The sequence below is a fragment of the Pristiophorus japonicus genome, chromosome 12 (assembly GCF_044704955.1).
Source record: "Pristiophorus japonicus isolate sPriJap1 chromosome 12, sPriJap1.hap1, whole genome shotgun sequence".
NCBI lineage: Eukaryota > Metazoa > Chordata > Chondrichthyes > Pristiophoridae > Pristiophorus > Pristiophorus japonicus.
In genome coordinates this window covers 42,702,184-42,774,272 of record NC_091988.1, presented here as the reverse complement: position 1 = coordinate 42,774,272, position 72,089 = coordinate 42,702,184, and the positions used below count along the sequence as shown (strand labels likewise).

At 44.9% G+C, this 72,089-nt stretch overlaps 1 protein-coding gene and 1 pseudogene across 2 annotated transcripts; both read left to right on the top strand.

Moving 5' to 3' along the window:
• The first annotated feature begins 17,240 nt into the window (after positions 1-17,240).
• Positions 17,241-17,478, top strand: LOC139277746 (U2 spliceosomal RNA; annotated as a pseudogene).
• Positions 17,479-34,725: 17,247 nt separating this feature from the next.
• On the top strand, positions 34,726-53,988 carry cnbpb (CCHC-type zinc finger, nucleic acid binding protein b). Of its 2 annotated transcripts, none has more exons than XM_070895355.1 (5): positions 34,726-34,834; positions 42,354-42,492; positions 43,818-43,880; positions 43,963-44,161; positions 52,987-53,988. In XM_070895355.1, the coding sequence occupies exons 2-5, from the start codon at positions 42,372-42,374 to the stop codon at positions 53,102-53,104; spliced, it is 501 nt and encodes a 166-aa protein (XP_070751456.1). In that variant the 5' UTR covers positions 34,726-34,834; positions 42,354-42,371; the 3' UTR covers positions 53,105-53,988. The 2 variants fall into 2 exon arrangements, with proteins under 2 accessions (XP_070751456.1, XP_070751455.1); XM_070895354.1 differs by having other exon boundaries at positions 34,727-34,870.
• The last annotated feature ends 18,101 nt before the right edge of the window (positions 53,989-72,089 follow it).

Here is a 72,089-nt window from a genome sequence, read left to right as displayed (position 1 = left end):
TGGTTTGATGCAAAAGAACTTTGACTTTATTGCAGACAAGAAAATACAATGTCAAACTTATAATCACACTAATAAAGAACAATACATTACACATTCAAAGGGGGTTACAGTAAAATTACACCTTCCACCTCCCAATACCTAATCCTAGCTAAGTTAGACTCCAGGGCAGGCAGGGACTATGCTTACAAATCCTTTCTGGTCAGTTAGCGGTAGTTCGCGATTTTGGGGTTCGTTGAATTCTGTAGGTTCTGCTTGCTGTACCCCAAACATCGGAGAAGACTTCTTACTGTGCAATCTTCAGTTGGGTTGAGTCCGCTGATGTGGTAGGGCACGTTTTGGATCTATGGGGTAAGTACCCGGTTTCCTTCGTTAGGAATTGGTTCAAAGTCTCTTTAGGTAATGTTTTCACCTGTTGGTAGTCAGGGCTTAGATTGTAGAGTGGAAACTTTTCGATTCTTCGGTTTTTTTCCTGTTGAAGTTTTGTTTCGAGTTTGGTCGATCGCGGTGGTTTTTCGTTGGTACTACGTTGGCTGTGGTTGGCTGCTGCCATGATGGTGGTGTTCTTCCTTCCTTCAGGGCTTCAGAACTTTGAGGCTAGAGAAGTTAGTTTTCAACTATCGCATTGGTCTCTCTCCATTCTTGATGGCATAGTCGTAGTATAGCATGAACAATATGGCATACCCTCTGTTAAAACAGGGGGCCAGTTAAACAGTCTGAGTTGTCCTAATCTTCACGCCAAATCAGTTCAGAATTCTTTGTTTCGGGCTTGATTTTTCTTTGTAATATTTTGGCGGGTTCGTCAAAAGTTAATATGTCTTGGGTGGGTTGCATTTCTAAAACTGTTTCCTGATGGAAATATTAGCTTGGTTTTTTGCATACAGGCTATAGTGGGCCCTTTGTTCTTATTCATGTTGAAAATGGCTATTCTCAGTTTATTTGATGGCTGGCCATCTCTGAGTTATTGTTGCAATGTAAATGTCTCTTGTGGAGAAGGGTTTTTGAATGTCCATTCCTCCAGACAATTTAACTTAGTCCCAACACCTAGACAGTTCCAATAATCAAGTGGGCTTCTTTAGTTCCTTAGGCCCGCCCACAGGCTTGAATTTGTCTTGTAAAAGTCCAAAATTCGACTAAAGTTCGTAGTTTCTTCCATAAGCACTTTAGGATTTCAAACTTTCTGGTAGATAGTCCCAAATTGTTTTGATTTCGAAGTGCCAAGTCTGTCGCATAAGACTGATTTGGTTCAAATCTCCCACCACTTTTTAGTGACTTTTGTAGAATGTGGAGGAATATGAATGCTCCTCTTCCACACCCCAAAAAACTCTTCAGGTCCACTGTTACCACATCCTACCTCACCCAATGTGTGCTCCAGTTGAAAATTGTTCCCATGGTCTCCTCCTGTGTCTCGCAGGTGTCAATAGTTGGAATGTTCATATTTTCTGTAAACACAGCACCAATATGAGCAGTTTTGCTAAGTTTGACTAATCTTGTTTTTTTTTCTGATAAATTAACTAAAACTAGAATGAGGACACGCTCTCTGTTTAAAACGCTTTCTCAAGCTTACGAAACAGAAACGAAAAACTACAAGAGGTGTACAATCAATAATTTATCTGTTTCTCTTTCTCCCCCTCTCTCTCACATACACACAAGAGCCTCCTTGTTTAAGTAAAATCTCAGTCAACATTATCAGATCGTTTTTGAAATTTGTGCTGCAAAAAAAGAACTTCCATTTGTATGCCTTTCATGACCTCATAATATCCCAAACAGCGGAGTACTTTTGAAACATATTCACTGTTGTAATGTAGGAAAACCCAGCAGCCAATTTGTACTCAGAAAGCAATGAGATAAATAACCTGATTATCTGTTTTAGTGATATTTGTTGAGGGGTTAATATTGGCCAGGACATCAGAACTTTCCTGTTCTTTTTAGAATTGTGCCCGAGCATCTTTTATGTCCACTGAGATCACAGTCTAATGTGTCAACAACAACTTGCATTTATATAGTGCCTTTGCATAGTAAACCGTCCCCCAAGGTGCTTCAAATGAGACACCAAGCCACGTAAAGAGAGATTAGGACAGGTGACCAAAAGGTTGGTCAAAGAGATAGGTTTTAAGGAGCATCTTAAAGGAGGGGAGAGAGGTAGAGAGGTGGAGAGGATTAAAGATGGGGATTTCAGTGCTTCAGCCCTAGACAGCTGAAAACACGGCCACCAATGGTGGACAAGAGACCAGAGTTGGAGAAACGCAGAGTTCTCGGAGGGTTCATAGTGTCATGTATTCAGCTATCATTGTAACCCATGTATAAGCTGACCTAAGTTGTACACCTTGAGAACATTGACCACAAGGGGGTGAACTTGTGGGAGGCACTCCTAACCTGGACTTTCAGGTATAAAAGGGGAAGCTCCACCCACCTTCATCACTTGAGGTCTTGGCAATAAAGGTAACTGGTCACAGAGTGACCTTCTCTCAAGCATGGGCCTCGTGTGCATTTATACTGCATAGTAAGGACGTATCATTGGCGACGAGGATAGGATTTAAACCACGTGAGCATGGCCACTAGCAGCACAGAAGAGAGGTACTGCGTTGGTGATGATTGGGACGACTTTATTGAGAGACGACAGCAAAGTTTTGTCACTAAGGAATGGTTGGGACAGGATTTGGCCGACAAACGCAGGGCTCATCTCCTGACAGTTTGTGGATCCAGAATGTACTCCCTGATGAAGGACCTTCTAGTGCCAGAGAAGCCGGCGGACAAGACGTTCGAAGAGCTCAGTAAGTTGATCGGGGAACACTTTAAACCGGCGAGCAGCATGCACTTGGCGAGACACCGGTTTTACACACACCGGCGGCGAGAAGGGCAAAGCGTTCCTGACTTTGTGGCAGATCTCCGGCAACTGGCGAGCCTATGTAAGTTCCCAGATGCATGCAGAGCGGAGATGCTGCGAGACTTTTTTATTGAGGGCATCGGGCACGCTGGGGTTTTCAGGAAACTGATTGAGACCAAAGACTTGACCTTGGAAGCGGCGGCTCTGATAGCCCAGACATTTATCTCAGGGGAGGAAGAGACCACAATGATGTATGACAAAAATCTTGGCTCAAATGCGGCAAATGACCAGGGAGTCAACATTGTTAATGCGGCACACGGTTCTCTAGGCAGACAAGGGTAATCGGACATGCCCCAGCATGTAGTCGAACCCAAAGGGGGAATTCAACAGAGACATAGAAACATAGAAACATAGAAAATAGGTGCAGGAGCAGGCCATTCAGCCCTTCTAGCCTGCACCGCCATTCAATGAGTTCATGGCTGAACATGAAACTTCAGTACCCCCTTCCTGCTTTCTCGCCATACCCCTTGATCCCCCGAGTAGTAAGGACTTCATCTAACTCCCTTTTGAATATATTTAGTGAATTGGCCTCAACTACTTTCTGTGGTAGAGAATTCCACAGGTTCACCACTCTCTGGGTGAAGAAGTTTCTCCTCATCTCGGTCCTAAATGGCTTACCCCTTATCCTTAGACTGTGACCCCTGGTTCTGGACTTCCCCAACATTGGGAACATTCTTCCTGCATCTAACCTGTCTAAACCCATCAGAATTTTAAACGTTTCTATGAGGTCCCCTCTCATTCTTCTCAACTCCAGTGAATACAAGCCCAGTTGATCCAGTCTTTCTTGATAGGTCAGTCCCACCATCCCGGGAATCAGTCTGGTGAATCTTCGCTGCACTCCCTCAATAGCAAGAATGTCCTTCCTCAAGTTAGGAGACCAAAACTGTACACAATACTCCAGGTGTGGCCTCACCAAGGCCCTGTACAACTGTAGCAACACCTCCCTGCCCCTGTACTCAAATCCCCTCGCTATGAAGGCCAACATGCCATTTGCTTTCTTAACCGCCTGCTGTACCTGCATGCCAACCTTCAATGACTGATGTACCATGACACCCAGGTCTCGTTGCACCTACCCTTTTCCTAATCTGTCACCATTCAGATAATAGTCTGTCTCTCTGTTTTTACCACCAAAGTGGATAACCTCACATTTATCCACATTATACTTCATCTGCCATTCATTTGCCCACTCACCAAACCTATCCAAGTCACTCTGCAGCCTCATAGCATCCTCCTCGCAGCTCACACTGCCACCCAACTTAGTGTCATCCGCAAATTTGGAGATACTACATTTAATCCCCTCGTCTAAATCATTAATGTACAATGTAAACAGCTTGCGGTACCCCACTAGTCACTGCCTGCCATTCTGAAAAGTACCCATTTACTCCTACTCTTTGCTTCCTGTCTGACAACCAGTTCTCAATCCACGTCAGCACACTACCCCCAATCCCATGTGCTTTAACTTTGCACATTAATCTCTTGTGTGGGACCTTGTCGAAAGCCTTCTGAAAGTCCAAATATATGTAAGGGGTTTTCACAGGGTTGTTGTTGTGCCTTGGGTGTCTCTCTCTGGGCTTCTGCCCTCACAGCTTATGCCTGGCCTGTGAGGTACCCTGAGTGCTGCAAGAGCACCCCTGGAGAGACTGTGTCCACAGCTTATGAAGGGGGTTTTGAGACTCGTGCGTCCCCACAGCTTATGCCTAGCCTGTGAGGCACCTGTGAGTGTCAAACACTCCTAACCCCTTCTTCCCTAGCCTGTGACACACAGTTGAGCGTTTTCGAGGCGCTCCTAGCTTCCCTTACACGGTTCTGACATAAGACTCACGATCAGGAGATGTAATACAATAGAACTGAGACAAGGTGATTCCAAGAGGAACTTTAGGCTTCCAATTTATTTGGCAAGGTGTAACTCAACAAACAGCAATACACCAACAAAACAATCCCCCTAAATCCCACTAAACGGACACAACGAAAATCTTTACACCAGTTTAGCAGTACAATGCCCAACCTCCCACCTTTCCTGGCCTAACTGAGTTGGGAGTTCTGGGGACCAGAGGTTATACTCACTACTGTCTGGTGGTTTGTTTCTTCTATCTTCAGTGTCTTCGGACACTGGTTTTCCTTCCGTGTCGAGAGACCTGTGGTTGTGGTTGTTGAATCACCAGGGCAGGGAAAATCATCACTCCTCTCCCTCACTACGTCAGAAACCCCTTTTTTTATAGCCAGATTATCCAGTCCGCCTCTCCTGCTGAAGTCGATTCTTCTCATTGGTGGACTTTTGATTTTGAAAAATGCAACAGTTTGAGGTTTTTAGGTTTTTTTTCCCCACTGATCTTAACCTACTCAAGGTTTGAGTGGGTGTTGATTGCATTGGCCTCCTGTAGCCATTGTGCTAGTCTGGCCTGAGCCAGATATTTCTATGCCTGATGAAAAAGGTGTTGGAATATGTATGTGGCATTGTTTAAATGCTAATGTTTTCAAGGGGCAAGTTTCGAGGGTATACAGTTCCCAGACAATTTGATTAGTTCCAATGTCCAAACTGGCCCTTTTGATATTGACTCCACCCCTTTTCTTGCAGACCTTTAAAAAAATCCCAAATTCGATTAAAGTTCATAGTTTCTTCCATGTGCACTTTAGGATTTCAAACTTTCTGGTAGATAGTTCCAAATTAAATTCCCTTTCCTATGAGTCCAAACACGGGGGGGGGGTCTCCATTTGTGTCCCAAAGTTTTCCTTCCATCGGTTTCAATTCACAGCACAGACTGATCCCACAGCCCCTTTCCTTCTGGGTAAAATGAGGGGGTTTTTGTCCTCCCCTACATAATCCCCCATCTGACACAGTCAGACACCACTCGAGTGTGTCAAAGTTCAGAGTGGTGAGAAAACCCTAGGTCTCCAAAATTGCCCAACTTTCCCCAGTTTAACTCTAAACTGATCCCGTCAATATATATCGTAATTCCTTTTAACGCGGTACTAAACACAGAAATCCAACAGGTTACACTACACGACAGCTACATACATATATGTACTTAAGGTTACAGCAGTAATTGTACATTGAGTCTCATTTCGGTCTCAAACGTAAAACAAAGAAACCTGCCCTGCAAACTCCCCAGGAGCCATGTATGAAAACGCAGTCATCCCTGGAAATAACAAAACCGCCTAAGTGTCACGGTCAAGCTTTGTTTACACGCCTTGAGTGTTTAGCAACGGCTCTCCTGGCTGTGTAGTAGCCTGAGGAACTGCGTTCTTTTTCTTTTTCTCCTGAGCTTACAGCTTGTAACTAGCAGATAAGCTACAATCAGGAGTTGGCCGATTACTAAGGCATGCGATCCCATCCGGATCCATGCAGGTATGTCTGCCCGTATTCCCAAATCCCACCATGCTGGGGGTTTAATCTGGGCAATCTCCCCTGCTAGAATTTCAGTTTTCTGCTCCATGGTGTAAAAATGTTTTTGAGACAAATCCACTGCCTGGAGGAGGGCTGTAAGTTTCTCAGGTAGTGGGGCAATGAGATAGCCAAACTGGGCGACATATTGTTGTAGATGGCTGAGGTTGTTTTGTACCGTGAGGTGAATCGTGGAAGGTTCAGGGATGGGTGTGATTCTGGTGTGTGCCACTTGAACCTCTGCCCTGGGTTTAAAGCAAAAGCTGCTGTACGGAATTGGACACCACCTTCCCGGTCCGTGTTCATACCGTTGGGCACTTGTGGTGACACAATATGTCCCACCGCCTACATATGCTACCTGTGGAGGCATGTGGTTAGGGGCCATTACCTCCATTGTGCAATTGATAGGCTCTGCCCCAGCAGTGCTGAACCCGCATTGTGGCCTTGCAAAAGCGTTCAAGTGCTGGGGGCACAGGATTACCTGTGCTCCCCTGCTCCGACAACCCGAGAGGTCTGTACCTGTCACAGTGTGCTCCCACATTGTGACATAAGGTGGGACCTCTTGGAATCGAACATGCACCTCTCCACGAATGACTCCCACATTCTCCACTCGGTACAGGGGTGCTGGTCGTGGGGACGCCCCCATCACGGGCATCCTGACCACCACACCCATGATGGTATGATTTGACTTTCCACAGTCCACCGGTACCGGGTAGGCTTCCGACGCTACACGAAGTTGGCAAGGACTCAAAACATTATCATAAGGCTGCAGTGCTGCTAAGTGCTGGTTGCTGATCCAGGAGGGGACTTGTCCCTGTCTCAGATCCTCGAGGTTACTCCGTCCCTCTCCCAGCAACCAGGCCCCATAGAGCACGCACACCTCATTTTGGGCGGCTTGATCGGAGGCGTTTCTATCCTCCCGAATCAAGGCGTTTACAGCCCTGGCCTGCGCCTCCAATTGAGAGATAATCTCCTTTAAGTGAACTGTCATTGCCACCTCTTCGTGGAGCGCGGATCCCACTACGGTATTCTCGTCCCCCAGGACTTTGTGCAGCTGATTCTTTAACCCATTTATCTGGAGGGCCAGCTGCATGTTATCCAAACTGTTTATGGCGGACGCCCCAGTGTTAAACCCCGTAAGAATGTCATTTAAAGTGCCACGCCTCTGCCTGCCCAGTTCGGCCCTATCCCACTGTTTATACAAGTCTGTCACTTTGACATCCCCGAAGTCCAGTTCATAGAACTTCCGGAACATCTCCCGCAGCAGAGCCTGGTATAACAGCTCGGTTTCCCGGGGACACCACGTAGGTAGGCGGACTTCTGTCAGATTTAGCACCACTGATGCCACTGCGTAGTGTACCCCCTGATAAAATAGTTTCTCGGTAGGGACCAACACTAAACCATTCCCCGGCCCCCTGGTTGTTGTCGGGCACCAGTGTGGGACAGTGGGCTTGGCCGTGGGTGGGGGTTTTCTTTCCCGAACTACAAGTTCGGTGGCGTTTACTGGTACCCGGGGATTGGGGGTCACACTAGCCTCCCCGCTGCGATCCCATACCACCCCATCCCCGACATCCTGCCACCACTTATAGAAAGCAATGGAGACCCCCTCTGAACACACGCGAGTGGACCCCACATACACAGATAAATTCCTTGGTCTTATGCCCACCATTTCTCCCAGCACACCGTGACCCCGCCAGATGACCCCATGATGGTTCGGTAGGTATCATTATCCAGACGTTCCCAGTCCGAGTGTCGGTCTCCCATGTCCCTCTTGAGCTTTCTGAGCCACCACCACCGTCCCAGAGGTATGTCCCCTTGGCAAGTTAGGCAGACCTTCCTGCCTTCTGTCACTCTCACTCTGGAAGTGGCCACAGTGATCTCCGGGCAGGGGATGGAGGCCTCTCCGTAGGTAAAGTCCTTATGGTTGGAGTACTTGGTGGAGTTCGATCCCAACCACCCAGGCCATCTCCCCTCGTGGGAGTAGGTGACCCGGCCATCCGCCGCCGGAGTCCCTTCTCCTGTGATCACTGTCGGCGCTCTGCCCCCGGAGCATCCGAAAACCAGGGAGTCCTCGGTGTCCCCTCGGTGCCCGGTGCAGATCCTTAGCGATACCAGCATCACTAACGTCCAGTAGGGAGGTGTTGACATCTGAAAGGCAAGAAGAACATGGGCTTGCCTTGAGAGACCTCTCCAGGCTCGGCCCACTTAACATGTTCCAAACACAAAAATGCTGTACCCAACCGTCACTGCCTTACCTAAACACATATGCACACAACACAAAGTAACAAAACAGGAAGGGAAAATATATACACCGCCACCCGTCCCCAGGGTGGCCAGGCTATATCCTGTCACTGTACAGGCGTCGTCGACCACTTGGCTGACCGTACCCTGGGGACCAGGATGTCCTCCGCTGAGGGGCTCGTATGGTCCCCCTTAATGAGTCTTGTGTTGCCCTCCAAGGCCGTCCCGAGCCCCGGATAATCGGTGGGAGACCCTTGCTAGTGCAACAGAGCACCCTCCCTGTTGTCTTTCGCCGTATCAGTCTGGGGCGGGAGGCTAAGTTAACAGGGGACCACGGCGCCCTGGGCTGTGGCACTCTGTTACTCCTCCTTACTGTCGGTGCAGAGTCCCACGTTATGGGCTGCAGTGCCATCTCCTCCACCTCTTGGGCTAGCCCCAGCTGATCCACCATGGGAGGTTCAGCTTCCCCTTGAACCTTGCTAATGGTAGAGCCTTTCTCCCTACTTCTGTTAGTGGGCTGGGAACCTCTACCCAGTGGTGGGATAGCCATACAGGAGCAGTGAACCAGCCCCGGCTGTAGAGCTTCAGGGCCCGCTGCCTCCTCCGGAGCCTCCAAATCCACCGGGGCCTGTTCTTCCCCCAGTGCCTGATTCCCTTCCCTTGCTCGTCCCCTCTGTTTTTTACCTCTTTTGGGGTCAAACAATTTACACTGATTAATGTGATACCACTTCACCCGGCGAGGCAATCGAACCGCATAGACCATAGGGCTAGCCTTGTCGACTATGCTGTATGGTCCCATATATAATGCTTCAAAAACCCCGACCCGAGCATAGTTTCTCACCATGACCTGGTCCCCTATCTCCCATTCGTGGTGTTTGCTGGGTTCTAGCAGCAATCGGTTACTCTGATGCTGTCTGCCCATGTTACTAGCAGCCTGCCAGTGAATCTGTTTCAGGTGTTCAAACAGGTTCCTGACAAACCGGTCCCGGTTCACCTCTCGGAGCTGCCCTTCGGTGAGAACCGGCGCCAACACATGCACTGGGGTTCTCATGATCCGGCCCGTCATCAGCTCATGGGGTGAGTACCCTGTGCTCATTGACTGACTGGCCCGGATTCCCATGAGGACCAACGGTAAGACCTCCACCCACTTGTTCGGTGAGTCTCCCGTCTCCTTGCGCAGCCTTTCCTTTAGGGTCCGGTTCAGGCGTTCTACGGGGCCTGAGGACTGAGGGTTGTAGGCGACATGCCATTTGGCTCTTATCCCCAGCACCTTTAGGGTGGCCTGCATCACCTGGCCGGTGAAGTGGCTTCCTCGGTCGGACTCCACTATTTGAGGTAGACCCCACCGAGAGAACACCTCCCTCACCAGGATTTTTGCAGTCCCCACCGCGGTAGCTGTTCGGCAAGGGAAGGCTTCCACCCACTTGGAAAACACATCCACCAGGACAAGGCAGTATTTATAACCTCCCTGGGCGGCCGGTAGGGGTCCGATGTAGTCGATCTGGATCGACTGCCATGGTCCCTCTACCCGCCTGACGTGTCCCATAGACGCCTTCCTTTTCTGAGGGTCTGGATTGTTTGCAGCGCAAACCAGACAGCCCGCACAGAAGTTGCGGACGTCTTCCCGGAGGTCTGGCCACCACCCTGCCTTTTCTACCCGTTGCCAGGTAGATTCTGGCCCAGGGTGTCCCGCACCTGGACCCTCATGGGCCAGCTGAAGGAATTCCCTCCGGTGTTGTGGCGGCACTACCCATTTGTCCCCTTTAAACAACATGCCTTCCCGCACAGCAATATCTACAGCACTGTATGGGCCCTCTGCCTTTTCCCCCCTTTTGATAGCAGCCAAGGCAGCCTTCAGGATCGGATCCTGCATCTGGACTACTTTAAGGTCCAGGGCCACAGCCGCCCCTACGCTCCCTTGTGTCCCTGGCTTGCTTCTTGCTGCTGCTATCCTGCCTGCCTCGTATGGGTCCCATGGGCGACCTGTGCGAGCACCTTCCCTTGCCAGCAGGTCTGCCTGCTGGTTACCTTCCCCCCGTGGCTCAGTTTTGGAGTGAGCCTTTACCTTATGGATATATACATCCCCGGTTTCTCCCACTGCAGCCACGATCTTTTCTAGCAGGGGTTTGGTCACAAGGGGCTTCCCATCCGCAGAGGTGTACCCCCGGCGTGACCAAATCGCCAGATACTCTGTACATGAATTGCAAGTGAACATGCTGTCCGAGCAAATCGTGTATGGGGTAGGGAATTCCTCGGGGTGTGTGACCACATACATCACCGCCGAGAGTTCCGCCTGCTGGGCGCTCAGGGTGCATGGGAGTTTAAGAGCCAAGGCAATCCCTGCCTTGGGATCCCAAACTCCGCAGTCCGTGAGTCTTGTACCCGCGGACACTGAATTGGAGCCATCAACATAGATCTCGCGGCCTGTGGGGTGTATCCCTGCCCGAAATCCAAAGTTAATGTCCCATACTCCCTCCACAGAGCATCGATGCGGCTGCCCTGGATAGATTAAATTTGCTGCGAGCCTGGGCTCGCAGAGGCCCTTGACCTTTAAAGTCATTAGGGAGAGGAGGAGGGTCCAGCGAGTGATTCTAGCACTGCTCACTGTCCCGTCCTTAATCCTCCCGTCCAACAGCATCTGCGTCGGGGTATGATGGGTGAGGAGTGTAATGGGGGATATTCCGGTAAAGATCTGAGCTCTCTTTACTGCCCAGTGGGTGGCAAGCAAGTGCCTCTCACAATTGGAGTATCCCTTTTCTACCTCCGTGAGGACCCTGGAGGAGTACACCACTGGTCTCAGCTGACCGTTTCGCTCCTGGAGCAACACTGCACTTAAGCTGTCGCCACTGGCTGCCACCTCCAGGAAGAATTCCTCCTCCCCATCAATTGCCCCTAGGGCTGGTGCTACCTGCAGGTCTCTCTTAAGACGGACAAATGCTGCCTCACAGCCCTCGTCCCATTCCCACTCGACCCCCTTATGTAGGAGTCTGAGCAGAGGGGCGGCAGTGGCTGCATAGTCCTCGATGAAGTCCCTACAGTAGCCAGTGATTCCCAGGAAAGACCTTACCCCCGACACATCCCTAGGGACAGGGAGTTCCTGCACTGCCTTTCTTCTAGCCTCATCAATGGCCCTTTCTCCTGCCCTTATCGTCAGGCCCAGGAATTTTACCTCTCCTAGACCTATCTGGGCTTTCTTGGGGTTAACTTTAAAACCCCCTTCCTTCAGTAATACCAGCAGTTCGGCCAGCAGTGGACCGTGTTCCTCACTGCTGTCTGTGAACAACAACAGGTCGTCCACATACTGGACCAGCTGGTGTGGCTGGCTGAAGCCTTTTAAGCAGTTCGCCATGCATTGGTGAAAGATGCTGGGACTATTATGAAAGCCCTGTGGGAGGCAGCTCCATGTATACTGCTGTTCCCGGAAGGTGAAGGCAAACTTGTACTGGTCTTCCCTCCGTACAGGGATAGACCAGAACCCGTTGGATATGTCCAACACTGTGAACGTGGTTGCGGATGCAGGGATTTCCCCTATCAGATCCGCAACCGCCGCTACTGTGGGGGGGGCACAAGCTGGGATGTTTTTATTGAGCACCCTATAATCCACCGTAGCCCTCCAAGAATTATCCGGTTTCCTAACCGGCCAAAGCGGGGAGTTGACATGGGTGGCTATGGGTCTCAAAACACCCTGCTCGACAAGCGAGCTTAAAGCTGTCTCCAAGTCTGCTTCTGCCTCTCGGGGAAAGCCATACTGCTTTTGCGGGCGCGACATGGGATCCCCATCTATTCGAACCTCCACTCCTGTGACTCTCCCACAGTCGTGTTTATGGGTGGCAAATGCTGCAAGATTTGCTTGCACATAGTCCCGGTACTCGGCCGGGGTGTTACTGACCAGAACCTCCAGGTCGTAACCCCCTTTTGGTTTCATTGTACACAGAGTCCCTTTTCCCTGTTTCTTATCAATAACCATGACTTCTCCCTCTACTCCCGTGCCTACTGTGCCCCATAGACAGTGATTCCTCAAGTCTACTAGGATCTGGCGAGCGATGATAAAATCAGCCCCCAAAATCCCTTTTCCCACCCGCTCCCCGTTCATCAGGACGCACTTCCATTGTGTTTGGAATGCTCCTAAACGAACTGCAAGCGGGACTGAGAAAAACCCAGCCTTCTCATTACCTGTGAACCCAACTAGTTGATACGGCACCCCGTTTGATAGAGGTGAGGTTGCGGGGTCCTCCGAATGGACTATCGTGCTGGAAGCACCAGTGTCCAAAAGGTAGGTACCCAATACACCCTCAACCTCCATCTTGACCCAGGGTCGTCCCCAGGGGTCATATTCTAGTGGGCACAGGTATGCAGGCTGGGTCTAGGCGAGTCACGGCCTCTGTACTGGCAGGGTTGCTGGTGCTTCCCTGCCTGTTGCCGTGGCTACCTTCCCAGTCCCTTCCAGCGCTGTCCTCACTGCAGCTACTATCTGGTCAAGGGATGGTGAGGAGCTCGCTCCACTTCCCCCACTCTGGGCGGCTCCTGAAGGACTTCTCCCCCCATATCTCTTTACTGGGCTCCTGCAATCCCTTTTAAAATGCCCAGCTTTCCCGCACCCGTAGCACACACCCTCCTTATCAATCGAGCGGCCACCCTCCTGGTGCCATTCCCTTTTGGGAATCGAGTTGGGTTTTACTTCATTTACCCGACCTTTGGAGGTTTTCTGCTCCTCCCCTCCTCCATTCCGTTGGACCAGTGCCAGTTGCCTGACCACTGCTTCCTCGGTGAGGTTGGGGTCCCGGGAATCGAACCACAGTTCTGCCCTGGCCTTGAGCCGGGGCAAGCAGTTTGCCCCCAGCATCCTCAGCCAGCGGCCAGTCTGTACCGCGGAAAGATTCGCCCAGTCGAGGAGCTCCCCACAGGTTGCGTGGTATACCACCCACAGCCTGTCCGCAAACGCCTGCGGGGTTTCCCCTGCGAGCTGCCTTGTCCTTTCGACCCGTTCGAAAGGACTGCCGTCATCGAAGCCCATAGCCTCAAGGACGGCCCTCTGGACCTCAGTAAATGTACACTGCCCCCTCCGGCATTCTGCCGGTAGGGCCTGGTACAATTTGCTGTCCAGAGAGAAGAGCAGCAGCTTGGCTGTCTCTTCCTCGTCGCACCCATTAATTTCCCCTGCCTGCATCACCTCCATGAAGTGGATAGACGGGTCCCCGCTGCGAGTGAGTTTGGCCAAATGGGCCACCATGGCCCTGAGTGATTGAACTCCATGGGGAATAATAAAGTCGCTCTCCAGCGCTCCCCGACCTTGGCCACCTCCCTGTGGAGGACCGTACTTGCGCTGCCTGACCGGACACATCCGCCCTGGTTCAGGATCTTTCTGCGCTGGTCCCTCTACCTCCGGCTGTCCCACCATACCCGGTGCAGCAGACAGTGCCTGGTCGCCTGATCCAGCCTTTAACTGACCCTCGGCTGGAGCCTCACATCCCTGCTGCCGAGCGGGATACATTGGTCCTGCCCCCAGCCCTGGGTATGCTACTACCTGTGCGCCCCACCCCTCCTGGTACCCCACCGGACAAACCACCGGTGCCTCAGGAGGCGGTCGGGCGTCTCTTGCCTTTGGATTCTCCTCTACCCTCCAATACTCTCCTTTGTCCCCTGTGGACCCTCCAGGTGCTATCAGGGCGACCATCCCCTTTGCCTGGGATAGAGCGTGGGTGAGAGTTTTAATCCTCTCCTGGCAGGGACCGTGATCTGCAAACTCACTGCTACTGGCCACTTTATAGGCTGCCTGTATATCTTTTAATTTATTCTCCAGTTCCCAAATTTTCTGCGTGTGCCGGGAATTCTGTTCCCGGAGGGACCCCTCACTACCCTTGGCCTCAGTGACCTGACACTGAAGATAGTCCCAGCTATTTCGGAAGGTCTCCTCCAACTGCCGGTTCCTTTGCTGCTCCCCAGCTAATTCGGCCAGCAGGTTGTCTCCAACCACAGCCCGGATAGCAGAGAGCTCCTCTGATTTCTGAAGACTCTGTTCCAAGTCCTTCACCCGCTGATCGAGCTTTCGGACTTGGCGGGTGAGGCAGATAAGCCAGATGGCCTTTTCCACCTTGTGGTTGTGGTCCTTCCCTGCTGTCCACTGGGCAGCAGCATCCACTGGGAGCTCTGCCCGAGTTTGTGAGGTTCACCTTGCCAAAAATGTATGAGGAAATTCTCTCCTCCATTTTAGTTTCCTCTCTTATCACCTCATCTGTTATATTAACATCTCCTGTTTGCTTATGTCCCATCTGGGTCGCCATGTTCTGTAAGGGGTTTTCACAGGGTTGTTGTTGTGCCTTGGGTGTCTCTCTCTGGGCTTCTGCCCTCACAGCTTATGCCTGGCCTGTGAGGTACCCTGAGTGCTGCAAGAGAACCCCTGGAGAGACTGTGTCCACAGCTTATGAAGGGGGTTTTGAGACTCGTGCGTCCCCACAGCTTATGCCTAGCCTGTGAGGCACCTGTGAGTGTCAAACACTCCTAACCCCTTCTTCCCTAGCCTGTGACACACAGTTGAGCGTTTTCGAGGCGCTCCTAGCTTCCCTTACACGGTTCTGACATAAGACTCACGATCAGGAGATGTAATACAATAGAACTGAGACAAGGTGATTCCAAGAGGAACTTTAGGCTTCCAATTTATTTGGCAAGGTGTAACTCAACAAACAGCAATACACCAACAAAACAATCCCCCTAAATCCCACTAAACGGACACAACGAAAATCTTTACACCAGTTTAGCAGTACAATGCCCAACCTCCCACCTTTCCTGGCCTAACTGAGTTGGGAGTTCTGGGGACCAGAGGTTATACTCACTACTGTGCCTTCCGCAGTCTGGTGGTTTGTTTCTTCTATCTTCAGTGTCTTCGGACACTGGTTTTCCTTCCGTGTCGAGAGGCCTGTGGTTGTGGTTGTTGAATCACCAGGGCAGGGAAAATCATCACTCCTCTCCCTCACTACGTCAGAAACCCCTTTTTTTATAGCCAGATTATCCAGTCCACCTCTCCTGCTGAAGTCGATTCTTCTCATTGGTGGACTTTTGATTTTGAAAAATGCAACAGTTTGAGGTTTTTAGGTTTTTTTTCCCCACTGATCTTAACCTACTCAAGGTTTGAGTGGGTGTTGATTGCATTGGCCTCCTGTAGCCATTGTGCTAGTCTGGCCTGAGCCAGATATTTCTATGCCTGATGAAAAAGGTGTTGGAATATGTATGTGGCATTGTTTAAATGCTAATGTTTTCAAGGGGCAAGTTTCGAAGGTATACAGTTCCCAGACAATTTGATTAGTTCCAATGTCCAAACTGGCCCTTTTGATATTGACTCCACCCCTTTTCTTGCAGACCTTTAAAAAAATCCCAAATTCGATTAAAGTTCACAGTTTCTTCCATGTGCACTTTAGGATTTCAAACTTTCTGGTAGATAATTCCAAATTAAATTTCCTTTCCTATGAGTCCAAACACGGGGGGGGGGGGTCTCCATTTGTGTCCCAAAGTTTTCCTTCCATCGGTTTCAATTCACAGCACAGACTGATCCCACAGCCCCTTTCCTTCTGGGTAAAATGAGGGGGTTTTTGTCCTCCCCTACATATACCACATCAACTGGTTCTCCTTTGTCCACTTTACTGGAAGCATCCTCAAAAAATTCCAGAAGATTTGTCAAACATGATTTCCCTTTCACAAATCCATGCTGACTTGGACCTATCATGTCACCATTTTCCAAATGCGCTGCTATGACATCCTTAATAATTGATTCCATCATTTTACCCACTACTGAGGTCAGGTTGACCGGTCTATAATTCCCTGTTTTCCCTCTCCCTCCTTTTTTAAAAAGTGGGGTTACATTGGCTACCCTCCACTCGATAGGAACTGATCCAGAGTCAATGGAATGTTGGAAAATGACTGTCAATGCATCTGCTATTTCCAAGGCCACCTCCTTAAGTACTCTGGGATGCAGTCCATCAGGCCCTGGGGATTTATCGGCCTTCAATCCCATCAATTTCCCCAATACAATTTCCCGACTAATAAAGATTTCCCTCAGTTCCTCCTCCTTACTAGACCCTCTGTCCCCATTTATATCTGGAAGGTTGTTTGTATCCTCCTTAGTGAATACCGAATCAAAGTACTTGTTCAATTGGTCTGCCATTTCTTTGTTCCCCGTTATGACTTCCCCTGATTCTGACTGCAGGGGACCTACGTTTGTCTTTACTAACCTTTTTCTCTTTACATACCTATAGAAACCTTTGCAATCCGCCTTAATGTTCCCTGCAAGCTTCTTCTCGTACTCCATTTTCCCTGCCCTAATCAAACCCTTTGTCCTCCTCTGCTGAGTTCTAAATTTCTCCCAGTCCCCGGGTCCGCTGCTATTTCTGGCCAATTTGTATGCCACTTCCTTGGCTTTAATACTATCCCTGATTTCCCTAGATAGCCACGGTTGAGCCACCTTCCCTTTTTTATTTTTACGCCAGACAGGAATGTACAATTATTGTAATTCATCCATGCGGTCTCTAAATGTCTGCCATTGCCCATCCACAGTCAACCCCTTAAGTATGACAATGGCTAGCTGAACGGTGATTCATGCCATCGCAATGGACAATGCGGCCAGTAATGGGACCATCAACACCTATTAATGGTGCGCTTAAGGACAGTTACAGAGACAGTCAGAGACGATCGACTGGTAATGGACCTTTTGTTTCCAACAACGGGGCCTCCAACTCATGCTGGATCGCTTCTCGGCCTTTTGGCTAAGATCATGCGTAACTGACCTGACAGGGGAGTAACCATGACCCCAAAGTGGTTCTCCCTGGATCAGGAAGGTGGTTCTCCTATGCTTTTTGGAAATAGGAGGTGGGTGGGGTGGTTTGACCCATCCACCTCCACGGAGGTGTGTGGGGGGCCTGACCCATCCACCTCCATGGCACGAACCTGGTATTGCAGTACTTCCAGGAACGGTGCAGTGGCTCTAGGCCTTTTGGCTAAGAGCATTGGCGCAGAGTGATCCTTGATGTGTGCAAGGTGACCTCTGGCGTTTGTGATCTGACAAAGAATTGGAAAGATAGGCTACGAAAAATTTAAATAAAAAAAAATAAATAAAAAACTCATGCTGGAGGTGTGGAGGCAAACACCCAGCCAGAGCTTGCAGGTATCAGCAATATACCTGCAGAAACTGCAACATCAGCGGTCACTTGGCGCGTATGTGCAGGAAGCCTGCAGCCAGGTTGATGTACGAGGAGGACGGGCCCGATGCAAGCCCTACGAGGCCAAATGAATACTGGGGGAAATTGCTGGAAGCTGAAGTTCAGTGAGTTCATGTGGAGCACATATGCAGTTCATATACCAAAAGGCCACCTATAATGATGAAAGTGTTCCTCAATGGCATCCCAGTATTAATGGAGCTAGATATGGGGGCCAGCCAGTCTCTGATGAGTATCAAACAGTTCAAAAGGTTGTGGGTGTCCAAGGCCAGGAGGCCAAAATTATTGCCGATTGACGCACAGCTACAGACATATACAAAGGAGATCATTCCGGTGCTAGGCAGCGCCACGGTAGTCGTGACCCACAAAGATTCGGAGAACAGGTTACCACTCAGGATTGTCCCGGGGGATGGTCCCGCACTACTGGGGAGGAGTTGGCTTGCTGTCATGAACTGGAAATGGGGCGATGTCAATGCAATTTCTTCTGTGGAGCGAGTATCATGCTCACAGGTCCTGGACAAATTTGACTCATTATTTCAACCCGGCATTGGCACTTTCATGGGGGCCAAGGTAGTGATTCACATAAACCCGGACGCCAGACCAGTACACCACAAGGCCAGAGCGTGATGCGGGAAAAGATAGAATGCGAATTGGACCGCCTGCTGAGGGAGGGCATCATCTCGCCAGTCAAATTCAGTGACTGGGTGAGCCCGATCGTGCCGGTGTTCAAGGCAGATGGGTCGGTCAAGATATGTGGCGATTACAAGGCCACCATCAATCGGGTGTCACTCCAAGACCAGTACCCGCTACTGAGAGCGGAGGACCTCTTTGCGACACTATCCGGTGGCAAACTTTTTTCAAAATTGGACCTGACCTCAGCTTACATGACCCAGGAGTTTGCGAATGAGTCGAAGAAGCTGACCACCATCACAACACACAAGGGGTTGTTTGAGTATAATAGATGTCCGTTCGGGATTCGTTCGGCTGCCGCGATCTTTCAGCGAAATATGGAAAGCCTCCTCAAGTCGATTGCAAGGACGGTGGTTTTTCAAGACGACATCCTTATCACGGGTCGCGATACTGAAGAACACCTCCACAACCTGGAGGAGGTGCTACGCAGACTGGACCGGGTAGGGCTGCGACTGAAAAAGGCGAAGTGCGTCTTCTTAGATCCAGAGGTAGAATTCCTGGGATGGAGGGTAGCAGCAAACGGGATCAGACCCACTGCGTCCAAAACGGAAGTGATCCAGAGAGCACCCAGACCCCATAACACGATGGAGCTGCGTTCGTTCCTGGGGCTCCTGAACTATTTTGGTTACTTTCTTTCCAAATTGAGCACGCTGTTAGAGCCGCTACACATGCTCCTATGCAAAGATCATGATTGGGTCTCGCGGGACAGCCAGGAAAGGGCTTTTGATAGAGCACGCAATTTGTTATGCTCCAACAAACTGTTAACATTATATGACCCACGTAAGAAACTTGTTTTAACGTGCGATGCGTCGTCCTATAGGGTCGGGTGTGTGTTGCAGCATGTGAATGCCAATGGTCAGTTACAGCCGGTAGCTTATGCCCCAGAAGTCTGTCCCAGGCAGAAAGGGGCTACGGGATGATAGAAAAGGAAGCGCTAGCATGTGTATATGCAGTAAAAAAAAATGCACCAGTACCTATTTGGCAGGAAATTTGAGCTGGAGACAGATCACAAACCCCTAACGTCACTTTTGGCCGACAACAAGGCCATAAATTTGAATGCATCAGCCCGCATTCAGAGGTGGGCACTCACGTTAGCCGCCTATGACTATATAATTCGGCACAGACCGAGATACTGAAAACTGCGCCGATGCATTCAGCAGGCTCCCACTAGCCACCACTGAAAGGGCAACTGAGCATGACGCTGAGATGGTCATGGCTGTTGAAGCTTTCGAAAGCGAAGGCTCACCTGTGACCGCCCGTCAGATTAAAGTCTGGACAAATAAAGACCCGCTACTGTCTTTAGTTAAGAAATGTGTCCTGAATGGGGACTGGGCAGCCACGTACGGGGCATGCCCTGAGGAAATTAAACCGTTTCATAGGCGCAAGGATGAACTCTCGATTCAGGCCGATTGCCTACTGTGGGGAAACCGAGTAGTCATGTCTCAGATTGGCAGAGAGGTGTTTATCAGAGAACTTCACAATGAGCACCCGGGCATTGTCATGATGAAGGCAATTGCCAGGTCACACGTTTGGTGGCCAGGGATAGATGCAGACCTGGAACTTTGTGTTCGCAGGTGCAACACGTGTGCTCAGCTGGGCAATGCATCCAGGGAAGCCCTCCTTAGCCCCTGGTCCTGGCCCGCCAAACCATGGTCACGCATCCATGTGGACTATGCAGGTCCTTTCATGGGAAAAATGTTTTTGGTTGTAGTAGATGCCTACTCCAAATGCATTGAGTGTGCCATTTTAAATTCAAGCACATCCTCTGCCACGGTAGAAAGTCTACGGACAATGTTCGCCACCCATGGTCTACCAGATGCCTTGGTCAGCGACAATGGCCCGTGCTTCACAAGCACTGAATTCCAGAACTTCATGGCAGGCAATGGAATCAACCATGTCAGAACGGCACCGTTCAAGCCGGCCTCAAACGGCCAGATGGAATGAGCAGTGCAGATAATCAAACAGGGGATGCTCAGAATCCAAGGGGGTTCCCTACAAAGCCGCTTATCATGCCTCCTGTTGGCCAATAGATCCTGACCACACTCACTCACAGGGGTTCCACCCGCAGAGCTGCTAATGAAAAGGACGCTCAAAACCAGGTTATCCCTTATACACCCTACTGTGAAAGAAATTGTTGAGAGCAGGCATCAGTCACAATGTAACTACCATGACAGGAATGCGAGGATGCGATGTATTGATGTCAATGACCCTGTTTTTGTCCTTAATTACGCTGCAGGGCCCAAATGGCTTGCAGGCATTGTGATTGCCAAAGAGGGGAATAGGGTTTTGGTAGTTAAACTTACCAATGGACAAATCTGTCACAAATATGTGGATCAAACTAAAAGAAGGTTCAGCAACCCCATAGAAGAAGCAGAGGAAGAACACAACGTAGAGTTTACTCCACCACAGGTGACCGAACACCGGAACCAAGTGGAGGAGAGCCCAGTCGCTGTGGGCAGTCCGGACAGGCCTGAGGCACCGCAAACAGCAGACACTCAGGCCAGCGCCCAACAACTGGAGCCCCAACTCAAGCGCTCTACAAGGGAGTGTAAACAGCCAGAGAGACATAACCTGTGATCCCAATAAGACTTTGGGGGGGAGGTGATGTCATGTATTCAACTATCATTGTAACCCATGTATAAGCTGACCTAAGTTGTACACCTTGAGAACATCGACCATAAGGGAGTGAACTTGTGGGAGACACTCCTAACCTGGACTTTCAGGTATAACACGGGAAGCTCCACCCACCTTCATCACTTGAGGTCTTGGGCATAAAGGTAACTGGTCACAGAGTGACCTTCTCTCAAGTATGGGCCTCGTGTGCATTTATACTGTATAGTAAGGACATATCACATAGAATCATAGAAATTTACAGCACAGAATGAGGCCATTCGGCCCATTGTATCCATGCCAGCCAACAAAGAGCTATCCAGCCTAATCCCACTTTCCAGCTTTTGGTCTGTAGCCTTGTAGATTAGAGCACCTAGTGCATATCCAAGTATTGTTTTATGAGCACCTAGTGCATATCCAAGTATTGTATGAGAGTTTCTGCCTCTACCACCCTTTCAGGCAGTGAGTTGCAGATCTCCACCACCCTCTGGGTGAAGACATTTCTTCTCAAATCCCCATTAAACCTCCTACCACTGACTTTAAATCTATGCCCCTTGGTTAGTGACCCCTCTCCTAAGAAGAATAGGTCTTTCCTATCCACTCTATCTAGGTCCCTCATAATTTTATACACTTCAATTAGGTCTCACCTCAGCCTCATCTGTTCCAAAGAAAACAACCCCAGCCTATCCAATCTTTCCTAAAAGCTAAAATTCTCCAGTCCAGGCAACATGCTCCTCTGTACCCTCTACAGTGCAATCACATTGTTCCTGTAATGTGGTGACCAGAACTGCACACAGTACTCTAACTGTGGCCTAACTAGTGGTTTATACGGTTCAAGCATAACCTTCCTGCTCTTATATTCTATACCTCAGCTAATCAAGGCATGTATCCCGTATGACTTCTTAACCACGTTGTCTATCTGTCCTGCTACCTTCAGGAATCTGTGGACATGCACTCCAAGGTCCCTCAGTTCCTTTACTTCTCACTGTCCTACCATTTATGCTGTATTCTCATGCCTTGTTAGCCCTCCCCAAACACATTACCTCACACTTCTCTGGATTGAATTCCATTTGCCACCGTTCTGCCCACCTGACCAGCCCATTGATATCTTCCTGCAGTCTACAGCTTTCTTCTTCATTATCAACCACAAGGCCAATTTTTGTATCATCTGCAAACTTCTTAATCATACCTGCTACATTCAAATTCAAATCATTGATAAAAACCACAAAAAGCAAGAGACCTAGTACGAGCCCTGCAGAACCCAACTGGAAATAGCCTTCCAGTCACAAAAACACCCAATGACCATTACCCTTTGCTTCCTGTCTCTGAGCCAATTTTGGATCCAACTTGATACTTTGCCTTGGATTCCAGGGGCTTTTACTCTTGTGACCAGTCTGCCATGCGGGACCTTATCAATAGCCTTGCTAAGATCCATATAGACTACATCAAATGCACTACCCTCATCGACCCTCCTTGTTATCTCCTCAAAAAATTCAATCAAGTTAGTCAGACATGACCTTCCCTGAACAAATCCATGCTGACTGTCCTTAATTAATCCGTGATTTCTAAATGAAGATTTATCCTGCGCCTCAGAATTTTTTCCAATAATTTTCCCACCACTGAGGTTAGGCTGACTGGCCTGTAATTACTCGGTCGATCCCTTTCTCCCTTTTTAAACAACGGTACAACGTTACCAGTCCTCCAGTGCCACACCTGTAGCCAGAGAGGATTGGAAAATGATGGTCAGAGCCTCTGCTATTTCCTCTCTTACTTCTCTTAACAGCCTGTGATAAATCCCCAGACCCAGATGAAATGTATCAACTTTCAAAGATGCTAAACCCCTTAATACTTCCTCTTTCACTGTGTTTATTTCATCTATTATTTCACACTCCTCCACCCCAATTGCAATGTCTGCATCATCCCTCTCTTTTGTGAAAACCGATGCAAAACATTCATTAAGAACCATACCCACGTCTTCCGCCTCCACAAACAGGTTAAGTTTATGGTCCCTAATAGGCCCTACTCTTTTTTTTTTAGTTATCCCCTTGCTCTTAATATATTTATAAAACATCTTTGGGTTTTCCTTGATTCTACAAGCCAATATTTTTTCATGCCCTCTCTTTGCTTTCCTAATTTTCTTTTTAATTTCACCTCTGCACTTTCTGTATTCCTCTAGGGTTTCTGCAGTAGTGAGCCAGAGGAGGTTACTGAGATAAGGAGGGGTGAGATCATAGAGGGATTTGAATACAAGGATGAGAATTTTAAATTTGAAGCATAGAAACATAGAAACATAGAAAATAGGTGCAGGAGTAGGCCATTCGGCCCTTCTAGCCTGCACCGCCATTCAATGAGTTCATGGCTGAACATTCAACTTCAGTACCCCATTCCTGCTTTCTCGCCATACCCCTTGATCCCCCTAGTAGTAAGGACCTCATCTAACTCCTTTTTGAATATATTTAGTGAATTGGCTTCAACAACTTTCTGTGGTAGAGAATTCCACAGGTTCACCACTCTCTGGGTGAAGAAGTTCCTCCGCATCTCGGTCCTAAATGGCTTACCCCTTATCCTTAGACTGTGACCTCTGGTTCTGGACTTCCCCAACATTGGGAACATTCTTCCTGCATCTAACCTGTCTAACCCCGTCAGAATTTTAAATGTTTCTATGAGGTCCCCTCTCATTCTTCTCAACTCCAGTGAATACAAGCCCAGTTGATCCAGTCTTTCTTGATAGGTCAGTCCCGCCATCCCGGGAATCAGTCTGGTGAACCTTCGCTGCACTCCCTCAATAGCAAGAATGTCCTTCCTCAGGTTAGGAGACCAAAACTGCACACAATACTCCAGGTGTGGCCTCACCAATGCCCTGTACAACTGTAGCAACACCTCCCTGCCCCTGTACTCAAATCCCCTTGCTATGAAGGCCAACATGCCATTTGCTTTCTTAACCGCCTGCTGCACCTGCATGCCAACCTTCAATGACTGATGTACCATGACACCCAGGTCTCTTTGCACCTCCCCTTTTCCTAATCTGTCACCATTCAGATAATAGTCTGTCTCTCTGTTTTTACCACCAAAGTGGATAACCTCACATTTATCCACATTATACTTCATCTGCCATGCATTTGCCCACTCACCTAACCTATCCAAGTCGCTCTGCAGCCTCACAGCATCCTCCTCGCAGCTCACACTGCCACCCAACTTAGTGTCATCCGCAAATTTGGAGATACTACATTTAATCCCCTCATTGGTAGACTGGGAGCCAATGTAGGTCTGCAAGCATAGATGGAAAAGCAAAACTTGGTGCAAGGTAGGACACGCACAGCTGAGTTTTGGATAAGCTCAAGTTTACAGAGTGTAGAAGACTGGAGGCCAGCCAGGACCACACTGGCGTAGTCAAGTTTGGAGATAAAAGCATGGAGGAGAGTTTCAACAGCAGATGGGACTCCAGATATGTATGCTAACATTGTGTGTTGCTCCCTGAATGGTATTTTGTCCATTGCGTAGCTAAGCAATACAAACCAGGAAGGTTACAGGTTAGATCCCTGGTTTGTACTCATCCTGGTAGTAGATGGGTGCTACTATTTTTATATTGGTGCCCTGCATAAGAGGGTAAATTAACCATACCTCCCCCTCCTGATTGCTATCTAATGGCAGCTGCTGGAAAGGGTGCATATGGAAGTCAGAAGTGATACATCACATGGATGAACACTGACATGAAGAATAACCATTTCAGTACAGTACAGGGTGGTGCTTGGCAGCTGTGGAAGTATATTCCAGTAGATGCCAGTGCCTTTAGGAGAGAAGGGAGAAAGTTACGAAAATTTCTTTAAAAAAATCCATTTACCAAAAACAGAATTTAAGCACAATTCAGTTATATAATAATCTGCCATATTGGACTTCAAAGTGAGATGGCTGAAAGATACAACGCACCTAATGTGCAATAAAAAAAGTTTATATCAACAGTAAAGTGAAATGGGGCACATTTCTGTAATCAACATTTTTTTGACAGACGGTATGTGAGAAATTCTATTTGATAATAAAAAGAATCCACTGCACATTTGTTAAAATTGTTTTGAGATTTTACGTTGTATTTAATTAAGTTACAGATTGTGGAGGAATACAATTCTTCTATTGCTGATGGCCCACAGCACCTCATGGATGCCCAGTTTTTAGCTGCTAGATCTATCTAAATCGATCCCATTTAGCATGTTAGTAGTGCCACACAACACGATGGAGGGTGTTATCAGTGTGAAGACGGGACTTCGTCTCCACAAAGACTGTACAGTGGTCAATCCTACCAATACTGTCATGGACAGATGCATCTGCGACAGGTAGATTGGTGAGGACGAGGTCAGGTTCTCTCACTACCTGTCACAAGATCAGTTTGCAGCTATATCCTTCAAGACTTGGCCAGTTCGGTCAGTAGTGGTGCTACCGAGCCATTTTTTGTGATGGGACATTGAAGTCCCGCACCCAGAGTATGTTCTGTGCCCTTACTACCCTCAGTGTTTCTTCTAAATGGTGTTCAACATGGAGGAGTACTGATTCAAAGCTGAGGGCGGCATGTCGTAATCAGCAGGAAGTTTCCTTGCTCATGCTTGACCTGATGCTATGGGACTTCATGGATTCCAGAGTCAATGTTAAGGACTCCTAGAGCCGCTATCTCCCAACTGTGTATCACTTCTGGTGGGTCTGTCCTGCCGGTGGGACAGGAATGGTGACAGAGGAGACTGGGACGTTGGCTGAAAGGTATGATTCTGTGACTATGACTATGTCAGACTGTGGGACAGTTTTCTCAATTTTAGCACAAGTCCCCAGATGTTAATGAGACAGACTATGTCGTGTCCGAATCCGATGCCCAGGCCGATGTCGGGTGGTATGCCCAGTTTTATTCTTATCATGCTTTTTCATAGCAGTTTGATACAACTGAATGGTCTGCTGGTCCATTTCAGAGGACAGTTAAGAGTCAACCACATTGCTGTGGGTCTGGAGTCGCATACAGGCCAGACCACGTTTCCTTCCCTAAAGAACCATTAATGAACTAGGTGGATTTTTACAACAATTCAGTAGTTACATGGTCGCCATTACTGCTACTAGCTTTTTAAAATATCATTACATATTTATTTAATTAACTGAATTTAAATTGGTGGCATTCTCACTCCTCCAGATTATTAGTCAAGGCCTTTGCATTACTAGTCTAGTAACATAATCATCATGCTACCATACACAATCTCTCCTACATAAAGACACTCCTTAAACCTACCTTTGACTGAGCTTTTGGTCACATCTCTCTGAATGTCTCCTTCTTTGGCTCGTTGTCAATTTTTGTCTGATTACATTCCAATGAAGTGCCTTGGGATGTTTTACTACATTAAAGGGGCTATTATATAAATGCAAGTTGTTGTTGAAATTATTCCAAAGAGGCGCACTATGAGTACCAGTTTAAAATTTGCAGTTTCACCAATACTTCAGATCTCAGAACTTTTAACTTTCACACCAGCGGAGAAAATGCGGAACATCTGATGGCTGGAAACTGGAAAGTGCTACAACATTTCAATCGTCCTGGATCTGTAGTTGACTAAAGCCAGATTGGTTATGTGCAGAGAACAGCTAGTCCCACTTCCCTGCCCGTTTCCTGATATTGTTGTGTATGCAGAAAGAGTCAGACTGAACACTGTGAGCTCAAAGTAAAGTGTGACCGTAGTCTTTTATTGCAGGTCTCCAGAGTGCCTCTCCAACCTGTGAAGCCTCCTTAAATACATGTGCTCCCAAGGGATTATGGGATCCCTTGGGACTCCAGGGGATGAGTCCTTTGGTGGCTGTACAGAGTAACACAAGTCCACACATATAACATTCCTCCTCCCAAAGTCAATAATGTAACTATTTACAATGTGAGTCGATCTGGAGCCCTTCTTGTCCTGGTTGATCGTCTCGGTGTGAAAGCTGGTATTGTTGAATCAATTGTTGGGCCCTCACTGGGCAGCTGTGCAGCTGGCCTTGCTGGACTGCTTGGTGTGTTGGGCCCTGCAGGGCTGCTGTGAATGATGGGTTCTGCTTCATGGTCAACCGTGGTGTCGGTTGCCACTGGTGTGTATGTTGGGGGATCAAAAAAGTTAGGGTCCAAGGTGGGTTGCTCAGGATAGTCCGTAAATCTGAGTTTGATTTGGTCCAAGTGTTTCCGGTGAATGAGTCCATTTGAAAGTTTGAACCGAAACACCCTGCTTCCCTCTTTGGCCACGGCAGTGCCGGGAAGCCACTTAGGGACCTTGTCCATAATTTAAAACAAATACAGGATCATTGATTTCAATCTCACGTGACACATTTGCGCTATCATGATATGCACTTTGTTGAAGCCGCCTGCTCTCTACCTGTAGATCAGGGTGAACTAACGAGAGCCTTGTCTTAAGTGCTCTTTTCATGAGCAGTTCAGCAGGTGGGATCCCAGTGAGTGAGTGTGGTCTCGTGCTATAGCTAAGCAGGACTCTGGATAGGCGAGTCTGCAGTAAGCCTTCAGTGACTCTCTACAAGCCTTGCTTGATGGTTTGCACTGTTCTCTCTGCCTGACCATTGGACGCTGGTTTAAATGGGGCAGATGTGACATGTTTGATCTCGTTACGGGTCATGAATTCTTTGAACTCAGCACTGGTAAAACATGGTCTGTTGTCGCTCACCATGGCATCGGGTAAGCCATGTGTAGCAAACATGGCCCGCAGGCTTTCAGTAGTGGTAGCGGACGTGCTAGCCGACATTATCTCACATTCAATCCACTTGGAGTACGTATCTACAACCACAAGGAATATTTTACCCAAGAACGGGCCTGCATAGTTGATGTGTACCATAGACCACAGTTTGGAGGGCTAAGACCATAAACTTAGAGCCGCCTCCCTGGGTACATTGCTTAACTGCATGTATTACATCTGTGAACGCAGGACTCAAAGTCCGCATCGATACCGGGCCATCACACATGGGATCTGGCTATCGCTTTCATCATTACGATGCCTGGGTGGGTACTTTGGAGGTCATTGATAAAGGTGTCTCTGCCCTTCTTGGGAACCACTACTTGATTGCCCCACAGAAGGCAGTCTGCCTGTATAGATATTTCATCTTTGCGCCGCTGGAACGGCTTTATCTCTTCCTGCATTTTCACGGAGACACTGGACCAGCTCCCGTGAAGCACACAGCTTTTGACAAGAGATAATAAGGGGTCCTGACTTGTCCAGGGTTTGATCTGCCGGGCAGTGACGGGTGATTGCTCACAATCAAATGCTTCCATAACCATAGCTAGATCTGCGGGCTGCGCCATTTCCACCCCCATGGTGGGCAATGGCAGCCTACTGAGAGCATCGGCGCAGTTTTCTGTGCCTGGCCTGTGGTGGATGGCGTAGTTGTATGCGGACAACATGAGCACCCATCTCTGGATGCGGGCCGATGCGTTGGTAGTTATCCCTTTACTCTCGGAAAACAGGGATATAAGTGGCTATGGTCAGTTTCCAATTCGAATTTTAGCCCAAACAGGTATTGATGCATTTTCTTTACCCCATAAACACACACTAACTCTTCTTTTTCAATCATGCTATAGGCTCTCTCAGCCTTAGACAGACTTCTGGATGCATAAGCAAGCAGTTGCAGTTTCCCGAAATCATTAGCTTGTTCCAATACACACCCGATGCCATATGACGACGCATCACATGCTGGTACCAAACGCTTACATGGATCATACAACACAAGCAATTTGTTTGAGCATAACAATTTTCTCGATTTTACAAAGGCATTTTCTTGGCTTTTGCCCCAAACCCATTCACCCCCTTTTCGTAGTAAGACATGTAGTGGTTCTAGCAGTGTGCTGAGACCCGGTAAGAAGTTACCAAAGTAGTTCAAGAGTCCCAGAAACGACCGCAGCTCCATCACATTCTGTGGCCTCGATGCGTTCTCGATTGCCTCCGTCTTCGCGTTGGTGGGCCTGATGCCGTCTGCCGCAATCCTCCTTCCCAAGAGCTCCACTTCAGGTGCCAGGAAAACGCACTTCGAGCGTTTTAACCTGAGCCCCATGTGGTTGAGTCGACTAAGAACCTCCTCCAGGTTCTGCAGGTGCTCGACTGTGTTCCGACCTGTGACCAAGACGTTGTCCTGGAAGACCACGGTGTGCGGGACCGACTTCAGTAAACTTTCCATATTTCTCTGGAATATAGCCGCTAATCGAATTCCAAACGGGCATCTGTTATAAACAAAAAGACCCTTGTGCATGTTGATGCAAGTGAGGGCCTTCGATGATTCCTCCTGTTCCTGCATCATGTAGGCTGAAGTCAGATCCAGCTTCATGAAAGTCTTTCCTCCCGCCAGCGTTGCAAAGAGGTCGTCAGCATTTGGTAGTGGGTATTGGTCCTGCAGGGAGAAACGATTGGTAGTTACTTTGTAATCGCCACAGATTCTAACGGTGCCGTCTCCCTTGAGGACTGGGACAATAGGACTGGCCCACTCGCTAAACTCGATCGGTGAAATGATGCCCTCTCGTTGCAGCCGGTCTAGCTCGATCTCTACCCTTTCTCTCATCATGTACAGTACTGCTCTTGCCTTGTGATGGATGGGTCGCGCCCCCGGAATTAGGTGGATCTGCACTTTTGCTCCTTGGAATTTCCCGATGCCTGGTTCGAACAGCGAAGGAAACTTGTTTAAGACCTGGGCACACGAAGTGTCGTCAGCGGGCGATAGCGCTCGGACGTCGTCCCAGTTCCAGCGTATCTTTCCCAGCCAGCTCCTGCCGAGCAGCGTGGGACCATCGGCCGGTACCACCCAGAGTGGTAGCTTTTGCACCACTCCATCGTAGGATACCTTTACGATAGCACTGCCGGTTACAGGTATCATTTCTTTCGTGTAAGTTCTTAGTTTCGTGCGAACTGGAGTTAAGACTGGCCTTGAGGCCTTGTTGCACCACAACCTTTCGAAAGTCTTTTTGCCCATGATGGACTGGCTCGCACCCGTGTCCAGCTCCATTGACACCAGGAGTCCATTTAGTTCAACATTCAGCATTATCGGGGGACAATTCGTGGTGAATATGTACACCCCATGTACCTCTGCCTCCTCGGTCTGAGGTTCTGGTTCGTCATGATCCTCCGTGGATCTGTCCTCCTCTGCAACATGGTGATTTGCAGGTTTAACAGGCTTAGCAGCTCGCCTGCACACTCATTGGAGGTGTCCCATTGTTCCACAGCCCTTGCAAACGTACTCTTTGAATCGGCATGAATGGAAACGTTGATCACTCCCGCAACGCCAACAAGGTGTTAATGGCCTTGCATTCATCACCCTTGATGGTGGACTCTGGGTCCTCTGCGGACGTGCAGCTGCAGGTATGTGTGACCTGCCGTGTACATTACGATTCAAAAACAACATCAATTTGTTAACAGTACTTGTAACAGCACTTGTGTGCTGAGAGATTTGCTTTGTATTGTCACTGGTGGCAATGAACGCCTGGGCTATCGCTATGGCCTTACTCAAGGTTGGGGTCTCTACAGTCAAAAGTTTGCGAAGTATGGTTTCGTGGCCAATGCCAAGTACGAAAAAATCTCTGAGCATGTGCTCCAAATTTGCAATGCCCTGCAAGGCGTCTTAGCTCAGCGACATAACTCGCTACTTCCTGGCCTTCAGACCTTTTGTAGGTGTAGAACCGGTACCTCGCCATCAGAACGCTTTCCTTTGAGTTCAAATGCTCTCGGACCAGTGTGCACAAGTCGTCGTGCGATTTCTCCATGGGTTTTGCTGGTGTGAGAAGATTCTTCATGAGGCCATACGTTGATGCCCCACAGACAGTGAGGAGGATCGCCCTTCCTTTGGCAGCACTCTCTTTCCCCATCTAGCTCGTTGGCCACAAAGTATTGGCCGAGTCGCTCCACAAGTTTCCCAATCATCTCCCTTCGAAAATTTCTCCAGGATGCCCACTGTTCTCTGCATCTTTGCTATCTGTATCTCATCGCCAGTTGTTGTGTATGGAGAAAGAATGAGATTGAACACTGTAAGCTCAAAGTAAAGTGTGACCATAGTCTTTTATTGCAGGTCTCCTCTCCAACCTGTGAAGCCTCCTTAAATACCTGTGCTCCCAAGGGATTATGGGATCCTTGGGACTCCAGGGGATGAGCCCTCTGGTGGCTGTACAGAGTAAATACAAGTCCACATATATAAACAGATAGAATTTTGCATTCTGAATGTTGTATTAATTTGCCAGTCCTAAGGTGAAGCAGTGTAAGTGACATACAGGAGTTCCTGCTGAGATAGCTGGATAGTGAGAGTCTTGAGTGTCCATAATTCAATAAATGGAAAGACAATCAGCAGGAGCAGTGTATGACCAAGTTCCAGATCAATCTTGTATCTATCTTGTACAGATAAGACACCAAAAAGCCAAATTCTGTATTTAGATGAACAAATAATATTTTTCAAGCTTGCTGTTCCACTAACTCTTTGGAAGTTCACAGCAGGTTGACCAGCATCTGAAAAAGAAAGATACATTGCTATTTCAGGTGTAATCAGTCATCACAACAATAACGTCAGGTGTGGAGAATCAGAATTCAAGGAAAATATATTTTGATGAATTGCTTATCTTTCTTAAAAATGGAAAAACCCGCGATCATGCCCAATTCATCATCATAGGCAATCCCTCGAAATCGAGGAAGACTTGCTTCCACTCTAAAAGTGAGTTCTCAGGTGACTGTACAGTCTAATACCGGAATTACAGTCTCTGTCACAAGTGGGACAGACAGTCGTTGAAGGAAACGATGGGTGTGGAGTTTGGTTTGCCGCACGCTCCTTCTGCTGCCTGTGCTTATTTTCTGCATGCTCTCAGCAACGAGACTCGAGGTGCTCAGTGCCCTCCCGGATGCTCTTCCTTCACTTAGGGCGGTCTTTGGCCAGGGATTCTGAGTTGTCAGTGGGAGTGTTGCACTTTATCAAGGAGGCTTTGAGGGTATCCTTGAAAAGTTTCCTCTGCCCACCTGGGGATCGCTTGCCGTGTAGGAGTTCCGAGTAGAGCGCTCGCTTTGGTAGTCGTGTCGGGCGTGCGGACAATGTGGCTTGCCCAACAGAGCTGGTCGAGTGTGGTCAGTGCTTTGATTCTGGGGATGTTGGCCTGATCGAGAACATGGACGTTGGTGCATCTATCCTCCCAGGGGATTTGCAGGATCTTACAGAGACATCGTTGGTGGTATTTCTCCAGCGATTTGAGGTGTCTACTATATATGGTCCATGTCTCTGAGCCATACAGGAGGGCGGGCATTACTACAGCCCTGTAGACCATAAGCTTGGTGCCAGATTTGAGGGCCTGATCTTCAAACACTCTCTTCCTCAGACGACCGAAGGCTGCGCGGGAGGCAGTGTTGGACCGCGTCGTCGATGTCTGCCCTTGCTGCTTTATGGCGTGACAACTACAAGAGAAATGCAGGAAACAGCACCATCCCTTCTACATGGCCTCCTTTGACCTTACAAAGGCCTTTGACACTGTTAACCGCGAGGGACTATGGAGTATCCTCCTCCATTTCGGCTGCCTCCAAAAGTTTGTCGCCATCCTCCGCCTGCTCCACGACGACATGCAAGCCGTGATCCTGACCAACGGATCCACCACAGACCCAATCCATGTCCGGACTGGGATTAAGCAGAGCTGCGTCCTCGGGCCAAGCCTCTTCTCGATCTTCTTCGCTGCAATGCTCCACCTCACGCTCACTAAGTTCCCCGCTGGAGTGGAACTAAACCATTGAACCAGTGGGAACCTGTTCAATCTTCATCGCCTCCAGGCTAGATCCAAGACCATCCCATCCTCTGTCGTCGAAGTATAGAACGCAGACGATGCTTGTGTCTGCGCACATTCAGAGGCTGAACTCCAAGCCATCGTCAACATCTTCACTGAGGCGTACGAAAGCATGGGCCTCACATTAAACATTCGTAAGACAAAGGTCCTCCACCAACCTGACCCCGCCACACAGCACTGCCCCCCACTCATCAAGATGCACGGCGCAGCCTTAGACAACATGGACCACTTTCCATACTTCGGGAACCTATTGGCCCTGAAATTCCGTTTTGGCCTTCCCATGGGCATTTTAGAGAAAAAATACACACTTACCTAACGTTCGACTTTCCGATGCTGAGGCCTCTCCTGACTGCCAGTGCAGCGCATGCACGTCGACGTGTATGCAGGCCTACAGCTTGAGTCACATGGCTCTGGACAGCCAATCAGATAAAGTATCATAGTACTAGGAGTTCTGCAGGGTCCTAAACTTCTATTACTATGATTGTGATAGAGCCTGAAACACAGCCCTAAACACCCAAAACACTAATAAAAAATAGAAAATAATTACACTACATTCATTTAAATTAAAATTATTAATGTCTTAAAAAAATAATTTCCCGATTTAATAAACTTACTTTTTTTAATGATAAAATATGTTTAAATAACTTTATTTTATATGTTTTTGTGTTTTTTTAAAAACACTCGCGCCTGTAAAAGTAGGCTATGCCTCTCTTTTTCAGGCGCAAGACTTTTGAGGACATTTGTAAGCTTATCAGAAATTTCCTCTTACAAATGTCCTCGCTCCCGCGATGCGGCCATCTATTAAGCCAGAAACTTGACAGATCGGAAATGCCGATTTCCAGCGCATGCGCATTGCGCGCTGCAAACCGGCATTTCCGATGCCCTCCCGGGTCCGGAGGCTGGAATTGTTGACCCATTATCAGCAAGGCCATACCCAATTAATTGCACAATGATATACAGTAATGTTACCAAAGGTCCACTCCAGATATATATAGATTTAAAAAAATCTTATCTCTGCATATGCATTTCTTCAACCTTCTCTTATGTCAACATTTATAATGGTACTGCCGTTCTAAGCTTGTCATGCTGTGATGACACCCTCCTGCCAGTGCTGCCTCAGCCTCTGCCAGTGCTGCCTCAGCCTCTGCCAGTGCTGCCTCAGCCTGTGCCAGAGAAACTCATATGCTCTAACCAACTTTACTCTCTGCTTTCCAAAATGCGGTATATGTTGCTACTTAACTGTTAGCAATAATTATAAAATTAAACTATTATAAAAAAAAAGGACAGAACTGATTATTTTAAAACGCAGCCTGAATTACTTCTGCGGCCTATGGTGTGCAATAATTCCCCGCCCTCTAACCCTGAAGTCACCTGCACCACACCACGGTCGGTCGATAAGTAAATGCTTTAGATTTCCCCACCTCACCTTGCAATGTTAATAAACAAAGTGCCACAAGAAGGCAGAATGAGAGAATTGTGGTGCGGGGTGTGGGGAATCTGGGCTCAATTCCAACTGTCACTCACTCGGACACTGCGGAAACTACAACTCCCGGCATTCAACGCGCACACTAACCGAAGTGACATTTGGAATAATTCTACTTAATTTGAAAATAGATAAACTTGTGAGAACACAACATAATCATCTGCACGTGAACCGATTTGTACTTCTGGCTTAAAAATAACACAAGAATCAAGCAGCAAGTACCGTTACGCGTTCACGTCAACGTACCGGGGGGCGGGACTTGAAAGCAGGCCGGACGCAACGCCGCGTAACTGCCTACGGATAACATCTGATTGGTCGCGCAGCAACAGAGGCGGGTCTTACTACAGATGAGTGGCATCCCAATTATCCAATCGGTAAAGCGGAAGCGGGGATTGAGATAAGGTGATTGGCCGGCGTGCGAGAGCGAGAGATAGAGAGAGAGAGTGCCGTGTGCAAAGGCGCAGAGGGTTCGGCCCTTTTCCTCGGACGGGCCGTGTGCAAACCGCGTGAAGCAGACAGAAGGAAAACTGAAACTCGGAGTGAAAGCGGCGGGACGGTGAGTGGAAGCCGCGGCGGCTGCAGTACTGAGAGCGTGAGTAAAAAGGCCGCGTATGGCGCCGAGAGTCTTAACACCGATATGGTGAGCCTGGCCTCCCACCCCACCCCACCCTAAGAGCTCCAGCGTGGTCGCGGGCTCCTGAGGGTTAAACGCCAAAGAAGTGCTGAGGTAAACAAGTGAATTTCTGACGGCGCATTGCGGCCTGTGCGTCAGGCTGCCGGGTCGAGCCTTCCTCTCTGGTTCCTGACCATCTCCCTCCGGCCACCTCCAGCATCGACCCTCCGATTATTTAATGTCTCTTCCAGCGCGGCCCTTTTGCACCCATCCCCGACTGCCGAACCGAGGTTGCTTGAAGCAAACGCGGTGCCTCTGGAGCTCTTGCGCTGCTAGGCCCCATGCGTGTTAGTGGCGTGGTGTGTGTCATTTCAACATGGCCGGCGGTGGACTGCCCTGACCACCTTCGGGCTGAGCCTGCGCCGTCTACCTCGTTTCTTGGAACCGTTATATTCTGAGCCTTACACGCGAGGGAGAGTCTAGCTGCTTGCCATGACGGCTTTTGTCGCCGCCATGCTTGACGGCCCGACGACAAACCGCAGAGTTTGAAGACGGTAGGTTGCAGTTAAACTGGCCGGACCCACAGGCCCGTGTTCACCGTTGCCGAGGTTCACTCATTTCCCCCAGGCGACTATTTTTGACTAGTGGTAATGTGAGCAAATTTATCCCGAAGTGTGAGGCACGAAGTGTTGAGCAAATACCAAGACCCCGCCCCTCTAAGCGTGCTTTAACCCGAAACTTGAATGAACTGGGCTTTGGCGGGAAAGGGAATAAAATTAAAATGTCCCGCGTGGGTGATTTACTGGGCATATCTACAGGTAGGTATATCTCTCAACCCGAAGTGTCTAGGGCAGTTCTACCAATTCATATTTAAAAGCACGATATTCTAATTTTAACGAAATGAGAATTCTACTACTTTTCAATCTTTTCGTCTCCCAAAAACCCGTAAGGAACAGTAAATTGTTAGATGTGTACATTTTATTTAATTCTTTTTGCACATGTAGAATGATTGCCATTTATTTGCTGTAGTAATGTGGGGCGGGGAGGCAAGTGGACCATGAATAATATGCAGTGTTCTATTTAGGAATCTATAATTCCAAATAGTGGGCCATGTATTTGATGCCATATAGTATTGGGTTCCATGCGGTAATCTGCAATGTTCTCAATGATTATGATATTACTAGAAAATGTTAATACACATTTTGGGACATAAAGTCTATTAAGTATTTTTCACGTTTTTGTATTTTTAAAAACAAATTGGGTTGCAAGGGATACTTGGTTTTGGGTAACTACTTATTTCGATCCAGAGAAAATAATTAGAAATTACAGCAAAAAAGAACATTTGGTTTGTTATGTCAGCATTGGTTCCAACTGGGCCAGCTACCAAGTCACATTTGCCTGCTCTTTTCCTTCAAATGATGTATTGCTCTGCCTCAATAGTCACTAGTTCTGCTAACTTCTTACTCTTCTAGTGATAATCCTGAGTCCATTTTTACTGACCAGTAGAAACTAACTTTATTTGAACCCTCCATTTTGGAAACCTTTTATTAGACACCTCCATTAACTTCCCTATACTTATAGGAAAAACCCTAATTTTTGGAACCTGTCTTCATAAATGTCTAATTTTGGATATACTATGTGATTGTCTACTACATTTTCCATGACTATAATTTCCTTCCTAAAATGAGGTACTCCAAACTGCATGCAATATTCCAACTGTGGTCTAACTTGTGTCTTGGATAAATACAGCATCACTTCCTAGCTTTTATAAAGCCCCTTTAAATGAAACAGAACCGCAGCTGCCCTTGTAAAACCATTTCTACTTGCTTTCACATCATTTTAAAAAAAAATCTATTCTACATCCATGAATTGCTCTGTTTCTCAACTTGGTTTTGCTGTTTAGGGTAGACCTCTTTTAACTTTTTTCTAAAGTGTACTGCTTCACATTTTTCTCAAACTGGAACTGTCACTTTTCTACTTAACTGTTGAACTTGGATGACACTTGAAATTTCACTAGCAATTTGCATTTATATAGTGCCTTTAACATTGTAAAACATTCCAAGTCACTTCGGAAGCATTATCTGACACAAAATTGACACCAAGCCACATAAGGAGATATTAGGACAGGTGTTGGTCGGAGAGATTTTTATGAGCATCTTGAGGTTTAGAAAGGGAATTCCAGAACTTGGTGGGGGGATGCTAGACAGCTGAAAGCAGGGGTAGGAGTGGGGGGGGGGGGGTGCGCTAGGTAGCTGAAAGCACAGTTACCAATGGTGGGCAAAGGAAATCTGGGATGCACAAAAGGCCAGAATTAGTTATATCAAAGATTGATGTATTAAACTTGGCATTGCTGTGAAAATAAAATTGGTATATATGCCAATGCAGCTAAATATAGTTGGTTCTGGTTTTTAAACTTAATCATTCTCATTGTGATGTATGAATTGAAATCAGTACTCTTAACTGGAAACTTGTCTTATAACGGGGGAGTGAACAGTTTCCAGAAGCAACTTGTGCTGTTCTTGTACCTGTACTTGCATTTAAATAAATGATCCTCTAAGCACATATTCATAATGTTCAGGAAATAAAAGTAACCATGCAGTCTAATTCCAGAGAGAAACTCCTGCGACCAGTTGGTTTTGTCTGCTGTTTATGGACATTATGCCAGATACAGTATTTTCAGGAAGCTAGACACAGCCAAGAGATATTTAATTTTCACCACTTTTGTATATCCTGCTTTTCCTAAATTAACATTCAGTTTGATTTTTCTCTACAAATTTAGATTTGAATTGCTCCTACTTCACACATTAACATATTGCATATGAAATGTACAGCTGGTATTATAAGTTTCTTTTTTGCAGCAAGCTGCTTGAGTCTTGTAAGGGATCATTTTTACTTTGCATTCTGGTCATGTGTAAGGGTCACATATTTTTCTTTCAGATATGGTTTCTTAGTCCAGTGTCCACTCATTTTAAACTCGTGATGCAAGGGTATATGGTATAATTCAACAAATGATGGCAGTTAGGAAAGTGCTAATGACATACAAACATAGGAATATTGTACATAATATGTGGCAGTGTCAAGGTGTAAAATAATGTTGGACAGCAATGACATTTGTAAAACAGCAAGTGCTTTTTGCAAACGTCAATGTCAATGTGTTGTGTCCTTGTAACATGTTCCCATTTGGTGTTCTCTAATTGGACTTGGAACCATTTTACATCCCTTCAAGAAGGACAACATAAAAAAACATCAGCTATCTGGTTGAAACATTTTGCAGTTGGGCTAATTTAAATGTTTTTGGTGGGAGTCTTGCACTCTTGATGCATTTACATAATCTTGTATGTGAATTTTTTAAAAGGCACAATTATAAACCTTGGTTGAGATTGCCTCCTCGCACCCCAATTTTATTTTCCTTGGGTCATTGGTGCTAAGGGCAGTTGCAGCTAGAGTTCCAATCCACCAGGTATCCTGGAATCTTCAGGAATTAAGTATTAATCTCTGGATTAATCTAATGTGAGAAACCCAGAAGAAAAATCAGACATGAGAAAAATTGTTTTAATTTCATCATCTTTGAACACTTTTTTTTTGTTATATAAAATGGGATGGCTGTTTGACTGGGCAGGGTGGTTGAAGGCCTGAAGTTCTGCATTGAAATCTCCAGAAATAGGCAACGCTAGTTGCAACACCCTAACTGATGCTGTGGATGGAATCTGTGAACAGTATCGATTAGAAATTAAACCTGGGATATTTTGATCTGTATGGTCTAGTTCATACATTTGCAACCGGACTGCTTCCTATTGCTGAGGAACAATTAGAGAAGTTTACAGAATGCAGAGGTTAGAGAAGTCTAGTAAGAAGTCAGCTATGAGCATCTGGTTGAAATGTGTAATTAATGAACCATACCACTCAACATATGCAAGAACTTTTCCCTCAGCATGATAAATGTTTAGAATAATCTACCAGATCAGGTAATGAGGGTAAAACACCAGGTTTTGAAGTACAGTTGGATGCTTGATGGGAGGATTAGTGGGATTGGGTTCAATGGTCCAAATGATCTTTTTCTCATCCATACACTTAAAAAAAAAATGTCAATTTTTAAAAAAACCTGAAGACACCAAATAATGGATTTGCTGCATCAGTGTTTGATGTACTGCTGCAGTGACTATTTTTAATTCTTCCATGTAAGGTTATTTGTTCTGTCATTCAGTCTTTTGCTAGTGCCAAGTTTACTCGTAAGCAGATCTCCTGCTTTTGACGTGAAAATGGTTGAGGTAAGCGCTACATTGCAACCATGTCAGACCTTGCATTACTGGCTTTAAAATTAAATGAGGAGCTGGCTTTTAAAGCTGGTGCTTAGCCCATGGAACTTTTTTTTTCATTATTACTTATTTCTGAAGTGGATGCTGGTAATGATGGAGGGAAATGTAACAGTAAAATAACACAATAAAAGTGCAGATGGGGAATGGAGGGGCAGGGCAAAAAGGATCATTGTTCATATACTTAAAATAAGCACAATAGTTGCGGATTAATGTTAGTGATAAAGCCATTCAATTTCAATTTTTTGTATTGTAATATTTTAGCATCTTGGTACATATCCTGTGAACTTAGTTGCCCCAAGAAAATGGGAATTTTTGTTAACCTGGTTGCACAAGGATTAAGCATGGAATCTGGTAAACATTGTTTTTACTGTTTTGCCAATATTTTTTGTTGGAGTACAGCTCCAAGAGCACCAATAGCACTGGTGCATCAGCAAAGTGGTCACCTTTCAGATATGAGCTTTCTGGCCACGAACGAAATGTAGCTAAGCCATATCATGACCTCACTTAATGGCCTGGATTTTGCAGTCAGTGGTGAACCGACGACATTCGCTGCTCCTTGCACTTGCCCTCTGACTTTCTGTGGGCTTTTGCACTGCAACTTGTGGTAATTAGAGAGCCTAAACTGCACACCGCTCTCTGCTAGGGATCTAGGACCTGTGAACAGGGCAAGTGACAGCCTCCTTAACCAACCAGATTGAAGAACCCTTGCTGAGATGTGCAGAGTCTAAACCAGGAAATGCAAGTTTGAATATTTAATTCAATGCCAAATTATGTACAAAAAGTGAAACGGAAAGAAATATGGAATTAAGAGACACAAAAGTGGGGGGAAACATTTAATCTCCAACAATAATAAAATCTGAAGGAATGAGATTCCACACTTTTGAAAGTAAATTTTCAGTGCCAGAGAGTTGGTTTAGTAGTAATTAAGAGTTATAACGCAATTTAAAAATTCACTTGCATTGAATGGACAAGCCCTAACTTCTTGTGTATTTAGTGGGCAAGTTCCACAACTCCATGCCCTTTATATATTTCAGTGTTAAGTCTCTTGGTGCGAAACTGGTATAGCGAAGCTTCTGAAGGAGCACAGCAACTTCATGCGTATGTGTGGACATCAGAAGTTGCTGAGCGGCGAGCTCTGAGAACCTTGCCATTATTCTTGCCGCAAGATCTGGACCAATTATTTAAAAAAAAATTTAACACTTATTTGTATAGTGTTCTTCACGACCTGGGGACGTCCCAAAGCTGTGTCACTGCATGGCAGTTGAGAGCAACATCTTGAATTACTTTTTTTTTTAAACCCACTAGCCCTGGATCACTGAAGCTAACTGTAACATGACCCTACCCTCAGCTACATTGAAATTGGTCAGCTCAGCACAGAGCATGAGTGTATTTAGACACACATTGCAGGAGGTAAACGTTTATTGCTGCTGCAATGTGGATATGCTGGGATATTGGAAGTATTATGGAATCAAATTGCTAGAAAAGTGCAATGCTGTAGTAAATGAATTTTTTTGACGAGTACTTCGCAAATGGGTCTTTTTTTTTGTGTTGCTGTTTCCTTTCTCACTAAGCCAATTTTCGTATTCGTAAAACAGCAACAAATCACAATTGGGGCCGTAACAAACAAGAAGAACACCAATTATGAGTTTCAAAAAATGGGCAGACAGCAACAATTACCAATATCTTTTGTGAAATCAATTAAATCACTGCAAATATTTTTGAAAGTCTTTTCATCTGCTGTCTTGGGATATCTAAGTTGACTTTCTATTAGAAGCTGATTGTAACAATTTTTTTAAAATGCAACATTTTTTTAAAAAGATTAAACTTGTGTAGTTGCATTTTCTGTTTTTGAAATGCCTGTAACTGTTCTAGATTGGAAGCTGAGCTTATGAGATGCCTCAGCCTGGATTTGATGAAGGTTCTCAAAACCATCACTGCCCACTGAAGAGAATCACCAGGTTCCAGGCTACAGATCTTAGCATGTCCTCGTGTCATGTATTTAAAAAAAAAATTAGAGTAACAGCAAGACTGGATTTTCACAACCTGTCAGGACTTGCTTGGTGTAGTGCACTCCCTTGTATTAACAAAATTATGTACGGCTACTTTTTTTTTTAGAAGCAATTAGTTTTTTTAATTTGTTTGTGTAAATCATTGCAAACAGCAGGAACTCTTCAAACTTTTTGATGTGAGACTTTTACTTGAAGCTCTATACCATCTATAGGGGCACCTGCAGGTCAGTAGGTGTTTGTGACCAGTGGCTACTGCTGCTGTAGGCCAAGCTCTACACCCCTAAGCACGGCATAGTGATAAAAAGTATTGGTGATCTGTGTCTCTGTTTTTGTGACCTTTGTGCTGCTAATTGAGTGCTCCCAGGAGCAAAAGAAAATTTACCCCTTTTATTTAGTAAAGGAGGAGGTGAATCATTCATTGGCTTTTGCTGTGAATGCCATTTATAGCAAGAGTTCTCTTTCAACTATTTGAGTGGCTGGCTGAGACATTAGTGTTTGCTGCCTTTCCAGGTGCAGGTACAATGTCTGGAATCCTCTAGACCAAGTCCGTTCCAGTTTCTGGATCTTTTCGGATTTCAGACAAGAAAATCAATAGTCCGGAACCCTTGACCGAATTTGTGTCGGGTTTTGAGCGGCGAGGTCTGAAATCCGGAAAAATCCAAAATTTGGCTCGGATTCCAGATTTCAGGCTTGATTTTCTTGTCTGAAATCTGGAATTCTTGACAATCTCCCAGATTTGGGGTTTTGCCTCAAATGTCTGGTTTTTGGACAATAATTCTGGCGACTCCAGCTATATGCAAAATGTCTTTTTCGGACAATTCTGATATTCGGACTTCCCTGTAACCTGTTGGGGCTTTTCTGTTTATAAAATTGCAAATTGTAAAGTTGCATCTTGGGCATTCACATTTCCTAACGAGCCTGTTTGTAAAAACACACAGTTGGCCATAAACAAATCAAAACTTATTGTTTCAAGATCACAAACGTATTATGCACTTGTTTCATGACTATGCTGTCCAGTAGAAACGTACTTCCAAAGTAACTATACATAAAAGAATGTACTGGTTGTGACTCGTTTTAGTGGACTACTAGGTAACTTTTTTTTTATTAAGTGTTCTAAGACTATTTCCTCTTTTTTAGACTGAAATATAGATCACCATGAGCAACAACGAGTGCTTTAAATGTGGCCGTACCGGGCATTGGGCGCGTGAGTGTCCAAGCTCAGGTGGACGTGGTCGGGTGAGGGGCCGTGGCAGAGGCAGCTTCACTGCTGCAAGAGGTAACCTAAGAATTCGCTTTTTATTCTTGCCACGGGAACTTGTGGTAAACATCTTGTGTCTACTGCAGTAGAAAATCAAAATAATAGCTCATTGCATATACCCTGAACAGGATTTTGAGAATTTTTGATTGGAATTCCAACTTGGGTAGTCCATAATCACACTCTAACTTCAAATCTAGCCCTGTTGCTGTAATTGAATCATCACTGTCTTATAGTTTTTTTTAGGGTGAAAAGGTTTAGTCTAAAATAGCAATAGTCTGTTTATTTTAGACAAATTATTTGATATTGGATCTGATGGCTCTGATATGACAACGCTTTGAGGTGTGCGTGGTATATTTTTACTACTATACTTAACATGTCACAGCCGTTAGGCGTGCCTACTATTCTATAGCCATAACTTTGTGATTTAGAAATTGGGAGTTAATTTTTTTTGTAGAATAATTGGGTGGCATATGTTGAGAACATAATATAATTGGGCTATAACTGGTCTGTAGTTCATCTGTATATAATATATGATTTTATACCTGCAAGTAGTTATTGGATGATGAATACCAGAGCATTCCAGACATAATTGTTGGCTTGCCTGATTGCAGGAATAGGGAAGCAACCAACCTGCTTGCTTGACTAGTATAGTTTGTTCTTGTGGCTGATAATTCCTTGTACAAAGGCCTATCTTTTAATCCCTAACCGGTTGCCCAATCCTAAATATTGACTTGGGCATGATTTTTTTTTTCTGTTAAAGATTCTGCTATAACTAAACTGTTCCTGGCCCAAGCCCATCAAGAGTACACAGCTGCTTATAGTAAGGGCATGTTGGACAATCCTTTTATAAATGTGATTTCTCAACATGGGCAGGCTCTGTCAAATTCTGTGGTAACTTGGCATCACTAAAGAAACCATCAAAAATTGAAATAATATCCTGGTTCAGAATTTAATGAAGCCAACAGTAATCTTTCATTAAATTCGTTCCATCAAGGTGAAGGATGTGGAGGTTGAGAATGGAAAGCTTTATCTATCACCATGGAAAACCAAAGTTAAGCATACCCAAATTAGGTAGATTGGCAGGTGGAACGGAAGGTTCCTTACCTCATCAAGCTACAGAATGTTGCAGAGATTAGAATTGCACATGTACACATTACTGGATATTTCAAATTATTTTTGGTATTAACTCTCATAGTCTATTTTTCTTCCAATATTTGTTTCTGTACTTCGAATCTGTTAAATTATATAAGCAGAATTGGAGTGGAATTCGAACATAAACAATATCAGTGATGATTTTATTACTTGCTGAACTCAATTTAAAATCTATACTCTTCTGTTTCCAGATATCTGCTATCGCTGTGGTGAATCAGGCCACCTTGCAAAGGATTGTGAGCTCCAGGAAGATGGTAAATATGTAAAATTTTTGTTGGATATGGGGCAAAGTAACCTGTTGTGAACAAAAATAATTTTTATACTGTCACATTTCAGCCTGCTACAACTGTGGTAAGGGTGGCCACATTGCCAAAGACTGTAAGGAGCCAAAGAAGGAGAGGGAACAATGCTGCTACAACTGTGGCAGACCTGGACATCTGGCCCGTGACTGTGATCATGCTGATGAGCAGAAATGTTATTCTTGTGGAGAATTTGGGCACATTCAGAAGGATTGCACTAAAGTCAAGTGCTATAGGTATGGAGAAGATGACCAGCATTTTTTGTGAATTTTATTCCTGGATGTTGTGCTGTAGATTCAGTTGCTAGTTGCTAATTATAATTTCTATCTAGTTATAGATGCCTATTGATTTCTGAAAATAAGCAATATTTCACTTCGAACTGATTTATTAATCTAAAATGTCAGCTGAAAGAATTTTTTTTTAAACATAAAACACAAGCCAAGCATGCACTGGCCATTCATGGAGCTGCATTTAATTCATTGTTTGAATACTTTGTTCATGTTCTTTTTCAGTTAACCAAAATCACAGGTGCAAATGTCCCATTTGTTGTCTTCATGGCTAACTATATAAACATTATTGCAGTGTAGATGAGAGTAATGAAGTATTCTTGAATAAGAGTATAAAAACTCGTTATCAATTGCATGTCTTTTTCCTCTATGGGAACTTTAGGAAAGCATTTGGACATCTCAGCAATTCAGTTAAGTCGGACGGCTGTATTTTTGTAGCGTGGGCAATACAAGAGACTTTTCCCCCCCTCCCTCTAATGTCAGTATTGACGCTACTAGGCTAAAGTTTTTTTTACAAGTGCCTTCCTGTGTTTTGCCCATATGGCCATTCCATTGTGAGCCCCTCAACAGTGCGGCTATTTCAAAAACAAGGCATTGCAGCTGAGCCCAACATCTACACAAGTGTACTTAAGATAAGTGGTTGTTACTTGGTAGTAATTGGGAGCAAGAGCAGTGGCCAATGTCCCCCTGCCCCACCCCATTCCTTGACTTTGGATTGCTGAAGCTAATGCCATTGTTTATACTGCTGTCCTGGCTGAGTGGGCCAGGTATTAACCTGGGAGCTTCCAGTCTATATGATTCAACCACTCGCTGGCCAAACCATCAGAGCCTGACGATTTAAGCGATCGTGATTATATGTACACTTGAATGAAAATTGTGCTATAAAAAAATCTTGACTATGTTAGATATTCCAACATTAGGGGGTTTCCGAGCCAGCAGTATGACATAGTCTGCCAGAACTTGCGGCTCTAGCATCAAACCAGTTAAAGGAAGCATTAGCTAGTCACCGTTAATTTCAAAATTTTCAGTCGGAGTGGGGACTGCAACAACTTGCTTGTGGGTACTTGGGTGCATCTGACAAGCCAATGGAAATGAGATTGAAGGATAAAGGTCCTGTATACTGTATATCTATCTGTTTCTGACAGAGTAGTGGGTATTTGCTACGCCAGTACATTACAGGGCTACTTGTAATGCATTAATAAAAATATTAAATGGACAAGTAACTGAAATGAGATCTGCTGAACTTCAAATTTGATCATATATAGTCAAGTGTATGAGATTTGAGTGATAAATAACCATTGGTTGTTAGCGTGTGAAGCTTGTACATATTGCATCTTGTATCAAGCCTGAAAAGAAATGGAGATAATCAGCTTTGGCTCAGCTCTTGTCATGAATTTATCTCGGCTAAATTTATTAGGTGTTCCATGTATCCAATATTAAAAATCTTGTGTCTGCGCACACTTTATCTACAAAACAGCTTCCTGTTGTCAACTTTTGTCTCGTGTTTGTCATTTTCCCATTAGAAATTCCTGTGAACATTTCGAATGGAAACTGCTTGTATAAACTGGTCAAACTATAATTACACGTTCATACCAGTTGTGATGCTGTTAACACCTTAGTTTTGTCTCTCAGCTCCTCGGCTTGTACTCGGGAAACATCTATACTCCAACACGACTGTTTTCCCAAATTACTGCGTTTTGCTATTTAAGTATAAATGTATTAAAATCAAAGTGTTATAAGTGGGGACTGAATTGCACCTGCACACCCTAGTTTCACCTGAAGACTCCACTTGGTCTTGACTCCATGTTTGGGGGGGGTGGGGGGGGTTGGTGTAAGTCATCTATTGTGATTAACATATTCATAAGGTTTGAAGTTATTATTTCTTACTGGTTAAACTGTTGGGTTATGTACAACAAAAAATACATGAGAAATGTAATTAAATTAAAGTAATTGTTTATGGTTACGTTGTGGTTTAATGACCTTGATTAGAAATCTTTTTTTGAAGGATGCTGATGCCAAAGAACCTTACGGGGACGTAAATATAAGCTAACAGATCAACTAAATAATTGAGAACTTTTTTTAACATGCGCGAATGTGGAACTCGCTACCACAGTTGATAACATTTAAGAGGAGGCTTGGCACACAAGGGTGAACGGAATACAGGTTGAACCTCCCTCATCCAGAACTCCATTATTCGGAACCACCCCTCATCCAGAACCATTCCTCGCTGCCGACTCCCGCAATCACTGGCCTGACCTTATGCTCCACTGCCCCCAATGATCTCTGCCGCGCTCCTAGCCCCAAGCCAGCCATTCCTGATATCCCTTTGCTCTGTCTGTACCCTCCAATTTAACATGACCACCCCTCCTGAAAAATCCCTTATCCAGAAAAGACCGGGTTCCGGATAAGGGAGGTTCGACCTGTACAAGGATAGAGGCTGGGTGGGAAGCTACCGAGAGGGAGGCGGCTTGTGTGGCGTATAAACACTGACATGCACCAATTGGCGTTCTGTGCTGCAAGTTCCATGTAATTCTTTGTGACCTACCCAAGTATTCTGCTCCCTTTTATTACATGCCCATCAGACTATTTGCACCATTTCTTGGCACAACAGACTGCATTCTCCCAGTTCCATTCGACAGATTCGTCTATTTCCTTTACAGAAATGGTTTGGCACTGGCAAGATAGAGTTTCACTTGGAGGAAAGAATCATGACCAATAACCCATATCCAACTGCTCCATTACATAGTGGATTCATAGAATGATGCAGCATCGATGGAGGCCATTCGGCTCATTGTGCCTGTACTGGCTCTTTGAAAAACCTGTCCCACTCCCCTCTTTTTCCCATAGCCCTGCAAATTTTTCCCATCAAATATTCATCCAATTCCCTTTTGGAAAGTTATTGAATCTGCTTTCACCACCCTTTCAGTCAATGTGTTCCAAATTCACAACTTGCTGCATAATTTTTTTTGTTCCCTTCTGTCTCATTCTTTTGCCAATTAACTTAAATCAAAGTCATCTGGTTACTGACCCTTCTACTAAAAACACATGATTTTCAACTCTTAATTAAATGTCCCCTTCACCTTCTCTGCTCTAAATGAAAACAAACCCAGTTTCTCTAGTCTCTCCGCAACTGAAATCTTTTAGCCCTGGTACCATTTCTGGTAGATCGCCTCTGCACCCTCAAGGACTTGACAGGCATCCTAAAGTGTGGTGTTGAAGTTGGTCACACAACTTCAGCTAGGACCTAACTAGTGTTTTTTTTCTAAAGGTTTAGCGTAACTTCCTTGCGTTTTGTACTCTTATGCCTCTATAGAGGCACATGATCCGATATACTTTTTAACCGTCTTCTCAACTTGTCCTGCCACCTTCAAATACTTGTGTATGTACATCCTCGGGTCCCTCTGTTCCTGCACCCCTGTTAAAATTGTACTGCTTAGTTTGTAGTACCTCAGTCTTCCTACCAAAATTAATTCCTTCACATTTCTCTACGTTAAATTTCATCTGCTATGTGTCTGCCCATTTCATAAGGTTGAACTATTTAATAAATATCTAAATAGTGTCTTTCTATTCTGAAATTTGAGGCTTTTAATTTTGTTTTGGGGTTGTTACTCAATTAGAAACACATTTCTATCACCACTCTGCGTAAAACATAATTGAGTTTATCTGGATCCATCATTGAGGACTCAAGTTTTTGTACAAGCTTGTTATGCTATCAATTAAAATTCAAAACCACTGTTTACCTGTAAAATAAATATTATACAATTGCCAATTTAATCACTAATCCCCAAAATTTCCATTTATTGTGTTGAGGAATTACAGATCATGGAGAAAGTAATGGTGCTGATTTTTTTTCTTCCCCAGGTGATTCTGCGTAAAGTAGTGGATTACTAGGTACATAGGATTACATAGGATATACAGCACAGAAACAGGCCATTCTTCTCAACAATCCCTGCCAATATTTATATTCCACTCACGTTGCCTCCTGTCTTTCCTCTAATCAACATAACCCTTTATTCCCTTTATAGGCTTATCTAGCTTCCCCTTAAATGCATTTATACTATTCACTTCAATCACTGCCTTTGGTAGAGAGTTCCACATTCTCACCACTTGAGTAAAGAAGTTCCTTCTGGATTCCCTATTTGATTTCCTGGTGACTTTTATATTGATGGCCTCTAGTTTTGCTCGTCCCCACAAGTGGAAACACTATCTACTATCAAAACCGTTCATAATTTTAATGACCTCTATTAGGTAACCCCTCAGCCGCCTTCTCTCTTTCAAGAGAAAAGAAACCCAGCCTGTTCATCCTTTCCTGATAAATATACCCTCGCATTTCTGGTATCATCTTTGTAAAGCTGTTTTGCACCCTCTCCAGTGCCTCTACCCTTTTTATAATGTGACCAGAATTGTAGACCGTGATCTAACTAAGGTTCTATACATGTTTAGCATAACTTCTTCTTGACAATTTAATCCCTCTAGAAATAAACCAGTGCTTGGTTTGCTTTTTTTAATGGCTTTGTTAACCTGTGTCACTAATTTCAGTGATGTGTATTTATACTCTGAAATCCCCTTTTCTCTTCTACCCCACTTGGATTTGTATTTTCCAAGTAATAACCCCTCTTTCTTACCAAAATGTAATGCCTCATTTATTTGTGTTCAGTTTCATTTGCCAATTGAAGAATGGGCATACAAGTTTATTAATGTTGTCTTGTAATTTGTTGCAGTTCTCAGTATTGACTATTCCAACTGCCCCCCCCCCCCAAAAAAAAAATGGTCATCTGCAAATTTAGTTGTGTTTTTGATTCCAAAGTTTAAATCGTTAATATAAATTGTGAACAGTGGTCCCAGCACCGATCCTTGAACACATCATCTTGCCTTCTGCCACTGAATTGCTACTCTTTACCCCAACTCTGCTTTCTGTCTTGAAGCCAGCTAGTTATCTGTTCTGCAACTTGTTCCCTGACTCCGCATGTACCGACCTTATTCATTAGTCTATTATGTGGTACCTTATCAAGGGCCTTTTGAAAATCTAGATAAATTCCATCTACCGCATTACCCTGGTCTACTCTCCCTCTGTTACCTCTTCAAAATATTCAATGGGGTTGGTCAAGCAACACTTTCCCTTTTGAAATCCATGCTGACTATTCATTATTATACTTTTGGTTTCTTTAATAAGGATTCCATTTTTTTCTGCCACTGATAAGCTGACTGGCCTATAGTTCCGTAGGTGTGTTCTATTTCCCTTTTAAATATAGGTGTTGCGTCAGCTATCTACCAGTCCTCTGGCACTACTCCTTGTCCTAACGAATTATTAAATGTGTAGTAATGCCTCTGTTATCTCTTCCCCTAGATTTTTTAAAATGCGTGGATGTAATTCATCCGGACCAGGGGTTTTATCTTGAGTTTAATTAGTTTATTTAATATCCCCTCTCCCATTTTAAATGCGGCTATCTCATCTCATCTCTTGCGATGTCATGTCCATCTGTTCTGTCTCCCTGGTAAATACCGAAGCAAAGTGATTATTTTATATTTCTGACATCTCTCTATTGCTGAGATATCCTGTCCATCCCTTAGTGGCCCTACTCCCATCCTGATTTCCTTTTTTTAAAATTTGTGCCTGTAAAATATTTAACGGTTTTGTTTGTTCCTTTCCCTTTTTGCCTTATATTTTTTACTTAATCTTTATTCTCTTGTCATGCTTTTCCTGCTGTCCATCTACTTGGTGTTTGCCTCTTTCCTTACCCTTAATTTTTCCCTTGTGTCTTTATTCATGTCTCGTTTAGCTTGTTTTTTAGTGGAATATATTTTCTTGGACTGAACATTTTAAATATTTTCCACTGCTGTTCTACACTGTTAATTTTATTTCCCCAAGTTCTTTACTTAGCCCTGCAAAATCAGCTTTTCTCCAATCTTTTACCCTGGTCTTTCTCATACTTATGTCCTCAATTACTATCTTAAAGCTGCTTATATGATGGTCACTATTGCCTAGATGTTCCCTGACTTTTACTTTTATCTGCTCTAGTTCATTCCCCATTACTAGATCTAATAGTGAATCCTCCCTTGGGCTTCTTGCATACTGGGTTAGAAAGGAGTCCTGTCCACATTGTAGGAACTCCATTCCCATATCCCCTTTACCTACCTCTTCTGGCCAATAAATATCAAGATAGTTGAAATCCCCCTTGATTTAAAAAAAAAACTCATTTCCCTAATTTGTTTGCATATTTCTTTATCCACTATTGGGTGGCCTTAGATTACCCGTTGGTGTGATTGATCCTTTCCACATGGATTCTATTTTTGTCCTGCTAATAGCTGTGTCACTTTTTTCTACTGCCATTGTTATCCTGAATAAGTACAGCTACTCCACCTCTCCTTTTCTCTCTCCTTTTCCCCCCCCCCCCATTAAATGTTACCCCCTGCAATGTTTAATTTTCAGTCCTAACTTTTCTGTAGCCATGTCTCCGTAATCCCTACTGTCTGGTTCCTCACAACGTATTGCTTCCAGCTCCCCTGTTTTATTGCAGACACTTTTGCTGTACAGACAGTTAACTCATTTTTAATAGTGGTTCCCCTCACTTTATTGTTAACCATATTTTTACACCCCTGTTCAATAACATTTAATTCCCTGGCCATCACTGTTCTTCCCTACTTTATTCTTTCCTGTGCTCTCCTTTCCTGTTTTGTTTAAACTCAGACTGGTTTCATTTTTTTTAGATCTTTGTCTTGTTTCTTTCCTTTCTCTCCCCCCCCCCCCCCCCCCCCCCCCCGGCCAGTCTTACTAGTTTAAACCCTTTCCTCTAGGACACGGGTCCCATTCTGATTCAGGTGGAACCCGTCCCACCGGTACAGCTCCTTCCTGTCCCAATACTGGAGCCAGTGTCACATAAAAAGGAACACCTCTCTCACCAGCCCTTTTAGCCATGTGTTAATTCTCCTGATTTGACTGTTTCTATTCCAATTTACACATGGCTCGAGAAATAATCCAGAGATTATTGCCTTCGGGGTCCTGATTTTTTTTTTTGATTTTGCTCCTAACTCCGGATACTACCTTGGGATCTCCTCCTTGTTCCTACCCGTCATTTATCCTGACATGGACCATGACAACTGGATTTACCTCCTCCCTTTCCAAAACGCCTGCCTCCTCGAGATAACCTTCGGAATTCTCACTTGTGACTGCAGAGGATGCTATCTATCTCAATTGTAGAATCCTTTATCACTACACACTTATTGTACTGCTCTTTCCCCACACCCTACAGCCATCTGAACCAGGGTGCCTTTGTCTGCATTGTGGCTGTCCTCCCTGCAGTCTTTCTCCTTGTCCTCCCACGGGTAGCGAGTACATTGTACCTGTTGGATAGGACCAGTGTCTGAGACACCTTTTCAACCTCCTCAAATCCCCACCAACTGGCTCACTGACAGTCACACCCTCCCTTTCCTGAACCGGTGCTTTCCTTTTGACAGCTGACTTTTTTTGGCTAAAACTATGCAGAACTTTCTCCCCCCTCCCTTGTGTTTTGGAGTATCTAACTTGCATTCCAACTCGTTGATTGAGCCGGAATGACTGAAGGCAGACACATTTCCTGCCGATGTGGGAATCTAGGACAGTCTCGCTATCCAGAAACTCCCACATACTACAGTCCTGACATGTAGCCTGCCCTGCTATCTCGAGTCTCTGTTTATTTGCTTATTGATAGCCTGAATGAATTGAGTTTTTATTCAAACAATTATTTGTTAATTTGTTTTTCTTTAGTTATAGTTCCCCAGCTCTTGGTTTAAATGACTACCTAGCTTGAAGGGGGAAAAAAAGTTATATTCACCAGCCAATCACTACCTCCTGTCCTGTGGAGCAAACTCATCATCTCTGCAGAGAATTCCCACTCTACAAATCCCCAAGTTAAACTCTCTGTTTAAGACCACTCTGCAGTGGTAAATGGGGGTGGGGGAGGAAAGAGTCAATGATTGAACAGTCACCACACTTGCACCTTCTCTGCTTATCCTGGATACTCACCTATATCAGGTATAGGGTGCTAATCATTTACCATTACCATAGGCATTAATTCCAAGGGCACCACTTAAAACATATTACGTACATGAAAGTTCAAGCAGTTGTTCATATCTTGTTAAAAGTCCGATTACCCGTTGAGTCCTTTCAGGCTGCCCCAAATGACGAATAAGTGGCAAAACCTGCTGAAACTCGAGCTGCATTTACAATACATGCTGTAGTAGTAAAACTGACCAGACCGCTGCATACTTCAGCCCCGTTCAGCTCTCCATAGCTGAATAAGGCGAAAAGCATCCACCGCGCAAGGCTTGTCTAGCGCAGAACATTTTACACAAATATATAGTTAAATAATATAGAAGCCCAGAAATCCTCCAGATCTCCAGCAGCTCATTCGGAGTGGACGAGAAGGTAAGACTTTCTGCAAGGGGCCACTTCCTGACCGCTACTTTGGGGAATCGCATTCGTAAGAAAGAGGGGGTGGAACTCTGAACTTAAATACCAGAGCTGACGGTACTTAAACAATAATGAGTTGCATTTTAATTTCTGAAGTTAAGCTAAAATTGATCTTTCCCGATTCACCGGCCACTGCGTGTAGTGTGCGAATTGCATTGACATTGACACGCCCGCGATAAGCGGCGGACTGTAATCATGAGGGCTCTTGATGGATCGAGCTTGATGCTTTTTCTCATACTAAACTTGTATTGCATATTTCTGTATTTGAGTGTTTATAGCTCTATGCATATTGAAACTTAAAATGTGTGTCTTGTTTAAATTACAGGTGTGGTGAAACTGGTCATGTCGCCATCAATTGCAGCAAGGCCAGTGAAGTGAACTGCTACCGCTGTGGTGAAGCTGGACATCTTGCACGGGAATGCACGATTGAAGCTACGGCTTAAATCTTACATTGTCGCCCCTCCTTTTCTGATTGATGGTTGTATTATTTCCTCTGAATCCTCTTCACTGGCCAACGGTTGGCAGATAGAGGCTAGTCCCAGGCCAGTGAGCTTTACTCGAAAAATGTAAAAGGAGGAAAGGGGTGGAAATCGACTTTCTGCATTTAACTACAAATGTTTATGTTTAGTTTGGTAGAGGTGTTATGTATAATGCTTTGTAAAAGAACCCCCTTTCCATGCCACTGGTGTATAGGGATTAATGAGTGGGAAGAGATGAGTCAGATCAGTGCCCCTTTCTGGGTTCTGGAAGTGATTCTGTGAGAGGAAACCAAACCTGGAAGTGTCTGAAAACTTCCGCATGTGATTTCTTGAAATGTTGGCTTTGAATTGTTTGATCTTGGGAGCAGTTCATCACATAAACCAACATCTGTATCGGGGCCCTACGTACAGTAAACAGCAAAGTGGGAGTAAACAGAAAACAAGAAACAAAGAGCAAACCTGTCCACAGCTTTAAAAAAAAGTACAGGTTTTTTAAGAAGCATCATAGGAGTAACCAGCTTACAGTAGCTGAAACCAGAGTCGGTGTCGGAGATACAGATGTTCAAGCAGAGGTTTGAATACATTTTTGAATGTAGTTTAGCAACTATTATACCCATTATGAAATACCACAACAGAAACACATAGCAAACAGGATTGGAACTACACAGCAGTTGAATGTGTTTTCACAGAAATCAAGATGTTATTTTTGTATAATACAATTAGACTACTGTAAAGAATCATTTGCTTGAAATCAGTTTTTTTAAGACAGAAGGTAAAAGCAACTGAAGTCTTAGAACTATAGAAATGTAATTTTAAACTATCAATAAAGCTGGAGGAGGAAGGGGAAAGCTTGTCTGAGTGATCTTTGATTGTTGGGTAGCAATGCATCTTACAATTTCCATAGCTGTGATTTGCTTTTTATTTTAAAGGGAGGGGGGTACAAAACTGGTTTGTGGTACTTTCTAGAGCACGTGCACTGCACTTCCGATTAAGTCAAAAATATGTTACCGCTGATTGATTGAAATGAGAACTGGGTAAATGGCATTAGACATAAATGCACAATGGGTTCAGATTAGTTTTAGCTGCCTTGTTGCTTCATAGGAATTTGCAAGTGGATTGAATTGTTTCCTTTGACAAGTGCAGATGTGTTAACACCCCTGAAGGAGCAATTAGGAAAAAAAAATTTGCGGGGGTGGGGGGTGGTTGTTACAGAAAGAAAAGCTGAAGAGAAATTGCTATTCCTTGAGGTTTTAAAAAAAAAAATTAAAATAACCACTAGGATGTAAAAAAAAACTTGGTTAAGTGAGGGGAAACCAAGTTGAACAACTGTTTAAAGGAAGATTATAAAAATCCAGAACAGAGTAAATTTTAAGGAGATGAAATCAAAATCAGCTTTGCATGCAAAAAGGAATCCGTAGGAGCTTGATGATCTGGCTTTGGCGTGTAGGCCATGTTTTCTACACCCCAGAGTGGAGGCCTCAAACTTGTAATACTAATTCAGTCAAGTTCTCCAAACTAATTGGAATAGCTTATTGTGACTGCCCACATTGTGTTTAATTTGTTTCAATGCCAACAGCTGGTGTAGATTGCAGATTCCATGTAGAAAATTGAACCGATTTGAGGGAAAAAATGCAGATTGTGTTGACATTTACCAGATCAGCAAAAACTTCTACATGCAAAATTGAAGTAAGAATAGCAAAAGTACATATCGTACAGACATTTGGATGATGGCTTGCAAGTCATGGAATATGGCAGTATTTTGAGTACAGCTGGAACTTAAGTCCATTCTCACTAGCATTACTTCTGCTTTGTATTCTTAAAATAAATATGCAAGCATTGCTTGAAGACTATTTCCAAAGTTTAAAAAGCTGTTGGTTCCATGCTTTGCTTTGGTTCCTAGATTGATTCCTGGGATGAAAGGACTGTCTTATGAGAGATTGTGTAGAATGGGCTATACTCTCTGGAGTTTAGAAGAATGAGGTGTGATCTCATTGAAACATACAAAATTCTGAGGGGGATTGACAGGGTAGCTGCTGAGGTTGTTTCCCCTGGCTGGAGTGTCTAGAGCTAGGGGGCACAGTCTCAGGATAAGGGGTAGGCCATTTAAGACTGATGAGGAGGAATTTCTTTACTCAGGATTGTGAATCTTTTTGGTATATTCTGCCCCAGAGGGCTCTGGCTGCAGAGTCTCTGAATATATTCAAGGCTGAGGTAGATTTTTGGAGTCTAAGGGAATTGAGGGATATGGAGATCTGGCAGGAAAGTAGAGTTGAGGTTGATCAGCCATGATCTTACTGAATGGTAGAGCAGGCTCGAGGGGCCACATGGCCTACTGCTCCTATTTCTTACGTTATGCTTCATCTTTGTGGTTCTAGTAATAGGCTTTGAAATGGTCATAGTTTACCATTTGGAGTGCTCTGTCCATCATCTTGGAGGTATTGCAAGCATCTGGGTTCACTGTTGGACAGTATAGGAGTGGATTGTGGCTGTATAATATCTTTTGTAGCTGGTAGGCTAGCCTAGGAAAAAAATGAAAGTTCAGCCAACTACCTTGGATGAATGAATGTGAACAGGAAATAGACAACAGGTGAGCACAAAAACCCATGGAATAGGTGCAACGTTTTGGAACTTTGGATTGATGCACAGTTCTATGCTAGCTCAAAAATATCTCTAGCATTTACAAGTGAAGCTCAAATCATATGGTCTCTGGAATAATATGTGCATGACAACCGATGGTTGCATTATAATTGGGAAACTTCTCAATAGCAATACTAGACCTACTTAGAGCCTTGTTCACAATTATTTTCCCACTTGGGCTGGAATAATTTCTACAAAACTTTTCATTTTGATACCGTTTCCCACATTGTTCCAAAATAAGCAGTTCCGATTCAAAAACTTTAAAAAAAATTGTTACCTTTTTTTTCTAGGTTCTTAAATATGCATGTTTACTGGATATTATTGACTTATGATTGGATTATTTTAAAGAGACTGTTAACCATCAGTTTTTTTTTCTGCTGGGTGTATTGTTGCTGTTATGTAAGTGGAGTGGATGGTTGACATGTCGCTTAGTCTTTTAGACTGAAACTAGGCATTTCTAGAATTTGATGAGTAAGGAATGCCTGCTGAAGCTGAGGCACATTCCCATATTTTATGAAGGTAAATCTTAGATCAGAATCAGCATGCAGGATTGTGAGGCTTAATTATATTTAAATAGTGAATGCTGATGAGTCCAATAGGGAACTAGCTTGTTGAATATTAAGCCTGAAGGTGGGAGTCATATCAGTTAACTATGTGGTAATGGTATCATTGCTCACCTTCCATACTCATTTCTTCATATTATCACTTCAAAGCTTTTGGGGTGAAGAAAATAGCTTCCCACATGAGATTTACATTGCTTCTAGACCAGTACAGCACATTTACCCACTATTTGGTTTCCCAACTGAATGAAGTGAGCTTCAATAATATATTCAGTAGGTTCCTCTCTCTGGCTAACTAATGTTTGCAAGTTTCTCAATGTGTACTGATATTTGGATACAGGTTCCAGTACCAGATTAGTAACCAGAAGCAGAAAGAATGCTGGTAGGGAGCTCACTAGATAGCCAAGTTGACCTTGCAATTGAGAGCCAAATATGTTTCTTTTTAGGATAACAGCATGGAATCTGGAAATTGTACAGAAAGTGGCCATTTGGACGTATGCTTGTGCTAGTTCTTCAATAGAAGCTATCTGGTCTAGTGCCATTTCCCCAACCTGCCCCTATATTTTTTAGTTTTTTTTCAAATACTTATTCAGTTCCCTTTTAAATGTTATATACTCTGCCTCAATAACCACTTGTGTTAAAGCATTCAACCCTGTGCAGAAAGACAACCTCCCTCTTTGTTCTAGTGATGATCAGTCTATGACCCTTGTTACTAGTTTGCATCCAATTTATTTAACCTCAAACCATTACATAACCTTGAAAAACCCCTATTTGATCCCCGTACCCTTTTCTAGGCCAGTGGGAAATGTATTAATAAATTCCTTTGAATCAATCCTGGTTTATGAGGGTCTTGATTGTTCAATGTGAATTGTACAGGAGAAGTATAAGTGGTAGCAAATCTCTCCTGTAACCAGCTGAAAGATTGCTAATCAAGTCTGGTAAGGGAATTCAGTAGAAGATTTAATTGGGCCTGCAAGTGAGGAGCTTTACCTTGGGCCTAAATTTTCAAGTGCTTGTAATGTGTATGCTTTCTTGCAGTTTAGCCACTGGAAGACTTGAATGCTAAATTGATATAATAAAAATGAAAAATGTCATACTATTGCACCGTGTGAAATATCAAAAGGGGAGTTATTTCATTGGCTATTGGAACAGATGTTCATCATGGAAATCTTTTATATATGTGAAAATGAGTAAAGTTAGAGATGCCGCTGAAGAGAAAAGTAAGTCCGTTTAGTTACCATGGAATGCGTGGGTATGATCTGTGCAATAGTAATGCAAAAAGTGTGCTAAACCTAAGTTTGGATAGTATTTTGTGGGGTGGTGGAGTTGTATCATTTCCCAACAGTGGTTACGTTTTTTCCAAGAAAGAGGGGTGCCAAATGTTTTGTTTGCTCAATTACTTTGAAGATGCAGTTAATTTGGTATATGGAAGTTTTCTTGTCGATTCATAACAAATTCTTGATCAAAATATGAGACTGGTAATATTGAAAGTGGAATTAATTTAGTTATGTATTTAATACATGAGGGAACAGTCCTTTACTGGGACTGCTCCCCACTGAAACTGCAAGGGGGATGGCGTATAAAAGCAGAGAAGTCCTACAACTGTACAAGGTATTGGAGAGGCCACACCTTGGAGTACTGCGTACAGTTCTGGTCTCCTTATTTAAGGAGGGATATATTTGCATTGGAGGCAGTTCAGAGAAGGTTCACTAGGTTGATTCCTGAGATGAAGGGGTTGACTTATGAAGAAAGGTTGAGCAGGTTGGGACTATACTCATTGGAGTTCAGAAGAATGAGAGGTGATCTTATTGAAACGTATAAGATAATGAGGGGGCTCGACAAGGTAGATGCAGAGAGGATGTTTCCACTCACGGGGAATCTAGAACTAGGGGGCATAGCTTCAGAATAAGGGGTCGCCCATTTAAAACTGAGATGAGGAATCTGTGGAATTCTCTGCTTGTGGAGGCAGGGTCATTAAATATATTTGAGGCGGAGATAGATTTTTGAGCGATAATGGAGTAAAGGGTTATGGGGAGCGGACAGGGAAGTGGAGCTGAGCCCATGATCAGATCAGCCGTGATCTTATTGAATGGTGGAGCAGGCTCAAGGGGCCAAATGGCCACCTACTGCTCCTATTTCTTTTGTTAACTAACCACTGCATGAAATTCAGCCCAAGATTCTGCAGTTTATCCCACTAAACTTATCAGCTTGCCATGTGGATTTTTTTGCAAAGGAGGGAAGAAAATGATCATTGTGCTCATGTTTTGTAATATGTTGGATACATTGCGGGCAAGTTGCAAATAAAAGTACAATTGATAAGAGCTCTGGTGACAGGATTAATAGAATTACATGGGGCCCTCTTGGATTATTTTTTTTTAACAAATTACCCGTATGAAGTGAGTTGAAACAGAATTTGCTGATTTAATTTGAGAAATAATGAATACCTGTATTTAAAGGATTTTGGCAAAACTCCATTTATAATAATTGACATTTTTTATGTTGGTAAATGCAAGCTAGTACATGTAGTAATTAAACAGTAATTTTAACGATAATCTAATTTGATAAATATAAGATGGAAAATTAAACTTAAGTGCTCTGCCAGGATTATAGTACAGTATACAGTTGAGGATATTAACTGTAAATGCACTGATGACAAAAGGCTTTGGTTTTGAACAAAGTCTGTTCTGGATCTGTACTGTAGGGTGTTTGCTTTTCACTCTACTCTGATTCTTAGACCTTGGAACTTATAGTGGGAAAGGACAACATGTAGCACAAAATTTAGGCTTAACCAGTGTCCGATTTATTACGCAACAAAAAACGACTAAAACTACAGGACTAGACTTCTGAGAGAAATTGACTTAAGACATACAATCACCAGCCCTGGCTGTAGCTATTGTAGGTTTGTGGTTGTTGATTTCGTGACCTGTTGGTTTTTCTTCTGGCTGTTGTCTGCAGAGCTGTTCCTTTCGTGTCCTTCTGTCGCTCTGTTTGTCAGTTCCTTCTGCTTCTATTCCTTCCCGCCCTTGTGTTATGTGTTCGTATATTTATATCCATAGTGTGAATAAGTTTCCTGCTGGGCCAGGGTCTGATTAATATATCGATGTGGTGATGAGTTTGACTGCTACTAATTTGCACACTGAGTTGACCGTGCAAAAGATAACTCCTTATCCTGAAGCCCTGTTAGCCAAAAATGTGCTTTTCATAGGGTCCTTTGTAGTCCTGGTTTTCTTGTAGTCTCTGGCGTATCAATGTTTTTGTCTGTATGCATAACCAAGATTTGTCCTTGACCACAGATTGCTTTTAATGGGTGATGAGTCACCACTTGCCTCAGGTAGGCGCCTGTTCCCCTCCCAGGTAGTCCAAAGGTTTTTACTTTAAAACAGTTTGTTTTACTTTAAAGCAGTTTGTTTCTGGCCTCTTCCTGTGCCTTGTTCCAAGAAAAATAAGTGTATCTTACAGCAGCACCTATGCACTGTGACAACAGATTATACTACAGGCTTTTAAAACAAATTCTCTCCAAATCTAAACCTGACACCTACATGTGCACTTCTCAACAGGGGGCACTGAATAGCAATCCAAGGCGTATATTGCTGTTGCTGATCCATAGCACAAGTACTTGTAGCATTGTAACTGCTGCCCTAGCTGCAATCAACTAACTCCGCATAGAGCAGGAACCATACCCGAGGTCTCTACCAAGCTGATTCAGGTTTTTTAAAGTTATGTAAAAATGAGAGTGCTTGAATCTAGAATTGTAGTGTAAGAGGCATCATAAAACTGCATTCTATACCAAAACAAATAATTTGCTTAGTTTTTGATGACTGAACAATGATTTCTTGATCCACAAATTTGGATTAAATGGGGAGTGTAATCAGAACTCCAGGAAAAGAATTGTATCCAAGTGAAATTCTGCTTAAGAGTCTTCTGATAGTAAACTGAATGTCACAATAATGCAGTGTTACAATAGTTATGTAAAGAATTAGCATTCAATAACAATTTTAGATTCACCATCCTGATCCCAAAGCTGCTGTATAACAAATTTAGACTCGAGAAATTTTGGGCCTGAAATTCATCATTATACTGTCCAGAAATGCGAATTTGATCCCAAAAAATCAATCTCTGCCCACTTACCACCCACAATCCTGCCGGTGGTAAATTCATCAGATATTTACTGCCAGCGGTAGTCCATACTGCCCACTCATCAGAGAAGGCCCAAAACTGCTAATTTGATCACCAAGATCCATTTACTGTCTGCCCTAAATACTGTCCTGAAAAGTAAGGTCTTGCCTGATCTTACTCGATCTTAAGTGGATGGTACAGATGCCATTTTGAAAATGGGAGTATTTGATGAAAGGCTGCTGAGAGCTTAACACTTAATTTACAGTGGGATTAATAGGGAATTTGAAGCAATTTTTACAATTTCAGCACATTGGAGTACATTTAAAGGACATTTGTGTTTCTCAGGACACTTGAGGATTACATTGGAGCAAATTTAAAGGACATTTGTGATTATTTGAGGATACTTAAGGACATTTAAAGCAATGGGGCCTGTAATATCTCAGGCTGTATTGATGACTAATGCTGGAAGAAGGTTTATTGCTATAGTAACAGCCATATACGTAGCTCACTCTGGAGGCAGGCTGCAATACCACCCTAAGCAGGTTGCTCACTTCATAGAGGGTGCCAAATGTTACATAACTTAGCCATCATGAGGGGACAAGAATTGCCACAGGGGAACTGCGGAATTACCTGTGCTCAGTGACCTACATCGCGCATGTGCAGACTTCGGCCTCCGATCTTTGCTGAGTCTAATGGTCTCCACCGCCCACTAAATTATCAAATTTGTGCTGGAGGATTGCAGTGGGCGGTGAAAAACCACTGACTGCCCAAATACCGCTGAGAAATGGGCATCAGTGGGAGATCATCAATTTCAGGCCCTTAGTCTTCCACTCTTTATCCCTCCATACCCCCCCACCTCCCATCAAACTCTAGTGTACTTGGATCACAGGAGGTTGACTTGCACTCATACCTATTCACACCGTTCATTGGGATATGTACAGTAACGAGTCTTGGGTTACTTGCCTTTTGATTTGTTTTTCCTAAAATGTAGGTGCCATCGCACTGTCTGTGATCAGGATTTGAGTGGATATCTTCCTATATAGGACCTTGTGATGAAACATCAACCTTTGGTGCTATTGCCTTCCAGGAAAAGACTCAAGCAGCTGACTTGTACAAGGATTTCTATATTGTTTTCTGATTTACTTTAGCATGTCATACTTTCAAAGAGAGTTTCAACTTGAGGAAAACAACATCTACAATAAGAATAAGGCCAAACAATGAGTTTATAGTTAATAGTGCAATATTTAGAACACCAGGGAACACTGTCTGTCAGTACCTTATCACAAATTCAAGCATTGGAAAAATTTAAGCAATCTTGAAAATAATAGATACCAATTGGTGATTTAGAAGTTAGTAATCCAATCCAACAAGTCAGATGATACATTAAACAGCAAGACAAGCTCTGGCAGTTTGTTCATCTGAACGCAATTACTGTTCAATTCACAGAATGCTATATATATTTGTATGGAAAATTTTCTGTGCAATTCCTTTTATTGTAATGCAGTTTTCATTGTCATCTGAAGATTTCATAGCATTTTAGATATTACTATTTCTTTTTACCTGAATTTCACGAAGGTTCATTACCTTGCATACAAGAATTAACATATCTAAAACTCAATACCATACGACCCGTAAACAGTCACAATCTGCTGAAGAGAGAAATTCAGATTCAACTTATGGTAAGAAAAATGTTGTATACATACCTTCTGGAGTGGATTTTATTCCTTCCAATTTTCATCCTGCCATTCTGCTCCCTCAACTACTGACTCCGACTGCATTGCAATTCCGTGAGTGCAAACACATTGTGGAAGTTGTCATTCTTTATGTGCGAGCCCAGACAGTGAACGTAAGCAGATTATTCTACCATATGATGTTCAGGTGGATGTAAAAGATCCTACATAGCACTATTTCGAAGTGCACAGAGCTCTACTGGTGTCTTGGCTGCCACATACACACTCTTGACCTCTCCCTTCAGCAGCATCGACTCACTAAGCTGTCCTAGTCCGCAGTTCCATTTCATCATTTGCTTCATTACGGCGCTTTAACAAAACCACTTTTTTCCTTCCTTTTCAGGTGTCCAGGATCGTAAGTTTAACAACTCTTGGACACCAACGCCCTTCCGAACCCTTCTTCCCCTTCACTTCCCTTTGATCCCATTTCAATCTCACCCCCTTCAGTGTTTTCACTATCCCCTCTGACCCCGAACCATCAGTCCTCAGCAAAGGCCTGAGCAACCCCACCTCAATGAATTTCGAGTTCAGCGCGATGCTGAACTCTTTTTCTGCCTACTTGGCCAGGAGTCTTACCCCCTCCCACCCCCAGCTGACCCTTTATCCCATTTTCAGAATTCTCGCTCTATCTGGACCCCTCTAGCCTCTTACCCTCTCTCGATCTATTCATTGCAAACTGCCGATGAGTCAATTTCTCTGCTCCCCTCACGCCAACCTACTTCCCTCTGAACTTGCAGCGCTCTCAAATCCAAGCCCAACGTTGTCATTAAACCTGCCAACAAGGGTGACGCTGTTTGGTGAACTGACCTCTACCTTGCAGAGGCTGATCGGCAACTCTCTGACACCTCCCCCTGGACCATGACCCTACTACTGAACATCAAGCCATCATTTCCCAGACCGTCACTGACCTCATCTCCTCTGGAGATATTCCCTGCACAGCAACCAACCCTGCACAGCCCGCTTCTACTTCCTTCGTGCCCTTTGGATGTCTTAAAGCACTTCACAGCCATAGAATTATTTATGAAGTGTAGTCACTGTTATTTAGGCAAACAGCAGCCCATTTCTGCACAGCAAACTGCTACAAACAGCAAATTAGATAAATGACGAGTTAATCTGTTCTGGTTGAGGGATAAATGGTGTCGAGGACATCAGGGGAACTGTATGTTCTTCTAATAGTACCACAGTATCTTTTGCATCTATCTGAACGGGTAAGCAGCGTTAGTTTAATATTTCATACACGAAGCAGTACCTCCAGCAATGCAAACTAGATTGAGACAAAAATTGCGGTCGGCGGCGTAGCTCCGGAGTACGCTAGCAACCTATGAAAAGAATACGTATTTATCTCGAGCGAGACCTCTTCAACGCTGCAGAATTCTGCACGGCATATGACATCAGGGAGGCCAGGAGCGCAGTGTACAGGCTATATGTAAAGGAGGATACGGTCACGAAACCAGTCAAAACAGCCACGCCCACAGAAACTTATCAGTCTCTTCCATTGAAATTACATTTTTTAAACTTTTTATTAAAGTAGTACTTGGACTTTTCATATCAGCATTTTGCTTTTTACATCCAAATTCACAATTTGTTAGTCCCTATGTATACAACTTCCCGTTTTGATAGTAACGGTCTAACAATGTTTTATATCTCACAGGTAATGTTGAACTTCAGAAAGTGATTCCCACCCATATACTCAATGGTAATTTTCAGGAGTGAAATATATTATTCAGACGTCATTTATACTGGTAATAGATAAATCTTTCCTTATATGCATTATATTTTTATGTCACAAAAGAACATAAGAAATAGGAGCAGGAGTAGGTCATTTGCCCCCTCGAGTCTGATCTGCTATTCAGCAAGATCATGGCTGATCTGATCTTGGTCTGAACTCCACTTTCCTGCCTGTTCCCCATAACCCCTGTAGTTCAAAAATGTTGTTCAATTTTGAGTTGAAAGGACAGAATTGGTCACTGAAATCTAATAGATGTTCATTTTATTTAACTTTCTTCAACTTCCCAAGTAATTAATTAAAATTAAACTCGACTGCCAAAAATGTTCCTCCCCTAAAACGTACCCAATATACATCATCTGTTAATAATCCGCCTAAAACCGTCTAATCGTCTGTGTGCTGGATGCTTTGTTCTAACATAAAACATCATCACAAAAAGCTTTATTCATCATGCAGAATCCTCACAGGACGAATGAGATTATTTCCCTCTACATCCATAAAACCAATTCAAGCAGCTCTCCGTCCGTTCCTGATCAGCGAGTAGTCTGCCATATTTTCTCCACCAATATTCATGAACCTTTTTTTTTATTGCAAGGGAGAGATTTTTCTCTATAGTTTTTCATAAAATTGCTTTGTAGCATTAAGAAAATATGTAGGGGCGGACTAATCATTTTGCAAGTGTTCAACTCTAGTTTTTGATAGATTTTTTACTGTGAAATAGAAAACCAAAGGTCTAATTATAGTATCTAACTTTTTAAAGTTTTTTTTAAATTCTACTACATAGGTGGGGGTAGCAGGTTAACGTCCTAGCTGCTAATTTAGTTGGTCTCCCTCATTGAATAAACCGGATTTAACAACTTTACATTCAGCATCATCTATTTACAACCAACTCATTTCAAACTTCATTGTGCACAACAAGTGTAATTAGTGCTGATTCCTCATTTATTTATTTGTATGAGTATATAAGGGGAACACTAGATGACAAACATCTAAGGCATATTACTCTCCACAGTTAAGGTTAGAATTTTTCGATTCGGATGTAGCAATACCAAGACAGCTGCAAAACAAACACATGAAGAGCTAGTGTTTCCATCAAGGTGTGTGTGCATCTTAGTTACATGCCTTCAAATCATGAAGTATCAGTGTCCCATGTAAGAGCAAAATGGAAGGTAGACTAAGTTGTGGAGGCCGGTTTGTATTACTTATTCTTAATCAAATATTAAAAGAAGCGTGCTGGTTATATCATAGTATTAGCCATATCAATTAATCAGTGTCTTTCCTGCGGTGCCCACCGGTTGCAGAAGGCCTTGGGAGTACCGGTGGACACTGCACGTTCCCTCTCCAGGGCCACCTGAGTATGGACAAGAGCACGGAAGCCAGGCAGCCAGTGCGACCCTCCCTAGGGTCTTTCAGCCTGAACCTGTGAATCACTGTTTTTGCCTGGCCCAAGAGCAGATCAACGAGGAGGATCTCCAACTTGCCCCCACCTCCCTACTGGGTGGCCAGAGATCAGGAGTGTGGGGCTAAAGTTGTGGTAAAAGTTGAGAACCAGCCCCTTTAAATAGTGAAATAGCAGCTGCAACCTCTCTCACTCCAGGTATATAAGAAATAAGGTTTTCTCCAGGCTGCAGAAGTTACAAGAGGCCTGGGTGCCCTTGAAGTGTCACATAACAGGCCGTTTCTCCATGCAACAGCCTCCACCAGAGATCCCCTATGGCGCTGGAAAGGATCCCTTCCATTGCGGGTTCCTGCCGGATGGCAAGATGGAACACTAGGCCCTGTGCGGACAGAAAAGCAGAGCAAGGAAGTGGAGATTAAGCAGGAGCAGCCCATCTCATCAGTTCCTCAGTGTGCTGGTTAAAAGATGGAGCATTTCCACTAAGACATTGGCATTCTTGTCCAATTTGAGATCTGGTCTTCACCTTCTGAATACAGGGGAGGAATTGCTGCACTGGTTCTGTTGCTCTCCGCCTGCTAGAGTTGCAGTTAGAATTTATTAGAATGAATGGTGAAAACTTTTCGTATAATTCTGCTTAATATTTAAAGGATTACACTAACAGCTGTGCTGTAAATTTGTTTTGCATCTGTATGACTGAAGACATAGAGGTCAGACAGATCATTAGAACACTCTCCAACCATCAACAAGTTTGCCTTTCCTGGTTAGTGTAGAAAACATAGGGGAGAAGACAACAAAGTACACAATGAACGAAGTCCGCGAGAAAGCTCTGGAGATATAGGCGATCCCTCGGAATTGAGGAAGACTTGCTTCCACTCCTGAAGTGAGTTCTTTGGTGGCTGAACAGTCCAATGCAAGAGCCACAGATTCTGTCACAGGTAGGACAAACAGACGTTGAGGGAAGGAGTGGGTGGGACTGCTTTGCCGCACGCTCCTTCCGCTGCCTGCGCTTGACCTCTGCATGCTCTAGGTGTTGAGACTTGAAGTGTTCAACGCCCTCCCGGGTGCACTTTCTCCACTTATGGTGGTCTTTGGCCAGGGACTCCCAGGTGTCAGTGGTGATGTCGCACTTTATCAGGGAGGCTTTGAGGGTGTCCTTGTAACATTTCCGCTGCCCACCTTCGGCTCATTTGCCATGAAGAAGCTCCGCATAGAGCACTTGCTTTGGGAGTCTCGTGTCTGACATGCAAACTATGTGGCCTGCCCAGTGAAGCTGATCGAGTGTAGTCAGCGCTTCAATGCTGGGGATGTTAGCCTGGATGAGGACACTGATGTTGGTGCGCCTGTCCTCCCAGGGGATTTGCAGAATCTTGCGGAGACATCATTGGTGATATATCTCTAGCGACATGAGGTGTCTTCTGTATATCATCCATGCCTCTGAGCCATACAGGAGGGCGGGTATTACTACAACCCTGTAGACCATGAGCTTGGTGGTAGATTTGAGGGCCTGGTCTTCGAACACTCTTTTCCTCAGGCGGCCGAAGGCTGCACTGGCACACTGGAGGCGGTGTTGAATCTCTGCATCAATGTCTGCTTTTGTTGACAAGAGGCTCCTGCGGTATAGGAAATGGTCCACGTTGTTGAGGGCTGCGCCGTGGATCTTGATGGCTGAGGGGCAGTGCTGTGCGGTGAGGACAGGCTGGTGGAGGACCTTTGTCTTATGGATGTTTAGCGTAAGGCCCGTGCTTTCATATGCCTCAGTAAATACATCGACTATATCCTGAAGTTCAGCCTCTGAATGTGCGCAGACGCAGGTGTCGTCCATGTACTGTAGCTCAATGACAGAGGTTGGGGTGATCTTGGACCTGGCCTGGAGGCGGCGTAGGTCAAACAGCTTCCCACTGGTTCTGTAGTTTAGTTCCACTCCAGCGGGGAGCTTGTTGACTGAGGTGGAGCATGGCAGAGAGGAAGATTGAGAAGAGGGTTGCAGCGATGACGCAGCCCTGTTTGACCCCGGCCCGGATGTGGATTGGGTCTGCAATGGATCCGTTGGTAAGGATCACAACCTACATGTCATCGTGGAGCAGGCGAAGGATGTTGACAAACTTTTGGGGGCATCCGAAACGGAGAAGGACTCTCCATAAACCCTTACGGTTGACAGTGTCAAAGGCCTTTGTAAGGTCGAAGAAGGCCATGTATAAGGGCTGGCGCTGCTCCCTGCATTTTTCCTGCAGCTGTTGCGCTGCAAAGATCATGTCCGTTGTGCCCCATAGGGGACAAAATCCACACTGTGACTCTGGGAGGAGCACCTCGACCACGGAGAAGACGGTTGCGGAGAACTCTAGCGACAACTTTCCCAGTGGCTGATAGCAGGGAGATTACCCTGTAGTTGCCGCAGTCGGACTTGTCCCCTTTTTAAAAGATGGTCATGATCACTGCATCTCTGTGATCTCCCGGCATGCTCTTCTCCCTCCACATGGTAGAAATTAGGTCATGTATCTGCACCAACAGCGCCTCTGCGCCATACTTTAGTGCCTCAGCAGGGATTCCATCTGCTCCCGTAGCCTTGTTGTACTTGAGCTGTTTTATGGCTTTTCCTACCTCGTGCAACATTGGGGTTTCACTGAGGTGGTGGCGGGACGCATGCTGCGGGATGGAGTCGAGAACACTCGCGTCAAAGACAGAGTCTCGATTGAGGAGATCTTCGAAGTGCTCCTTCCAGCGGGCCCTGTCAGCCTCTGTGTCCTTGATGAGCATTTCCCCGTTCTTGGCCTTGAGAGTTTGGACCATAGGTAGCCTTGACTGCGATGAAGAATCTTCTCATATCGTGGCTGTCAGCCAGTTGTTATACCTCCTGTGCTTTCTCCATCCACCACCTGTTCTTTAGGTCCCAGGTTTTTTGTTGAACCTCAGCCTTGAGCCGTCTGTAATGTTGCTTTGCTGCTCCCGAGTTGGGTTGTTGCTTGAGGCTCAGAAATGCTCTGCGCTTGCGATCTATTAGTTCTTGGATCTCCTGATCATTTTCATCAAACCAGTCCTGGTGTTTTCTTGTTGAGTGACCAAGTGTCTCTTCACAGGCAATGGCTATGGAGGCCTGAAGGGCAGATCAAGTGCTGTGGGCATTCAGCATCTCAGTCATCAAGGCATGCCAGGTTAGCTGTGAGGCGCTGGCTGTATAGGGGTCTCTTAGCTGGGTCTTTAAGTGCCCTGGCGTTGACTTTTTTGCAGCACTGCTTCTGCTGTCCTCTCTGCTTTGGGACTATGTTAATGTTGATGGATCAGATTAGGCAGTGATCCGTCCAGCAGTCGTCAGCTCCTGTCATGGTGCGGGTGATGCGCACATCCTTGTGATCCCTGGCTCGGACGATGACATAGTCGAGCAGGTACCAGTGTTTGGAGCAAGGGTGTTGCCACAATGCCTTGTATTTGTCCCTCTGGCAGAACAGGGTGTTGGTGATGAGGAGTTCATGTTCTAGACATTTTATCCGGAGTAGGGCACCGCTGGAGTTGGCTTTCTCTGCCAATCACGCCTCCCCAGAGGACTGTGGCTTTGCTGACCCTGGCATTGAAGTCACCTAGGAGGATCAATTCGTCGCCTGTGGGGACGCGAGACAGGGATTATTCAAGGTTGGAATAAAAACCCTCTTTGGTCTCATCCGTTGCATCGAGTGTTGGGGCGTATGCATTGATGACTGTGGCGCATTGGTTCCGGGATAGGGTGAGTTGGAGAGTCATGAGGCGTTCATTAACCTTGCAGAGGGAGTCTTTGAGGTGGTCGACCAGCTCATTTTTGATGGCGAAACCGATTCCGTGAAGGCAGCGTTCTTCCTTTCCAGAAAAAGATGCAACCTCCACCTTGTTCCTTGAGCTGGCCTTTCCCTGCTTGCCGGGTCTCGCTTAGGGTGACAATGTCGATGTCAAAACATCTAAGTTCCCGGGTGACTATGGCGGTGCGGCGTTCCGGTTGTCGCTGTTGGAGTTGTCCATGAGGGTCCTGACGGTCCAGGTCCCAAACTTCATGCTAATGAAGTGAGTTCTTTTAACATGGGTTGGCCACTGCATACCGGCAACCAGCCGGTCTGACCCAGCCTCGCACTCCAGGTCCCTTTGGCCAGAGGGCCTGGCCCAGCCTCGCACTCCGGGTCTCGCCAGTCAGCCAGCCACCCAGTCCGGCCCAATGACAGGCTGTACCTGCCCTAGGTCATTAGCGGTGAACACTGACTGGTCTATAGACTACTGACTTACATTTTAGACTTTTAATCAACTTTTAATTAATTTTTAATCTACTTTTAAACTTTTAATCAACTTGAGAAACTTTTTAAACAATTTGGGAAAAATTTTAAATTTTTAAACAACTTGGAGAATTTTTCTTTTAAAACCTCCGGAGAAACTTTTAAATAACTTCGGAAAAAACTTTTAAACTATCCCTCGGAACTGACCTTCCCAATGCCTGCCCCCAACCAAGCCTCGGGCCACCTACCATCAAGGGCGCTACGCGGCACAGCGCTTGTGGCCAACACCTCGCCTTAAGCAATTAGGCTCAAACAGCAGTGCCTCTGGACCAAGACCTCTGGAGATAAGGGGGTGGATGTATACAGTAGGATTTATGTTTTGTAAACGTCTCCTACTAAAATAACGCAATAATTTCTTTAGTTTTTTTCTTACATTTCCAACGTTGTTTTACAATGTCATTGAATTATTTGTGCTCATCTCCAGCTTTTTAAAGTAAATACCGAGGTACTTTGTCCCTTAGTGAAGACGGATCACAGACCTGAAATGTTAACTCTGTTTCTCTCTCCACAGATGCTGCCTAACCCGCTGAGATTTCCAGTATTTTCTGTTTTTGTCATGTATCTCACACTACTGTACATAACTGTATCTTACCATGCTATACACATGACTGTAACTAGAGATGACCTGTAACCACTAGCTTACCTTACCACCAGGGGTGCACTTGCAGGAGACACTGGATACCTGTCCCAGACAGGTATATAAGGACAGGTCTCAGGCAAGTGTGGCATTCGAAACCTGTGTAATAAAGGTGCAGGGCCTGAGTGACCTTGACTTCAGTATGTGCCTCGTGTGAGTCTGTACTGCAGAGACAGGACTTTACAGTTTTTATTTCAGATTACAGCATCCGCAGTATTTTGCCTTTGTACCCATGTACTTTTGCTGGTTTCTGTTTAAGGTTGATTCCCCAGCGCTATTGGCTATACTTGGATAACACCCGCTCACTAACTTCATTATCTGAAAAACTTGCTTTGAAGAATAATGACAATATCATAAACGATAACAAAGATAACCTTGCAGTGGCATCAGATTACGTGGTATAAATGGCCTTTTAACTTCAATGATAAATGCCAGATACGACACGCCACTGAAATTTCGTATTTAAGAAAAAGTAATTTTCACAAGATGTTAACAGTTCGTTTTGTATCCTTGCGTTACGCTTGAAACCGAATGGACTTCCTGGTTGCAAAATATAACGGCTTGGTATTTGTGAACAGCTTGCAAGATGATGAAGCTGAACTAAGAAATCTCCTTGGCTGCAGGAAGGCAAACGTCTGACATAGAGGCAAATGAAAGATTTCCATTTCTATAGCGCCTTTCACGACCACCGGACATCTCAAAACGCTTTACTTGTGGGGTGTAGTCACTGTTGTAATGTGGGAAACGCGGCAGCCCATTTGCACACAAGCAAGCTCCCACAAACCGCAATGTGATAATGACTAGATCTGTTTTTGTTATGTTGATTGAAGGATAAATATTATTGGCCAGGACACCGAGAATAACTCCCCTACTCTTGAGAAAATGAGAAGGTGGAAATAAGAGAGCGACCCATGGGACTAGCAGATCAGGTGAATGGAAGCGCTGCTCAGTGTGGGGTCAGGAAAGCGGCGGAATTGCAAGGATGTGGGGAAGGAAGTTGTACAGAAACAATTGAGAGCTGGCAGAAAGATGAAACACCTTACAAGCGAATACAGAACAAGGTGGTCGGGACTACCCCGTCACAACAATCCATGAGACTGCGGGTCGTGCCATCCGTGGCATGGTTCCTCCAACAGGAGGTGCTGGAGTGAGTGAGTGTGGACGTCGAACAGCTGGAGAAAGCACGGGACAAAAATGGGGCGAGTTGACTTCAGCTGAAAGAGCGCGCCGTGCAGCTGAAGGAATGGAGCCTGAACAATATCCCGGTGAGGATAGCGAGGAGGGATGCGGACTCTCCTCCCTGGATACTGAAGAACCTGTGCAGCAGCCGCCAGGCATTCTGAAAACCACAGCAATATCGGAACGCAGCGAGATTGCGATCGATGCGGGTGTTACACCTGAAACCAAACCGGGGGCAGAATCCCCCGCTATTCATCCAGTTTTACTGCGTGAGGGCGACGAATCTGTGGAGACGTATGGTAAAGATCGAGGAAACATTTCTGAAGAAGTTCACCACCAGCCCACCAGCAGGACGTGCCCGGGTGTTACAATTAATGCAGAACTCATTTCATTTGAATCGGGTAAGATGGATCGGATGGTGACCCTATTGCCCGATGGGGCAAAGCCTCAAGATTCAGAAGATCACAAACTCCGGGAGAATGATTCTTGCGCTCTGACCATGGAAGAGCTCGTAGAGGAAATTGAGAACATCAGAGTGAAATATGCATCCAGTCAGGCTGAAATCAGCCGGCTGGCTGACAAGGTGAATGGTTCGAACTGTAAGGTTGGGTTACTCGAACTGGAACTGGGCACAGAAAAGGAAAGGAACCAGCGACACCGCCGCAGAATTAAGGAG

Coding starts and splice junctions, on each gene's coding strand:
- cnbpb (XM_070895355.1), top strand. CDS start 42,372: ATGAGCAACAACGAGTGCTTTAAATGTGGCCGTACCGGGCATTGGGCG. Junction 42,493..43,817: donor CAGCTTCACTGCTGCAAGAG/GTAACCTAAGAA, acceptor TTCTGTTTCCAG/ATATCTGCTATCGCTGTGGT. Junction 43,881..43,962: donor TTGTGAGCTCCAGGAAGATG/GTAAATATGTAA, acceptor GTCACATTTCAG/CCTGCTACAACTGTGGTAAG.